Source organism: Oryza brachyantha, chromosome 8 (assembly GCF_000231095.2).
Source record: "Oryza brachyantha chromosome 8, ObraRS2, whole genome shotgun sequence".
NCBI lineage: Eukaryota > Viridiplantae > Streptophyta > Magnoliopsida > Poales > Poaceae > Oryza > Oryza brachyantha.
Genome location: NC_023170.2, coordinates 7,597,068 through 7,669,156, shown reverse-complemented (window position 1 = coordinate 7,669,156; position 72,089 = coordinate 7,597,068). Strand labels below are relative to the sequence as shown.

The 72,089-nt window shown below is 45.2% G+C and overlaps 2 protein-coding genes across 3 annotated transcripts; one reads left to right on the top strand and one right to left on the bottom strand.

Annotated features, from left to right (window-relative positions):
- Nucleotides 1–30,869: 30,869 nt before the first annotated feature.
- LOC102700299 (probable LRR receptor-like serine/threonine-protein kinase At1g74360) lies at nt 30,870–45,270 on the top strand. Its single transcript, XM_040526758.1, has 3 exons — nt 30,870–31,069; nt 42,835–42,923; nt 43,044–45,270. The coding sequence occupies exons 1-3, from the start codon at nt 30,870–30,872 to the stop codon at nt 45,251–45,253; spliced, it is 2,499 nt and encodes an 832-aa protein (XP_040382692.1). The 3' UTR covers nt 45,254–45,270.
- Nucleotides 45,271–45,272: 2 nt separating this feature from the next.
- On the bottom strand, nt 45,273–48,964 carry LOC102700586 (4-hydroxybenzoate polyprenyltransferase, mitochondrial). 2 transcript variants are annotated; one of them, XM_040526800.1, is made up of 9 exons: nt 48,389–48,964; nt 48,171–48,306; nt 47,825–47,946; nt 47,521–47,590; nt 47,282–47,431; nt 47,064–47,199; nt 46,879–46,975; nt 46,430–46,788; nt 45,273–46,354 (listed from the first exon to the last, which is right to left on the bottom strand). In XM_040526800.1, exons 1-8 carry the CDS (start codon nt 48,820–48,822, stop codon nt 46,719–46,721), a joined length of 1,215 nt encoding a protein of 404 aa, XP_040382734.1. In that variant the 5' UTR covers nt 48,823–48,964; the 3' UTR covers nt 45,273–46,354; nt 46,430–46,718. The 2 variants fall into 2 exon arrangements, with proteins under 2 accessions (XP_040382734.1, XP_006664985.3); XM_006664922.3 differs by having other exon boundaries at nt 45,273–46,337.
- Nucleotides 48,965–72,089: the final 23,125 nt, after the last annotated feature.

The following is a 72,089-nucleotide window of genomic DNA, read 5'->3' as shown; positions in this document are numbered from 1 at the left end:
ACACCATAATTATATAAAGTTTTGGAATAAAATAAATGTTCAAATATATATAAAAAAAGTCAATGACGTCATACATGAGAATATATAATTTTTCAATAAACTATAGCTTCTGATCACGCCAAACTACAAAAATACCATGAAAAGTGGCGTCGTCATTGCACTTTTTACTTCAATATATATCACGTCTAAATCCTGTGATATTTTTCTCGGAGCGGTTGTGTTGTGTTGCCAACTTAACTCCCTCTATCCATACGTACTCCTAGTGGTTGTGGCTCTTTTTACGGAATAGTCTAATACCCGGTTAAAACAAGTAAATGTCATATACTCCAATAATGAAAGCTGATACTAACAAATTTGAAAAATATAATTTTTGTCTAGAACAAATTTTAATATATTTTCTTTCAACAATATAAAAACATGGCTGTATTAGTAGTTATGACAAAAAGACTTTGATCCAGAAATGATATATCGATGGTTTAATTTTATTTTTTATTTAAAGGAACTTCAGAAAATAAAAAAGAAATTGATATCGACTTCCGATCCCGACCCATTTATTAGGGTTGTTGGAAATTATCCCACACGAACAGTGTTGCTTATATGATTGAACAATTGAACTACCTCAAGAAAGTTAGTATATTTATTAATATAACGATATTTCTAGGTCGTGACAATGCATCCAAACTTTCCCAGGTCAGTATGCTCACCATCTTGTTTGCCGGTGGCGTCTAGCTAATTTTATAGCCATCAAATGATTGTTCATTTAGTATGACAAGAGCACAATCATGATCTTCATGTGATGATCTATACTCATTCTGTCTGGTATTTCATCTAACCGTAGAACAAAAACAGTTCTTTTTCGTCATTTCTTTTTTACCACAAACTGTCAAACTTTTGTGCTTAAACTGTTGGGGCTCTTGGCGTGCCCATTCTTGGCTCATCCCAGCAATATATTGCCCTGATTAAACTAGCTACATATTGATATCTTCATTATAAGTGTTAACGTTCTAATTATATACAAAATATACTAATTGATATGCTTCACATCGTACTTCCTCCATCACAAAATAAGTTACTGTTTTGAATAATTATGCATAAATTAGTACTCAACTAAAATAATCTTTATGTATGCACCTTTTTTACTTTTTTGGTGATCGAAAGGAAGTTAAATAATTATAGATACATCTTTTTCAGTGATAATTTAGTACACAAGTAATAAATATTTGCAAGAATTTAGATAATTGTCGTTAGAAATTAAACTGAGATTAAAGACCGAATCAAACATGAAACAGAGCAATCGGATAGAAGACCAGTCGGAATACGACTCGGATCCAACCAATGGAGTCCAGATTGTATAAGAGATAGAGTCTGATTAGGCCCAGGATGTTACAGATAGATTCGGGAATAATCAGAGTCCGTGTAATTTAATTTTATCTGTTAACTAGAGTTAGTTTAGATTTTCATTTATCTCTAAGGTTGTTAGAGTCTGATCGGTACTTGTGTGTTAGAGATAGAATCTACATAGGGTATAAATATGTATGCCTAGGGTCATTGTAAAACATCTACACATCAATTAGATCCACTATTTTCGGTGCATCGCCATCCTCTTCCGAGGTTTTAACTCCGACGAAACTTGGCACCTAACGCGGGGCTGCATCGCTTTGATCTCCAGCGGAGGGGCAAATCCTATGTTCTGCTAGGCCATGGTAATCGCATCTGCTAGATTAGGACTGTCTCGGTTCGGTCCGATCTTCTAATTTGGTTGTGTGATTGCTAGTTATCGTATCAGTTTTAACTTGAGTTACTCATGTATCTTGAGCTGATCTAGTCGACCACTTTGGGTGATCTACGCGGGCATGATATTTGTTATTTGACATATTCAATCTAGTATGGTCTCGGTTAGGTCCGATCTAGTATTGCGTTTGTCAGATGATTTATATCAGATCGATGTATTTTGTTCATTGTTTCATCGGAGTACCAGCCGATAAGTTATCGGTCATCGGCTCATTGGGTTGATAGCAATCTAGATCTATTTAGTATCTCGCCTGACATCGCTAGGCGTAATCTTGAACTGTCTCGGTTGAGTCCGAGCTTCTATGATTATTCTTAGCAATATGTGCTAGATATTTTATAGATCTTGGTTGTTTGTCCGTCATCTATAGCTGATGATCTTTGCCGACCTAGATGTTTATTATATTTACATCAATAGAGTAGTCTATTGCCTTATTGCATTATTTTTATACTAATCGACTAGATTTAGTTGGATCGGCAGTTATTTATGTTGCATCAGCTTGTGAGAATCATACGCAAATTGGGTTTAGTTGATCATAACATATGATTCCTTGTTTATTCGAAGTAATTCATCGGTTTATCTATTAGCCTTATCGATCTTCATGTTTCCTATAATCACATCGTGCTCCACTACATATTGTCTTGGTTAAGTCCAATCTCTGTACGTCTAGTTCGATCTGGTTATAGGGGCTCGTCCGATCGACTAAGATTAATAAGTAACTTGGCGGATTACGTTGGTCTAATGTTTAATTCAAGTCTATTTCTATCGAGTTGCTAGCCGATCCAAGCTTTCTACAACCGATCATTTATCCTATCAGCTAACCGTTGCAGCATCAACATCTGATCGGCACCAGAAGGGCCAGTTCAGAAGACTCAACTCCTGAAGTTGATGGATGGAACACTTCAAGATTGTCACACCCGGAGATTCGTCCTAAGCCTAAAATCGTAAAAAGAAATCCGTAAATAATAATTGGCTTAATTAACTCAGGAAAAATCCCTCTAAAAGGAATTAATTCAATTAAATCGAGGCTCGCAAATCGACTAACAGGACTTAAATTCAAATTGCAGAAGTATAAAATTTGGCCAAACAAATTAATTTAAAACTCGGCAAAAGTGGGGTTTTCCTTTTTCCCTCCTTTTTCTTTTCTTTTTCCCTTCCTTCTCAAATTGGGCCGAAGTCCAATTTTCCTCCCTCTTTCTTTTTCCTTTTCTTTTTCTTCCCGGGCAGGCCCCGCCGAGCCGGCCCATCTTCCCGCTCGGCCGGCCCAGCCGCGCCAGCCTCCTCCGCCCGAGCGCGCCCCCGCCTGGGCCGCTGCTCCGGCCCAGCTCCTGCGCCCGCGCCGCGAGTCTGCGCCGCCTCCCTCCTCTCTCGCGCCACTGACAGGTGGGGCCCACCTGTCAGTGACCGTTTCGCCCGCCCGCGCCCGCGCCGCGCCGGCCGAGTCCGAGTCCGCCGTCGCGCCGCAACCGCCGCCGCCGAGACCGTGTCGTCGCCGACTCGGTCTCCAACCTCCGTCCGCCCTAGCCGGTGCCGCCACCCTATAAATCCCGAGCCGCCGCGCGCCGTCGCTCGCTTTCCGTCGTCGCTCGAGTCGCCGCCGCACTGCCGCCGTTCGCCGCCGCGCTGCCGCCGTTCGCCGCCGCCGCGCAATCTCGCTACCAATCGCCGATCGTCGTCGCCAACCTCTCCCAGGTCCTCGTCGTCGCCGGTGAACGTCCCCGCGCCGCGCTTTCCTCCGTCGCGTCGTCGCCGTCGCGCCCGGTCGCCTCGCCGCCGCAGATCGATCTCTGCCGCCACCGCCGATCTCCCGCACCCGCCCGCGTCGCCACCTCCGCCTCGGTCTCGCCGACCCGCCCGCGCCCTCGCTGTCGCCGGTGAGCACCCGCATCCTCCTCCCCTCTTTCTCCCCCTTTCCGGCCGACCACCGCCGAGTCGCGTGCTGTCGCCGGACGAGTCCGAAGCTCGCCGCTCCCGCCGGCCGCCGTGGTCGTCGTCGCCTCCGCGTCGCCGACGTCTGGCCGCCGTTGCTTGCGCCCGCGCGTGCCGCATCGTCGCCGCTCGCTAGTCGCCGTCGCCGCTGTTCTGCCGGGTTGCGCCCGTGCGCCGCCGCCTTGGCCGTCGTCGCCGTCGCGCCGTCGCCGCTCGCCGGTCGTCGCCGTCGCCGTGCCGCCGCCGCCGCGTCGCCCGCCGCTCCCGCCGGTCGCCGCCGTCCGCCCGAGCCCGCGCGCTCTGCTCCTCTCTGTTCCCCTCCCGCTGACGAGTGGGCCCCACTCGTCAGTCGTTCCCCGCGCCCGCCTCCTCTCTCTCCTCCCCGGGCCCACGTGTCAGTCTCTCCCTCTCCCTCTCTCTCACCGACAGGTGGTCCCCACCTGTCAGCCGTCAGTTTCCTCTCTCCTCGCTGACGTCAGCAGCCCCATTAATTGCGCAATAATTGATTTAGGACTTTTCTGTTTAGCTAAAAAACCCAGAAAACTTCTAAAATTCATAAGTAATTCATCTAGTCTCCGTTTAGGTCCATTCAAATTTCATTAAATTCATAAAATTATCAAGAATCCGTTAAAAATAGTTTCTTTTGCTGTTTCAGTAGAGTTTGTGCCTGTTTTATTTATTTTTGTGCTTTGTCGCTTAGATTCGGACCCCGCCGAAGAGCCGGTTTACTTCGAGATCGTCGCCGAAGTTCCCCAAGGGCCAGAGCAAGGCAAGTGACACTCATCCTTGAACATATTGAACCCATTATAGCAAATTCACCGCTTATTTATTTCAAATATGCATTGTTTTAATTAAAGTACTTACTTTATGTTATTTTTGGATAAACCTTATTATTATGCCGTTGTTTATCCAACTTTATTCATGCTGGACCAGGGGTAACTTGATTAGAGTCAGGCCTAGGTTAATGCTTAGCCTTGCTTAGAACAAATAGCTCATGGGATCACATATAATTATGCTTAGTCCTGAATAGCTGAGATAATGATTCACTACCCGGTTCGGGTTAATGTCAACTAAAATATTGATAATGGTGGGCTGTGGGTGCATGGTTTTGAGAGTCGCACCCATGGCGATTAAGGACCGATTCACGGGAAACCCTGGAAGTCATTAAGTGCTAACCACATGCCGAAATGGGTAAGGTGGGATTTGGAGCATGACTTCGAACTATTTGACGTACCTAGGCAAGGGTAGGCGTGATGGAGTATGGACGGGCAATCGTGGTGTAACGAAAGCTTCTCCTGCTTCCGGATCTACCAAGGCACAAGAGGGGACTGCCCGACTTGGTGTAAAGGAGGGGGTGAAACCTGAAGTGTGGTACGATTAAATAGGGAGGGTTGTGTAACGGGTCCTGTCACGGTCTCCTTTCCGGTATGCCGTGGTGGTATGTCGGCGCACGTTCAAGTGTAGTGGAGTCGTGTCTTGTGGGTACAGTAGTACACCTCTGATCAGAGTATAAACTATTCGAATAGCCGTGCCCACGGTTACGGGCGAGCTCCCAGCTTCACTGTGATTAGTGAACCCCTAATAACTTGAGTAAATTGGTTATCTCTCGGGACTACTGCAACGTGGTGTAACGTTGAATAGTGGTTGGGCCTGTTGCAGCGTGGTGTAACGTTGGACAGTGTTGTGGTACTTTACAACTGCTTATTTTATTTATGCTTTACTGTTCTTAATTACCTTTGTTCTTTAAGCTCTGTTATTTACTTAAACTGCTGCTTTATCGCAACTAACCCTAGCCTGTCCTTGTTAATCCTTATGCATCATTTATCTTCCCCTTGTCCGTGTTACTTGTTGAGTACGGTGGTTTGTACTCAGCCTTGCTTAACTTTCCCAACCCAGAGCTAGAAGCAGAGTCCGATGGAGGTGCCTCTCAGGAGTGAGCTGTTCCACCGTCGAAGTGTTGCCTGTGGACTGGAGCCGTACCCGCTGGAGCTAGTCTACCCCTTTGTTTTTCTTTCCGCTGCATTTCCGCTAGAATAAGTGTAATTTTCAGTTGTTTCTAAGAACGATGGTTATGTAATCAACATTGTCTTTTTGTGTACCCTGGCTGGTCCTGGACAGGGATTTAATACACAATTAAGTTTAGAAATTCGTGTGAGGAATTTCTGGGCGTGACAAGTTGGTATCAGAGACTCCTTTGACCGTAGGATCAGCCCAATGGAAGCCCTAAGAGCCCTCTGCTTTCCATGTTTGTGCATAGTTTGCGAAAGTGGGAGTGTTTTAAAAATGGGTTAGTGTTTTTCAAAAGCGTGAGTGATTTAAAAAGACAAAACCCCTTTGGTTGAAAAGCGTGAGTAAATCGATTTACGGGTAAAACTTTATTTACTTTGTTTCTTTTATGATTTATTTATCTTGAAATAAAATTTTGCATCTATTGATTCCAAATCCTTGTGTTCTTTAGATGGCTGACCACCCTTTGTATCATCGTGGAAACGGAATGGCTGGATTCGTGGCAGAGTTGGTAAGAGTCTCGTTCACGGCAGGATACCCCTACGAGCCGGAGTACACTACGATCCACCCTCTCGAAGGCGAGTTCCCCCACCGAGTAAGATTGGAGCTACATGGCATCCCCGGTTTCCTCCCTAACTTGGAAGCAGAAGGAGCTGGAGGTTCGCATGAGCATGCCTGCCAGGAAGCTGCCTACAGTCTGATGACAACGCTCAGGGCCAGGCATGACCTGACGTTTCGACATTCGGCTTACCGGTATCACCCTGGTCGTGGACCCAATTCCATGGTCAGTAGGTTTCGGTCTGCCCGAAGTGAGCAAGACCCTACCTTCGGTAGGATGTGCACGGTGCTGCAGGGTCTCGACCAGATGCATCACGATCTCCACGAAGCGTCCAAGGCTCTGAACGACGCCAAGCTCACCCAGATCGTCCGTCTGCAAGATGAGGTCGATCGGTTGAAGAAGGAGAACGCCAGGCTTAAAGGACTCCCAGAGCCCGGAGGTGCAAGGTGTCGCACGACGGCAAGGAAGCGAACCTGTGGGCCGCCAAGAGTTCAGTCTTACCCTGGTGCCCCGGACGAACCAAGACCCTTGATGCAGATGGTGCCAACCTCTCCGACCCCAGTGCCCGAGGAAGGTGTCTCCCCGTTCAACGCTGCAAGGAACCGCAACAGGGTCGTCTCGGTCTCTAGCAGCAGCGAGTCCGCTTCTGGTGAAGATGAAGATGGTCTCCCTAGCAACTCAAAGACGAGGAAGAAGATCCGTCCCCTGTCGTCGGTCGTCGCTCTCCTTCCGTGCCCTAGACGCCGCCTTTAGCTTCGTTCTAGTCGTTGTGTGCTAGTTTTGGTGTGTTAGGTTTGCTTCGCTTGGGGCTAGTGGTGAACCATAGCAGTAGTGGGGTTATGGTTATGCCGCGAGGAGTTGTGTGGTTTTTAAGTGTGTTTCTTAAGCAAGACAATTACAGTTCACTAATTAAATAAAGCCTCTGTTTGCTTAGTCGTTTCTTTTTCTTCTTTCTCTTTCTCTTCCTCCCGCCCCGCAGATGGTGAACACCCGCCACGGCAACCGCGACACCGACCAGTCCAGCACCGGAGGACCGCCCCCGCCGCCTCCACCAGAGAACCCGTCGCTTGCCCAGATTCTTGCTAGGCAGACGCAGATGCTCTCTTGGATGATGCAGCAGATGCAACAGCAGCAGCAGCAACATCAACAAGTGCTCCACCAGCTTCTAAATCAGAACCAGAACAACCAGCAACAGCATGGACCTCCCCCTGTGCAGTCCAAGTTACCAGAGTTTCTCCGTGTCCGTCCCCCAACTTTCTCAAGCACCACCAACCCCATGGAGGCAAGTGATTGGCTCCATGCTATAGAGAAGAAGCTCAACTTATTGCAGTGCACTGACCAAGAGAAGGTTTCCTTCGCCGCACATCAACTGATGGGTCCCGCCTCTGCTTGGTGGGATAATTTCCTGGTTACCCGCACCGCTACCACGGAAGTGACTTGGGCGGAGTTCTGCCTTAACTTCCGCAAGGCCCATATTCCCGATGGGATAGTCACACAGAAGAAGCGTGAGTTTCGCGCTTTGCAGCAAGGTACCAAGACGGTGACTGAGTACCTTCATGAGTTCAATCGCCTAGCGCGATACGCTCCCGAGGACGTCCGCACTGACGCCGAAAGACAAGAAAAGTTCCTCGGAGGCCTGGACGATGAACTAAAGAAGCAGTTGCTTTTGGGTGACTATGCCGACTTTGAGAAACTAGTAGACAAGGCCATCCGTCAAGAGGACCAGTACCTCCAGATGGATAGAAAGAGGAAGGCTTCGCAGTTCAGGTCTAACCAGCCGCCCCCTCAGAAGCCCCGATTCCACACCGGCCCCTATCCTTCGAATCAGCAGCACGGTTAGTCAACCTTCATTGTCCGCCAACATCGTCCATACAACCCCAGCAACTTCTCCAGTGGTTCGTCCCAGCGTGCTCCACCTCAACGCGCTCTCCCTGCACCAGCTCCCCGGCAACAGAATGCTCCTCCACCAACAGCTCAACCTCCCCCAGTCAGGAAGGATGCAGGTGCAAAGCCTGGGGTGTGCTACAACTGTGGTGACCCAGGTCACTTTGCTGACAAGTGCCCGAAGCCGAAGCGCAGTGGGCAGAGGTTCGTGCAAGCTCGCGTGAATCATGTCACCGCCGAGGAAGCACAGGCTGCGCCAGAAGTAATACTGGGTACGTTTCTTGTCAACTCCGTACCTGCTACGGTACTTTTTGATTCTGGTGCTACACACTCTTTTATTTCAAGGAAGTTTGTGGGATTGCTTGGATTAAAAAGGGAAAAGTTAAGAGACCCGATGCGGGTTAATACTCCAGGGCATAGTATGTTTTCGGACCTTTATAGCCCTGGTGTGCCCATAGAAATCCAAGGGATACCCTTTCTAGCCAATCTCATCCTTCTCGAATCTAAAGACCTAGACGTCATTTTGGGAATGGACTGGCTTACCAAGCATCAAGGAGTGATTGATTGTGCCAAGCGTACAATCACCTTGACCAGTGAAGAAGGTAAAGTGGTGACTTATCAGTCGCTGGAGTCAGTGACAACTAGAGCTGGTTTGAATCAGATGGAAGCCGAAAAGCAGCCCTCGGAAAAAGTCAAAGACCCAAAGAAGTTGAAAGACATACCAGTGGTTTGTGAGTATCCGGAGGTGTTTCCAGATGATCTCACAACGATGCCGCCAGAAAGAGAGATCGAGTTCCGTATCGACTTGGTACAAGGAACCGCACCGATCTATAAGAGACCCTACAGGATGGCCGCCAATGAGATGGCAGAAGTGAAGAAGCAAGTGGATGAACAGCTCCAGAAAGGTTATATCCGACCGAGTACCTCGCCTTGGGGTGCCCCGGTTATTTTTGTTGAGAAGAAGGACAAAACCAAGAGAATGTGTGTGGACTATCGTGCTTTGAACGATGTCACTATCAAGAATAAGTATCCTCTGCCAAGGATTGATGACCTATTTGATCAGTTGAAGGGAGCCAAAGTTTTCTCCAAGATTGATTTGAGATCGGGGTATCACCAGTTGAGAATTCGGGAAGAAGATATCCCTAAGACGGCATTCACTACTCGCTATGGCTTGTATGAGTGTACAGTAATGTCGTTTGGACTTACTAATGCCCCGGCATTCTTCATGAATCTCATGAATAAGGTGTTCATGGAATACCTGGATAAGTTTGTGGTTGTCTTCATCGACGACATTCTTATCTACTCCAAGTCAGAAGAAGAGCACGAACAACATTTGCGGATTGTGCTAGAGAAGCTAAGAGAACACCAGTTGTATGCCAAGTTCAGCAAGTGTGATTTTTGGCTGCATGAAGTGAAGTTCCTTGGCCATGTGATCAATGCCCAAGGTGTAGCAGTGGACCCCAGTAACGTGGAGTCAGTAATCAAGTGGACCCCGCCTAAGACGGTTTCCCAAATCAGGAGTTTCTTAGGACTTGCGGGCTATTACCGCTGGTTCATTGAGAATTTCTCAAAGATAGCCAAGCCAATGACACAGTTGTTGAAAAAGGAAGAGAAGTTCAAGTGGTCCAGTGAGTGCGATAGGAGTTTTGAAGAGCTCAAGCAAAGGTTGGTTTCGGCACCCGTGTTGGTTTTGCCGGATCAAATGAAGGACTTTCAGGTTTGCTGTGACGCATCCAGATCAGGACTGGGATGTGTGCTAATGCAAGAAGGAAAGGTGGTTGCTTACGCCTCTCGTCAATTGAGACCACATGAGGGTAACTACCCGACTCATGATTTGGAACTAGCAGCTGTGGTGCATGCCCTAAAGATTTGGCGACACTACTTGATCAGTAACAAGTGTGAAGTATATACGGATCATAAGAGTTTAAAGTATATGTTTACACAACCAGATTTGAATCTCCGCCAGCGAAGATGGTTGGAATTGATCAAGGATTATGATTTGAGTATCCATTACCACCCAGGCAAAGCAAATGTAGTTGCAGATGCTTTGAGCCGGAAGGATTACTGCAATACTGCAGTATTAATGGAAGTGTGTGAACAGTTACAACAGGAGTTTGAACGACTAAATTTGGGTTTAGTCGAAGAAGGTTTTGTGGCAGCCCTAGAAGCGCAGCCCACTTTGGTGGATCAAGTTCGCCAATCCCAAGCGAATGATCCGGAGATAGCCGAGCTAAAGAAAAATATGCGAGTTGGTAAAGCTCGAGATTTTTCAGAAGATGAACATGGAACAATCTGGATGGGAAACAGGTTGTGCGTACCAGATAACAGGGAGTTGAAGGAGCTGATACTCCAAGAAGCTCATCAAACCCAGTACTCTATTCACCCTGGGAGTACTAAGATGTATCAGGACCTCAAAGAAAAGTTTTGGTGGGTTAGTATGAAGAGAGAGATTGCAGAATACGTCGCCTTGTGCGATGTTTGTCAATGAGTCAAAGCAGAACACCAAAGGCCAGCAGGATTGTTGCAACCTCTCCAGATTCCAGAATGGAAATGGGAAGAAATCGGGATGGATTTCATCACTGGTTTACCAAGGACGGCTGCTGGTCATGACTCGATTTGGGTAATTGTTGATCGTTTGACAAAGGTCGCTCATTTCCTACCAGTTCACACTACCTACTCAGGGAAAAGACTAGCTGAGATTTACTTGGCTAGGATCAAGTGTCTACACGGAGTACCTAAAAAGATCATTTCTGACCGTGGAAGCCAGTTTACTTCAAAGTTTTGGTAGAAGCTACAGGAAGAATTGGGAACCCGACTGAACTTCAGTACGGCTTACCACCCATAGACAGATGGTCAGACAGAGAGGGTAAATCAGATTCTTGAAGATATGCTCAGAGCTTGCTCTCTCGACTTTGGTGGAACTTGGGATAAGAATTTACCGTATGCAGAGTTCTCATACAACAACAGTTATCAGGCCAGTCTGCAGATGGCACCGTTTGAAGCATTGTATGGGCGAAAGTGTCGTACACCCCTCTTCTGGGATCAAACAGGAGAACGTCAAGTTTTTGGGACTGAAGTTTTAAGCCAGGCGGAAGAGAAAGTCAGAATAATCCGTGAAAGGTTGAAAACAGCTCAAACCAGACAGAAGAGTTATGCAGATAATCGTCGAAGGAACTTAGCCTTCGAAGCAGGAGACTATGTGTACCTCCGCGTCACACCTTTGCGAGGAGTACACCGGTTTCAGACCAAAGGAAAATTGGCACCACGTTTCGTGGGACCATATCGGATAGTGGAACGCAGGGGAGAAGTTGCGTATCAGTTGGAACTCCCCGCTAACATGGCCGGAATCCATGACGTGTTCCATGTGTCGCAGCTCAAGAAGTGCCTACGTGTGCCTGAAGAACAGACCAACTCCGAACACATCGATCTTCAGGAAGATCTAACTTATGTGGAGAAGCCAGTACGGATTCTAGAAACCAGTGAAAGGAAGACTCGGAACCGTGTGATCAGATTCTGCAGAGTTCAGTGGAGTCACCACTCAGAAGAAGAAGCAACATGGGAAAGAGAAGATGAGCTCAAGGCCGCCCATCCGCACCTCTTCGCCAGTGCCTCCGAATCTCGGGGTCGAGATTCCGTTTAAGGGGGGTAGGTTTGTCACACCCGGAGTTTCGTCCTAAGCCTAAAATCGTAAAAAGAAATCCGTAAATAACAATTGGCTTAATTAACTCAGGAAAAATCCCTCTAAAAGGAATTAATTCAATTAAATCGAGGCTCGCAAATCGACTAACATGACTTAAATTCAAATTGCAGAAGTATAAAATTTGGCCAAACAAATTAATTTAAAACTCGGCAAAAGTGGGGTTTTCCTTTTTCCCTCCTTTTTCTTTTCTTTTTCCCTTCTCAAATTGGGCCGAAGTCCAATTTTCCTCCCTCTTTCTTTTTCCTTTTCTTTTTCCTTTTCTTTTTCTTCCCGGGCCGGCCCAGCCGAGCCGGCCCATCTTCCCGCTCGGCCGGCCCAGCCGCGCCAGCCTCCTCCGCCCGCGCGCGCCCCCGCCTGGGCCGCTGCTCCGGCCCAACTCCCGCGCCCGCGCCGCGAGTCAGCGCCGCCTCCCTCCTCTCTCGCGCCACTGACAGGTGGGGCCCACCTGTCAGTGACCGTTTCGCCCGCCCGCGCCCGCGCCGCGCCGGCCGAGTCCGAGTCCGCCGCCGCGCCGCAACCGCCGCCGCCGAGACCGTGTCGTCGCCGACTCGGTCTCCAACCTCCGCCCGCCCTAGCCGGTGCCGCCACCCTATAAATCCCGAGCCGCCGCGCGCCGTCGCTCGCTTTCCGTCGTCGCTCGAGTCGCCGCCGCGCTGCCGCCGTTCGCCGCCGCCGCGCAATCTCGCTACCAGTCGCCGGTCGTCGCGGCCTAGCCGCGTCATCGCCTCCGCCTCGGTGTCGCCAACCTCTCCCAGGTCCTCGTCGTCGCCGGTGAACGTCCCCGCGCCGCGCTTTCCTCCGTCGCGCCCGGTCGCCTCGCCGCCGCAGATCGATCTCCGCCGCCATCGCCGATCTCCCGCACCCGCCCGCGTCGCCACCTCCGCCTCGGTCTCGCCGACCCGCCCGCGCCCTCGTCGTCGCCGGTGAGCACCCGCATCCTCCTCCCCTCTTTCTCCCCATTTCCGGCCGACCGCCGCCGAGTCGCGTGCTGTCGCCGGACGAGTCCGAAGCTCGCCGCTCCCGTCGGCCGCCGTGGTCGTCATCGTCTCCGCGTCGCCGACGTCTGGCCGCCGTTGCTTGCGCCCGCGCGTGCCGCGTCGTCGCCGCTCGCTAGTCGCCGTCGCCGCTGTTCTGCCGGGTTGCGCCCGTGCGCCGCCGCCTCGGCCGTCGTCGCCGTCGCGCCGTCGCCGTCGCCGTGCGCCGCAGCCGCAACCGCCGCTCCCGCCGCTCGCCGCCGTCCGCCTGAGCCCGCGCGCTCTACTCCTCTCTGTTCCCCTCCCGCTGACGAGTGGGCCCCACTCGTCAGTCGTTCCCCACGCCCGCCTCCTCTCTCTCCTCCCCGGGCCCACGTGTCAGTCTCTCCCTCTCCCTCTCTCTCACCGACAGGTGGTCCCCACCTGTCAGCCGTCAGTTTCCTCTCTCCTCGCTGACGTCAGCAGCCCCATTAATTGCGCAATAATTGATTTAGGACTTTTCTGTTTAGCTAAAAAACCCAGAAAACTTCTAAAATTCATAAGTAATTCATCTAGTCTCCGTTTAGGTCCATTCAAATTTCATTAAATTCATAAAATTATCAAGAATCCATTAAAAATAGTTTCTTTTGCTGTTTCAGTAGAGTTTGTGCCTGTTTTATTTATTTTTGTGCTTTGTCGCTTAGATTCGAACCCCGCCGAAGAGCCGGTTTACTTCGAGATCGTCGCCGAAGTTCCCCAAGGGCCAGAGCAAGGCAAGTGACACTCATCCTTGAACATATTGAACCCATTATTGCAAATTCCCCGCTTATTTATTTCAAATATGCATTGTTTTAATTAAAGTACTTACTTTATGTTATTTTCGGATAAACCTTATTATTATGCCGTTGTTTATCCAACTTTATTCATGCTGGACCAGGGGTAACTTGATTAGAGTCAGGCCTAGGTTAATGCTTAGCCGTGCTTAGAACAAATAGCTCATGGGATCACATATAATTATGCTTAGTCCTGAATAGCTGAGATAATGATTCACTACCCGGTTCGGGTTAATGTCAACTAAAATATTGATAATGGTGGGCTGTGGGTGCATGGTTTTGAGAGTCGCACCCATGGCGATTAAGGACCGGTTCACGGGAAACCCTGGAAGTCATTAAGTGCTAACCACATGCCGAAATGGGTAAGGTGGGATTTGGAGCATGACTTCGAACTATTTGACGTACCCAGGCAAGGGTAGGCGTGATGGAGTATGGACGGGCAATCGTGGTGTAACGAAAGCTTCTCCTGCTTCCGGATCTACCAAGGCACAAGAGTGGACTGCCCGACTTGGTGTAAAGGAGGGGGTGAAACCTGAAGTGTGGTACGATTAAATAGGGAGGGTTGTGTAACGGGTCCTGTCACGGTCTCCTTTCCGGTATGCCGTGGTGGTATGTCGGCGCACGTTCAAGTGTAGTGGAGTCGTGTCTTGTGGGTACAGTAGTACACCTCTGATCAGAGTATAAACTATTCGAATAGCCGTGCCCACGGTTACGGGCGAGCTCCTAGCTTCACTGTGATTAGTGAACCCCTAATAACTTGAGTAAATTGGTTATCTCTCGGGACTGGTGCAACGTGGTGTAACATTGAGTAGTGGTTGGGCCTGTTGCAGCGTGGTGTAACGTTGGACAGTGTTGTGGTACTTTACAACTGCTTATTTTATTTATGCTTTACTATTCTTAATTACCTTTGTTCTTTAAGCTCTGTTATTTATTTAAACTGCTGCTTTATCGCAACTAACCCTAGCATGTCCTTGTTAATCCTTATGCATCATTTATCTTCACCTTGTCCGTGTTACTTGTTGAGTACGGTGGTTTGTACTCAGCCTTGCTTAACTTTCCCAACCCAGAGCTAGAAGCAGAGTCCGATGGAGGTGCCTCTCAGGAGTGAGCTGTTCCGCCGTCGAAGTGTTGCCTGTGGACTGGAGCCGTACCCGCTGGAGCTAGTCTACCCCTTTGTTTTTCTTTCCGCTGCATTTCCGCTAGAATAAGTGTAATTTTCAGTTGTTTCTAAGAACGATGGTTATGTAATCAACATTGTCTTTTTGTGTACCCTGGCTGGTCCTGGACAGGGATTTAATACACAATTAAGTTCAGAAATTCGTGTGAGGAATTTCTGGGCGTGACAAAGATGCGGTTAATGAATCAATTCATCATGCTTTATTCGGTCAATCTGGAGTTTTGATAATTATGTTGCAAGATTTGATCAAGACAATGACATTGCTCAAGGAGTTCGACTCAGGGGCAGTATCGACCAGAAGAATCTTATCGGTATTGGCACAATGAAGACAGTGCAAGGGACGATGAGTTGGCTGATAAAGTTGTTGAGATAATGAGGCAGCAATTTGGAATCAAATCAAAAAAGCAAATAGATCTGTATCGGCGACCGTATTCTGAGTGGTTCGATAAGGTTCCATTGCCACGCCGATATAGGACACCTGAATTTTCCTTATTTTTAGGGCAAGACAATGTGTCTACAATGGAACATGTCAGTCGATTCCTAGCATAGTGTGGAGAGGCATCGGCTGATGATGCTCTGAAGGTTAGGTTGTTCCTGCTGTCACTTTCTGGGTCGGCATTCACATGGTTTTCATCGTTACCTTCAAATTCTATCAGAAGTTGGGCCGATCTAGAGAAACAATTTCACAAGTACTTCTTTGTTGGTACGAATGAGATGAAGCTTACAGACTTAATTCTGGTTAAGCAGCATGAAGGAGAATCGACTATGGAATACATAGAAAGGTTTCGTAATGTTCGCAGTCGATGCTATAATTTGAGCTTGAATGATAAACAAGTGGCAGAGCTTGCATTCGGAGGGCTACTAGAACCAATCAAAGACAAACTTTTTTGCCATGAGTTTGCATGTTTGGCTCATCTTGTTCAAACGACATCGGTTCATGAAAGCCGATTGCGGCAGGAGGTAGAAGAAGGAAAATTTTGGAGATATCAAAGTCAGAGCAGAGAAGATAATTTTGAAGTATGAATTCTCATACTCCAAAACTGGGGGGCATGTGTTAATGCCAGAATTTTGATAATTGCCGTTGGAGATTAAACTGTGATTAAAGACCGAATCAAATAGGAAACAGAGCAATCGAATAGAAGACCAGGCGGAATACAACTTGGATTTAGGCGATGGAGTCCAGATCGGATAAGTGATAGAGTCCGATTAGGCCTAGAATGTTACAGATAGATTTGGAAATAATCAGAGTCCCTGTAATTTAATTTTATCTGTAAGCTAGTGTTAGTTTAGATTTTCCTTTATCTCTAAGGTTGTTATAGTTCGATCGTGACTTGTGTGTTAGAGATAGAATCTACATAGGAGTTTGTTATTTCTTTTTATCTATTAGGAGTCACATGTCGTGTCCAACACGGACTAGCGTCCACCCGAGTGTATAAATATGTATGCCTAAGTCATTGTAAATCATCTACACATCAATTAGATCAACTATTTTCGGTGCATCGCCACCCTCTTCGTTTCAACTCTGGCAGAACTTGGCACCTGACGTGGGGCTGCATCGCTTTGATCTCCGGCGGAGGGGTAAGTCCTATGTTCTACTGGGCCACGGTAATCGCATCTGCTAGATTAGGACTGTCTCGCTTCGGTCCGAGCTTCTAATTTATATGTGTGATTGCTAGTTATCGTATCATTTTCAACTTTAGTTACTTCTGTATCTCGAGCTGATCTGGTCGACCACTTTGGGCGATCTACATGGGTTTGATATTTGCTGTTTGACATATTCAATCTAGTATTGTCTCGGTTAGGTCCGATCTAGTATATTGCGTTTGTCAGATGCTTTATATCAGATCGATGTATTTTGTTCATTGTTTTATCGGAGTACCAGCCGATAAGTTATCAGTCATCGGCTCATCGGCTTGATAGCAATCTAGTTCTGTTTAGTATCTAGCCTGACATCGCTAGGCGTAATCTTGATCTGTCTCGGTTGGGTCCGATCTTCTACGATTAGTCTTAGCAATCTGTGCTAGATGTTTTATAGATCTTGGTTGTTTGTCCGTCATCTATAGCCGATGATCTTTGCCGACCTACATGTTCATTATATTTACATCAATAGAGTAGCCGATTGCCTTGTTGCATTAGTTTTATACCAATCGGTTGGATTTAGTTGGATCAACAGTTATTTATGTTGCATCGGCTTGTGAGAATCATACGCAAATTGGGTTTAGCCGATCGTAACATATGATTCCTTGTTTATTCCAAGTAATTCATCGGTTTATCTATTAGCCTTATCGATCTTCATGTTTCCTATAATCATATCATGCTCGACTACATACTTTATTGGTTAAGTCCAATCTCTATACGTCTAGTTCAATCTAGTTATAGGGGCTCGTCCGATCGACTAAGATTAATAAGTAACTTGGCAGATTATGTTGGTCTAATATTTAATTCAAGTCTATTTCTATCAAGTTCCTAGCCGATCCAAGCTTTCTACAACCGATCATTTAGCCTATCGGCTAACTGATGCAGCATCAACATATGATCGGCTGGATATTTATTCACCTATCGGCTCGATAGCCGATGGCTTGCTTTACTGTTTATCTTGTCAGTTGCAGGATCAAACTAACTGGCATGCCCGCGCATTCTAAGAATTTAGGTCCTGCATTGGAGCTGTCTAAGATTGACTCCCAGGCCTTCGTGTGTGATACGTCAGATCACATTTTTGACGTCAACAAACGCATAATGGATCCTGAAGCACTATTTTTGCACCTCCTGACCAAACCGTCCCATATTTTACTAGTGTGTGTGTATATACATTAGAAAAATGATAAATGACCAATGCTTGTTTTAACATTATAGCTGGCCACAAGGTTTCTTTGTAATTTTGTATTCGAGCTTGCACTTTTTTCCAATAGGAAAAATGGACAATTCCAAATATAGGGATGAAAATGGGCGGAAATGGTATTATTATTTTCAAGAAAAATCCGTGCGTTGCTCATGTCAAGTTAATTTTTAACTATGCTTATTATAGTTAAATTTTAATAAGTTTTAAAAGCAAATTGCATGTGGAGTCAGGAATAGTAAAGTGTAGTCAACATACAGTTAATTTGGGGTATATTCAAAAGATTATAATTGAGACTGGTAAATTATGGTCAACATCATAAACAAATTAAATTAGATGGATTGTCTGTCGACAATGAAGTATGATAGATGCACTCTAAGCCATGTATGACATTTTTAATCAAATTCTCTATCCATGATATGTAATCTTAACTCACAGGAAATAGTCCAAGAGCTTGAGCCTAGCCGGACCCCACAAGATAGGTCTAATCTTATTGTGTAGGTATTGATAGCGAAGCTAGAAGACCTGAAGATACAAATTTTTGAAAACATACTCTTAGGGTCGTTATTGCACATGTCTATGTTGTGGAGTTTCAGAGAAGAGGTTTGCCTCATGTACACATTCTTCCTATCATGGCGTCTAGATATAAGTTGACTTTCCCATAATAGTATGACCATCTAATATCTACCGAGATCTCGAACATTAATAAATATACTGAACTGCATGATATGGTGGTCAAGCACGTGATGCATGGTCCACTGGACTACTTAACTATTACAAAATATCCATGCAAAATTATAGATGTCGAAGCCACTACACACGACAATTTAACGAGACAAGTATTCAAGGGAAGGACTCATACCCCGTCTAGAGAAGACAAAATGATAATCGTCGTGTAGAGGTTCAAAAGGAATTGCTAGACAATAGATGGGTTGTGTCATACAATCCTTATCTCCTGAGGAGGTATAGTTTTCATTTTAATGTAGAGATATGTTCTAGTATCATTGTAGTTAAGTATCTTTTTAAGTATCTATATATGGGCCACGGTCAAGCCTTAATTTCTATTTGTGAAGATTGTAGTGTCAACAAGAGAGACGAGATCAGTGAGCACATGGAATCAAGATGGGTTACCACACCAAAAGCTTTATCAAGGATCTTTAGCTTTGACCTAAGTGAGATCTCACCTTTCATGCGACAAATGTAGCTTCATCTCCCAATCATATAACATTTGTCGCTTAGTGAGAATGAAGATCACCATCAAGCACTTAATCAACAAGGTGCCTCACACACTATGTTAACAACCTATTTTGAGGCAAACAAAGAATTTCCATGGGCTTGAACCATCTTGTACATTATGTTTAGTGCAGATGCTTGCTCCCTTTTCTACAACGAATCTATGACCATATTTGTGGTAGTGTGGATGATGAGGCTAATGTTTGACACTCACGTTTATGTCATATTAATTTTGGTGTGATGTCTCATATTTTCAATATGTGTTTAATTCCTATGTTTTTCATTGCCAAAGGTTCTAATCCTATAGTTGTGTGTAATCAAAGCAATCTTGCAAGCCTCACAAGTCTGTCAAGTAGAGAAACTTGACACCTCTAGAACTTCTACATTCAGAACTTTGTGAAATGAATTGGTTGGTGATGCTTATTGATGATGCTACTAGATTTTTTCATGTGTATTTGTTGAAAACGAAAGATGAGGTTCCAAACTATTTTATAATTTGTAAGGAAGAAGTTGAAAACCAACTTAACATGAAGATAAAATGACTTAGCTCCAATCGTGGTGGAGACTTTTTGTCAAACAAATTTGACTTATTCTATGAAGAAGATGATATCATACATAAGAGAACACCTCCCTATTCTGCCAAATTTCATGAAATTGCCGAAAGGAAGGATCGCACGCTGACCGACTTGGTGAATGCATGTTAAAAACTATGGGACTACCCAAGACATTGTGAGGGGAGACATTGTTGACCTTGAATCATGTGTCAAACAGAGTTCCTAACAGAAATAAGGACAAAACTCCATACGAGGTATGAATTGGGAGAAAACCATCACTATCTTACTTGCGAACATGGATTTGCTTAGCAAAAGCTAATCAACCAAATAACAAAGAAGCGCAAGATTGGACCTAAGATCATGGATTGTGTCTTTTTGGGATATGTTCACCACGACACTGCCTATAGATTTTTAATAGCTAAATCTAAGGTACCTAACATGCATTTTGCTACAACTATGGAGTCTCATGATGCTACCTTCTTTGACAACTTTTTTCTAATAAAGGGTACACATAGTACTTCTAGCCAACCTTATAAAATAATTCCTAGCACAATTACACTATTAGAACAAACTACACAAACATGAACTGGTCATTGAGGTGAATGAAAGTGAACATCCTTAGAGAAGCAAGTGACGGAGAACAGCTAAGTCTATTGACAATGATTTCAGAAGCATATGCATCTCCTGATGCTGGCTACTAGAAGTTGGTTGTTCGTAGTAAAATTGACTCCATTATCGCTAGTGATACTTGGGAGGTAATAGAGCAGTCTTATGGGAGTAAACCTATGGGGTGCAAGTGGGTGTTCGAGAACAAAGCTTAGGTGATGGTACAATCAAAAGGTATATGCTCAGCTTGTTGCAAAGGGTGATACATAGAAAGAAGGCAAAGACTTATTTGAAACTTACTCATCTGTTGTTAGATTTACCATAACATGTGTGCTAGTTTTCTTGACAACCTCACATGGTTTTCTCGTTCATCAAATAAACTTTAAGACAACTTCTCTTAATGGAAAGGTGGATGTGTAGATTTATATGGATACCCCTTATGTGTTTGTGGTAGAAGGTCAAGAAGGCAACGTGTATAAATTGTTGAAGTCCTTGTATGGTTTGAAACAGGCTCCGGAACAGTGGCATGAGAAGTTTGATAGAACATTAACATGTGTAGGCTTTGCAGTCAATGTGGCAGTTAAATGTGTATACTATTATCATGGTGGGGGTGATGGAGTTGTTTTGTGCTTGTATGTTGATGACATACTTATATTTGGAACAAATCCTGATGTGATTAATGAGGTTAACTCATTCTTGTCTCAAAGTTTTGATATTAAGGATTTAAGAGTAGCTCATGTTATCTTGAACATTAAGTTAACTAGAGGTGAGGATCAGATTACACTCTTCTAGTCCTATTATGTGAAGAAGATCTTGAGTCACTTTGGCTAACTTGAGAGAAAGTGTTCTCCAAGACCTTATGATCATAGCTTGTTGCTTCACAAGAACAAGAGACTTGATATGGATCAATTAGAATACTTCCAAATCATTGGCTCACTTATGTACCTAGCTAACACAACTAGGTCTGATTATCACATTCGTTGTGAGCAAGTTGAGCCAATTTACCTTTAATTCAACATATGATCATAGGCTTGCGCTTTAGCAAGTGTTGCACTATCTATGAACTTTGGGCTTCACTATACCGGCTACCTTGCAGTACTAGAGGGATAGTGATTCTAACTAGATCTCAGATGTTAATGAGATCAAAGACACTAGTGGATTTGTCTTCACATTAGGTGATGGTGGTGTTTGATGGAGATTTTGCAAACAGACCAGTTTGAAAAGGTCAAATATGGAAGTAGAACTTACGACACTATACAATGCTATTGTTGAGGTAGAATGGCTACGTGATTTACTAATGGATCTACCTTTGGTTGAGAAACCAATGCTAGCTATTCTTATAAATTGTGACAATAAAATGGTAATTGTCAAGGTGAACAGTTCTAAAGATAACATATAATCGTGTAGACTGTGAAAAGACGAATGAAGTTTGTCAGGAAATTCAAAAACTTAGAGATTATAACATTGGATTACATCCAAACAGCTAGAAACATAGCAAATCCCATCATGAAGGGACTATCACATATTGTGATATACGGTGCATTAAAGGAGATTGGTATGAGGCCCATGTGAGATAAACTATTATGTTAACCCAACTTATGTGATCGGAGATTCCCATGAGTTAGGACATGGAAAAAATGAGCTTTTAGTTAATTGGACGAGAGTACTTTTCTAAAATTCCTCTCTTGGTGAAGATGCATATACTGTCTTAAGCTGTAAGACAGGTTGGCAAAAGACTTGTTGTGTTATGTTGACTTTAAATAGCAAAGGTGTTATTTTACAAAGCATTCATGAAAGAATACACCTATATGAACTTGACCATTAGTTGTGGTTTATGAAACCTTTGGGGAGTCTCCTAGGAATCCTACGAAAGACCATGGAGTATTACTTATACACTCAACCCGAGAGGGTAGTCTACCGACAACCTAGTATCAGATAAGACTCTAAGTGAAACTTGCTTGCACAAGACTTGCAATTTAAGGTGTAGTCTGTTGTCCAAGTTATGAATAAGTGTAGCTTGGAGTTGTAGGTGGATGTTTTAATAACTGGTATATGAACACTATGGTGGAAAAGGAAAACCTATGTGGGATTCTAAGATTTGGTGGGGGTTGTTGGAATTAATATGTGGACCGGTGCCTGAGAAAATCAATTATTTAGAAAATCACAAAAGCCTACTTGATGGGATGGCATGCAGGTGAGTTTAGTACCACCTTTCCTATTCTATGAGAGGAAGACCTCCTTATAAGTGAGGATACTCTCCAAGCCACTTGAGGCATGTGTGGCGTAGAGAACAAGAGGAACACACATGGTCGCTCACTCTCATCGACTCGTCTGGCTAGGCACACGTAGACGCGATATGCGCATGAATGTCTCGTCAAAATTGGTTCACCATCATTGGAAGACATGACTTAATTTTGTAGTTTTATTTTGCTACAATTCAATTTTGTTTTATCGAAATAATTTGGTGCATGCAATGACATGGTGTGGAGTCTAGATAAGGTACATGAAACTTATCCGGTTCAGTTACGCGAAGTGGAGATCATGTTAGTGCCCTGATCACGCATCTAGTAACCTCTATATAAACTGTGCCACCACCTTGTCACCAAAGTCAGTTACAGAAATGAAGTCCCAGAGAGACAGCCTAGAGTGGGGGGGGGGGGTGAATAGGTGTCCTGAAAATTCTTTCAAATCGCAGCGGTCAGTACACGGGCCGGACCGTCCGGTCGGCACTCTCGGGTTGGGCCGAGAGCTCTGGCCGGACCGTCCTGGTTAGAACACCGGACCGTTCGGTTAGTGAAAAATGCAGACTTGACAGTCTACCTTTTCGGTGATGTTCCTGGGAACGTGATGTGGTTGTGTGTGGAATAAAACAACAGAAAAGATCGCAGGAACAAACAGAACATGAAATCACAAGAACAAAGACACGAGAGATTTATCCCGAAGTTCGGATCTTTCGATCCTACTCTCTATTGAGGCGCTCCTGCGAGCGGGATCTCTCTCGATCATTTCCCTCTCTTGGCTTCCTCCCACAAGGCCAACACGGGTCTTCGAATTCACACCCAGGGACTAGCAACCCCTTCGATCGACCACCAAGGTCAAGATCAAGGCGGCTTGCCTAGCGCTAGATTGCAATTCGCTCTACCCCGCAGCCTTCCATGAGAAAGCACAAGAATCCACTATCAATCTTACCGATTCCCTTGCGGAGGTTAGGCACCAACCTTCACAACTTGCTCCTAGGCGATCCACATGAATCGGAGGCTCGCGGGCTACGCCTATTCGTCTAGGAGATCAATCTCAAAGAGTAATAGGCCACCTTGACTCCACATGCATCCATCAACACCCGAGAATGAACACTCTATCACTCACTAATCTTAACACTCTCTATAAGACATGATCCAACGATTAATCTCTCTACGAGGTGTATTGGGTTAGTGGGGAGGCTTGAGGGGTGCTAAACTTGCCCTAGCAACCAGAAAACTCGAACAGAAAGCCTCTCCAACGGCTAGATCTCAAGAGCCCCCTTTATAGGCTGGTAGACGTCACTTAGCCGTTGGAAAAGAAACTTAACCGGACTGCCCGGTTAGGGGGCCGGACCGTCCGGCCGACACTTAAATCAACCACTCCGAGCAGGGGCTGGACCAAGGTCCGGACCGCCCTCCCACCGGACTGTCCGGCTAGGGGGCGGACCGTTCGATCCCTACTGCTTGGAAAAACAGCACCGAGACTCCCCTCGACTTTGACTCAACTCTGATCACTCTTGGATGCATGCTTAGCTTCTGGTGACCCCTCTTAATAGTGCCTTGTGTAGCTTCTAGACGTATTAGGGGTGCTTTGGATCTTCGAAGCCCGGCGGTTGCTCTACATATACCAATTCGGAGATTGGTCCATTGAGAAAGGCGCTCTTGACGTCTATTTGGTATAACTTAAAATCATGGTTAGCGGCATAAGCTAATAGAATGCGAATGGACTCAACGCGGGCAACCGGCGCAAAGGTTTCACCGAAGTCAAGTCCTTCGACTTGAGTGAAACCTTGGGCCACTAACCGTGCTTTGTTTCTTATGACGACCCCATGCTCATCTTGCTTGTTCCGGAAAACCCACTTGGTCGCGATGACATTTTGCTTGGGCCTTTCCACTAGAGACCACACTTCATTTCTTTTGAAGTTGTTGAGCTCTTCTTGCATGGCCATTACCCAATCCGGGTCTCCAAGCGCGTCTTCCACTTTCACTGGTTCCAGAGATGAGACAAACGAGTAATTTTCACAAAAACTTGCAATTTGGGATCGAGTTGTTACCCCTTTTCTCATATCACCAATGATGTTGTCCACCGGGTGATCCCTTTGTACTGTTTGATGAATTTGAGGTTAGTGCACCGTGGGGGCCAGAGCCGATTCTTGCTCACATGCGCCCACGACATCAATCTCATCCCCAAGGTTTTTATTGCCACCATCATCATCAACTAGTACGGGATCATTTTTGGTTGAGGATTCTTGTTGAACATCTCGTTCTTGCTCTTGCTCCCCTCAACCTCCCGGGGTCTTACATCACCAACAACCTTGTTGTCTATATCCTCCCGCGAAATTCCAATTCCTGCATCATTCACTTCAACTTGCTCTACTTGAGAGCCATTAGTTTCATCAAATGTCACATCCCTTGAGACTTCAACAATACCGGTGGTTTTGTTGAAGACCCAATAGGCACGTGCGTTTGCCTCATATCCTAATAGAAAACATTCATCTACTTTGGATGCAAACTTAGATGATCTAGGCCTTTTGCTAAGAATGAAACATTTACAACCAAAGACACGAAAGTAGGATACGTTTGGCTTTTTACCGATTAGAAGTTCATATGCAGTTTTCTTGAGAAGCTTGTGGAGGTATAGACGGTTGAAGGAGTGGCACGCGGTGTTGACGGCTTCGGCCCAAAAGACATCCGGAGTCTTGTACTCATCAAGCATTGTCCGAGCCATCTCGATAAGTGTCCGGTTCTTCCTCTCCACAATCCCATTTTGAGGAGGATCATATGGAGCGAAGAACTAGTGCTTGATTCCCTCTTCATCAAGAAACTCTTCAACTTGGGTATTCTTGAATTCTCCTCCGTTATCACTTCGAACTCTTTTTATCTTCACTTCAAACTCATTTTGCGCTCTCTTCGCAAATTTCTTGAAGATTTCTTAAGTTTCGCTCTTGTCATAGTGAAAGAAAACCCAAGTGAAGCGAGAAAAGTCATCAACAATTACTAGACCGTTTTTGTTACCTCCCAAGCTTAGATAAGCTATTGGTCCGAAGAGGTCCATGTGCAATAACTCCAATGGTCTTATAGTTGTCATGATGTTCTTTGTGGGGTGAAAGGTTCCAACTTGCTTCCCCGCTTGACAAGCACTACAAACTCGGTTTTTCTCAAAAATGACATTAGGTAACCCAAGAATGTGCTCCCCCTTTAGAATATTTGACAAATTTCTCATCCCGGAGTGACCAAGGCGTCGATGCCAAAGCCATCCAAGAGTCGATTTGGTGATTAAGCAAGATTTACAGTTAACTCTATCATTGTCGAAGTCAATAAGATACAGATCCCCCTTTAATCTTCCCTTAAACACTTCCCATTTGTCATCTCTCCTAAAGACGGTAACATCTATATCGGTGAAGAGGCAATTAAATCCAAGCTTACATAATTCAGAAAACGAGAGTAGATTATAGCTAAGAGACTCAACGAGATGGACATTTGAGAGAGAATTGTCTTTGAAGATAGCAATTTTACCTAAGCCCATTACCTTTCCTTTGCTGTTATCTCCCAAGATAATGTCGTCGCAATTTCCTCCATTCTCGTCGAGTGAGATAAACATACTCCTTTCTCTGGTCATATGATTAGTGCATCCGCTATCGATCACCCAACTCGAGCCACCGGAGGAGTATGCCTACAAGAAACAGGTCAAGCATGCAATTTAGGTACCCAAACTTGTCTAAGTTTGGGTCCCTTAACAAAAGTGATCAACTCCTTTGGGATCTATATGCTTGGCCTTCGCTTCTATTGACTTGATCCAATGAAGATAGTAACCACACGTCCACGGTTGTTCTTCATGATCAGATGAGAGCCATAAATAAGCCTGATTCGAGCTGGATCCTCGTGAACTGAGGAGAGCTCAAAGTCAACCTTTCTACTCAGCTAGGGTCAGACTGTCCGGCCCGTAGGACCAGACTGTCTGGCTGGTACTCTCTGCCGGACAGACAGCTCAGGTCGGACTGTCCGATCCTTGGGACCGGACCGTCCGGCTGGACCCTTCTGCCAGACCGAGAAGTTTGATCGGACTGACTGACCTAGACCAGACTGTCTGGTCTGCCCTCTTTGTTGAACAGAGGGGCCAGACCAGACCGCCTAGGCCGGACTGGACCGTCTGACCTGCCTTCTCTATTGAACAGAGGACTCAGATAGGTCTATCCGGCCTTTTCGGATTGTTTGTCCTCAGGGCTGATTTTTGCGTCCTCTTCAGCAGTTGACTCCCTTTCCTTCACAAATGCAACACATGGTTTACCATTGATCATTACTCTTTTTGGGTTTGCATTTTAGTCGGGGAAATATCCAAGACCCCTCTTATCCTTGTTGTTATAAGAGGTGATTGTCTTGAAGAGAGCATCCTTGGATTAGTAAGTTCGAATACATCCAAACTTTACCAAGGTCTCCAACCTCTTATTCTCTTTCTTCAACTCCTTGAGAGCTGCATTGTTAGTCTCAACAACACTTAAGTCAATAGTTTTGCATTTCTCACAATCAAGAATGGTATTGACTATTGTGTTGTCCTTAGAGTTGGAGAGGTTGTGCTTAAGATTGTCAATTTCATTCTCAAGACCATTGTGCCTCACATTCATGGACACAATAGTTTCCTTAAGAATTTCATTGACATCCTTAAGATTGGTTATGGTTTGATTTGCTAGCGTGAGCTCCTTAGACAAATCAACCAACTTTTCATCCTTTCCGGCAAGGACCTTTTTAAGAGAGTCATTTTTTATCCTCTCTTGAATAAGCAGATCCTCTTGCCTCTTGAGAGATCCTTTCTTTTCTTCTAGCACTTTCGTGAGTTTAGCGATATGAATGAGAGCGGATTTGCTAAAATTTCTAAACAAAGCATCATCATTATCATGGTCTATATCATCATCATCACTAGAGTCAACATGATGCTTGGGAGCTAGATATACCTTGCGCCCTTACGCCATGAGGCACAATGGCGTATGATCACCGTCGTCGTCGCTCAAGTTGGAGAAGAGTCGCTCTGTGCTTGATGATGATATGGCCATGGTAGCGACGCCTTTGCTCTTGGTGTCGCTTGACTTGGGCTCCTCCTCTTTGTCGCTCTCATTGTCGCTTGAGAACCACTCTTCACTAATGTGAGCTCTCCTGGGCCTTTTCTTGAAATACTTGGTCTTGCCTTTGCCCTCCTTGTTCTTAGCGAGCTTGGGGCAATCCGCTATAAAGTGTCAAAACTCCTTGCACTCATAGCATGTTTTCTTGGATTGCCTCTTGTACCGATCCTCATCCTTTCTCCTATAGCTCTTCTTGCGGAGGAATTTCTTGAATTTGTGAACCAAGAGAGCGAGTTCTTCATCCTCACTTTCCGAGTCACTTGAGCTCTCTTCTTGAAGCTTGGAGCTAGTCTTCTTTGCCTTGAATGCAATCTCCTTGTTCTTGGCTTGGGCGGCATTGGTGGCGTATTTCTTAACTTTCTTGGTTTCTTCCTCCAAGAGTTCATGTGAAATGATCCTTGAGAGTACGTCACTTGGAGTCATTCTCTTGAAACCACTTGACTCACGGATCAAAGTCACCAAGGTAGGATTTCTTCGTGAAATTGCCCTGAGCAAGTGCTTCACCACCACATGATCCCTCATGTCTTCACTCCTAAGGCCACAGATCTTGTTCACTATGACCATCATCCGATCATACATCTCTTGAGGTGTTTCGTCATCTTCCATCACGAACCTCCCTAGCTTCCCTTCAAGAAGTTCAATCTTGGATTCTCGAACCCCTCTTGATCCTTCATGAGCAATGCGGAGCGTGTCCCAAATCTCCTTGGCTTCATCAAGTTGATCAACCTTGTTGAATTCCTCCAGGCTCAAGGAGTTGAGAATCACGCTTGCCGCTTGAGCATTGCGGTGGATGAGGAGCTCTTGCACCGGAGTGAGATCTTCTTCATCTTCCGGCATATCCTTCACACCTATGCACACAACTTTCCAAACACTTGGATGCAAGGAGATTAGATGAAGTCCCATTTTATGTTTCCATGCCCCATAATGAGTACCATCAAAGGAAGGTGCACGGCCGGAAGAGATAGAAATGTTAGATGAGAAATATTGAGTTTAGAGTAATAAAACTCAATAGAGGCTCCCTTTTTGGTACAGCCTTCTCCACCATCTTCATCCTTACGATTGTTGTTGGAAACGTCGCTAGTCTTGTCTCCCATCTTGGATCACTTCAAGCTTTTAAGCCTTTTAAGAAGAATAGGCTCTGATACCAATTAAAGTCCTAGAGAGACAGCCTAGAGGGGGGGTGAATAGGTGTCCTGCAAATTCTTTCAAATCGTAGCGGTCAGTATAGGGGCCGGACCGTCCGGTCGGCACTCTCGGGTTGGGCCGAGAGCTCTGGCCGGACCGTCCTGGTTAGAACACCGGACCGTCCGGTCAGTGAAAAATGCAGACTTGACAGTCTACCTTTTCAGTGATGTTCCTAGAAACGTGATGTGATTGTGTGTGGAATAAAACAGCAGAAAGATCGCAGCAACAAACATAACACGAAATCACAAGAACAAAAACACGAGAGATTTATCCCGAAGTTCGGATCTTTCGATCCTACTCTCCGTTGAGGCGCTCCTGCGAGCAGGATCTCTCTCGATCCTTTCTCTCTCTTGGCTTCCTACCACAAGGCCAACACGGGTCTCCGAATTCACACCTAGGGACTAGCAAACCCTTCGATCGACCACCAAGGTCACGATCAAGGTGGCTTGCCAGCCCTAGATTGCAATTCGCTCTACCTGCAGCGTTCTATGAGAAAGCACAAGAATCCACTATCAATCTTACCTATTCCCTTGTGCAGGTTATGCACCAACCTTCACAACTTGCTCCAAGGCGATCCACGCGAATCAGAGGCTCGTGGACGACGACTATCCGTCTAGGAGATCAATCTCCAAGAGTAATAGGCCACCTTGACTCCACATGCATCCATCAACACCCGAGAATGAACACTTTATCACTCACTAACCTTAACACTCTCTCTAAAACATGATCCAACGATTAATCTCTCTAGGAGATGTATTGGGTTAGTGGGGAGGCTTGAGGGGTGCTAAACTTGCCCTAGCAACCAGAAAACTCGAACAGAAAGCCTCTCCAACGGCTAGATCTCAAGAGCCCCATTTATAGGCTGGCAGACGTCACTTAGCCGTTGGAAAAGAAACCTAACCGGACTATCCGATTAGAGGGCCGGACCGTCCGGCCGACACTTAACTCAACGACTCCGAGCAGGGGCCGGACCAAGGTCCAAACCGTCCTCCCACCGGACTGTCCGGCCATGGGGCCGGACCGTCCGGTCCCTGCTGCTTGGAAAAACAGCACCGAGACTCCCCTCGACTTTGACTCAACTCTGATCACTCTTGGATGCATGCTTAGCTTATGGTGACCCCTCTTAATAGTACGGAGTTCCTACGATTCAAAAAGAAAAATAAAATATGCCTTCGAGCACCTTTGTCTTCGTAGAGCCGTCGCTTTGGATCACACATGCACTATGTTTTGATAATCCTTCAATCGAATTGATCCTTTAAACTTCTCTGCAATCACAGCTCATTAGCGCACACATGCTTGGCTAGCATTGTCATTAATCTTCCAAAACTTCGTTTAGGGGCTAGATACACTTTTAGGAAACAATATAGGCTTTACCCTCTTTGGAATACATCGTCGCTCATATTTTACTCCATCCCGCTTGCCGGTATACACCGGCAATCAGGAGAGGACGTCTTCGGAACTTTCACCCTCGATGTCCTATCCCGGAAAACTATAGAAATAAGGTTTTTTGGTAGCGTATTGTGTGATTGCTCGCTGATCTTAAATGATGGCTTGTCTGCCTCTACGCTCGAAGGCTAAATGACAATGACAACATCTGGGACCATGCGTTGTTCCTTTGATACACATTACTTCTCGTCAACATGATCCACAATAAAACCAAAACACTCGATACGTTTTCACCATATTTCTCATATTTGATATATTCATGTTTTACAGTATAGTTTACATGCATGTATAGATAGCATGATATGAATTTTGTAGTTTACATAGTTAATATCACAGTTTATTTATGGAATAAATTAATAGTCTGGCTACACCAAAGGATACCATTCGAACAGTATACGCAAACGAAACAGAAAAAGGACGGCGTTTGTGCACTTCAAGCCTCCGCCCACCTCCTGTCTTCGTCGCCTCCGAGCGTCTGCCTGCCTGCCCACCTCTGCATGTCGCTGCGCGGTGCGTCGCCACACCGCGCACCACACACCACGCACCACCCGGCACCCGCCTCCGCGCATCTGCCCATCTCCACACGCCGTCGCGCTCTCACCGCCATGTGTCATGCGCCTCCCACCTCCGTGCTTCGATGCGCCTCGTGTCGCCATGTGTAGCTGGTACCAGATGATACCACTAGTATGATAGCGCCGCTCGAAGAGGGCAACACGAATGGCCAGTAGAGTGGGGAGGCACGGAGGGCGGACGGAGATCAGCGCCGGCGGAAGGGAGAAGTGTGGATAGAGATTTGCGTCGCAGGCGGCCATCAGCGCCTAGCGATGGGGAGCGACGTGACACGAAGACATTGCAGGGGAAGCAGCTCCGACGGCGGCGTGACCGTGGGGAGAGCATCGGTGTGGAAGGAGCATGGGGAAGTTGGGTTGGCAGGCGAAGGAACGGCATTGGAGAAGCAACGCGCCATGCATAGGAGAATCGGCACCGCCGATGCTCCCGTCCGGACCGACTGCCGTCCGTTCACGTAAATTAAATCATTATGCGCATATATATTTAACATTTTCTATACTTTGTTGTACAGCACGGGCTCATAAATAGTATGAATTAATGGTTGTGCTCCTGATTGTTGCGTCCTACGTCGTGCTATATATCTTCCTCTAATTAGTTAGCTTGTGAATTGCAGGTATGTCCTCACTCGATTGATATGAAATCCAAACGAATACTTACAAAACTGGCATTTTGATGTTAAACCAAACAATCAATACTCATGACCTATGTAAAACTTAACAGCTGTCTGGTAGGTACTACACTTGTACTCTACCTGCAATCAGCATGCCAACTTGCGCCGATTAATCAGCTATTACTAGTACTAGCTATAATTAACCAGCTATTATTATATATATGAAGAAATAATGGATAAGCTTATCCAGTCAGGAATACTCTTGTATTAGCTACACATCTGCTGTTGGCATCACTCTTAACTAACATCGGGATAGCTGGTAACCAGCCGTTCCAAGCCAGGCCGACAACCAGCCCAGAAGGCGTGATTTAGCTGGTACGTTAATATAAGTTTCTCGGTTCCTCTCAAAAAAAAAAAATAAACATCGGGATAGCTAGTTGGCGTTGAAGCCGTTGCAAACAGCCTCGTTTAGTGACCGTTTCTGGACTAGGACCGTGCAATATTTAGCGAACTTAATTTTCATCACTGTTTTTTTTCTCCCTCCGAAACATCCTACAAACACACACATTTATACGACGTGCTGACGCACATACTCTTCCTCTATTCCTATAAACATAATTAAAGGTTAGGCTAGTATATTTTAAAATTGATGAAGTCGATAGATTCCACCTAGAAGCCTAGCTAGCCATTCGACCTGCACTCAGTCTGCTTAATGAATAATATCTCTAAGAAATATTTATATTCAAATGGTCAAAAAATTGCCATATAAACAGACAAATTTTGTATGGGGAACTTTCAACTATAAAAAACGATTTTTCTAAAAAAATTTATAAATTTATTAATTTATACAAATATAAAAATAACTTGTCACCGTAATTGAAAACTTTCTCATGGTTGAGACAAAAATATTTTAGAAATAGATATCTTCTAAAATAAAATATAAAATATAAAAATACCTAGAAAGTATTTTTCTTCGAAGACATGTGCAAGTAATGTGAATATGTGATGGAAACACCGGTCATCTTTAGTGCTGCAAAAAGAAAAAGCCAACGGCATATTTCTAGACATAAACTAATTTATGAATAAAAATTTTATATATATGTTCATAGCGATTTAAAAGTCAAAACTAAAAAATAAACTTTAGTATGTATAATCTCAAAATCAACACCAGATTTCAAGTTAAAAATTCAAATTATACTCCTTCCATTTTTTATTTGGTAATGTATACTTTTGAGTCTACGTTTGATAATTCATCTTATTTAAAATTTTATATAATTAATTATAAATTATTTTTTCTAATTTGATTTATTATTAAAGATATTTTAAGTGTGACTTACAATTTTATATATTTTTATAAAAAATTAAATAAGACAGACATTTATATAAAAGTCTACGGGTGAAATAGAAAAAAAAAACTGAGTATGTAAAAGGAAGGAGTGCATGAGCTCAGTGAACTGAAAAACTAAGGAGCGCAAGGTGCTTTCTGCAGGCCCGAAAGAGTTTACGTGGAAAACGAGCCTACGAAACCGCTACTATATGTATTATAGGCCTGGTTATTTTTAGTGGGTTAAGTAACCGATGTAAAAACGTAACAATAAATTAATATGTAATTTATTAATTAATAATTATAGAAAAATTAAATGAGAAGAGAATTTATATAGTATGTTGTACTGTCCTTGCGCAGATGCATGACATCACCAGAAACAAAGTGAGAGAGACTGCACCTGCCATCGCTTGAGCCGATGGTGTAGCACCCCTCGACAAAGCCCTCGCCGTCCTAGCATGATAAATGATTTGATTAGATAAGCAGGTAGCTAGCACCATATGACCATGTTTTTATTTTTATTTTTATTTTTTATTTATATGTTAAATCGAAAATGTTAGAATACGATGTATTGTACGTGTTGTTGACAGCAAAGACAGTTTTCAGTATTAACAGCCTCTCAATTCGTTTGCTGTGTTGATTTTTTTTTTCATTCTTTTATCACTTTTCCGGTTGATACCACCCTGGTATCTCTTAGTTTCATGTTTGGTACATCCATGAATCTTCTAATTTTAAAACGGGATACCGTATGATAGCAGCTCCTAAAAACAAAAGGGATTTGTGGATATGGTATATTTCTATTTCATTTGTGTCTTCATTCTCATGTACAGTTCCTCTACTCCCCTCGCCCATTCCATATATACAAGATGAGTGAGGGCCCATAAAGCGTATTTGGGTTGGGCCTCTATGAGCCCAAACCCAAGATTCCATAACAATGTGGACTCACATATTATGATTTTCAATTGACATCTTTTAATTGTCACTACCTTCGTATTATTATTTAAATATGATACTATTTAATTTATTTGGTCTTAGCTATATATTTTGGCGTCTAGAATACGACGATGACGTCTGACAATATGGTAAGAGTACTTATACCCATGTGATGTTAGAAATGTTGAACTAAGGACGTGTGCAATGCTGTTGGCCTGGATTATCGCGTTAGAAGATCGAGTCATGTGTAACATATTATTACATATAAATCACTAATTATACACATAACCAACATCGAGTTATACATTACATCAATTGTGTTATATGAATCATTCGCATAGAACTAGAAAGAGTAGGATAATTTAATTGAAAATTAATCTTTAGACATAAGAGAAGTCAAGTAACTAATTCACATCACATAGTATTAAACCAAACCATACATGGGCAGAACATTGGTAGCATGAGCCATCTGCACAACATTTACTCCATATATCCATTTTAATGCAAGATTAGGTACTCGATCTTTTGATAGGTTCGACTTGATAATGTGAAGACGTTCACATTTTAATGCTTCCGATCAGCAATCATCACCACCGAACAGCCACACCTACACGTCAAGCTGTTATTGACCACACTCTCATGTAATCGGCCTCACAACGAAAGTTTTTGCTCTAGTAAATAATCAAAGAAATTCAAAAGAAGAAACAAACACAATCTGAATTGCATATAAATCGTTAAGCTCAGAAATTTGGTTATCCGTGAACCGATATAGCCGTAAAACTGTAAAGTGATAGAATAATCTTAGCAAAAGCTAACTAAAAACAATGACATGTACTGAATATACACTGCTGTGGAACTACCCATTGCCTAAACACACATTTGTGATAGACGGTGGCATGATCGGTGTTGAGTGGTCAGTGATGATAAAGAACCATCATTAATGACTCGTGTTCTATAGCCCATCAAAGATGAGGCGTCGTCGGTGATGGGTACTAGTTTTGGTCCTTCACGTATAAATCATGCCAGGCTAATATTTTGATTCACCAAAGATGATATATCATCGATGACGAACTGAACCTAGTACAATCATCTATAACCGGTCTTATTTCGGTCCGTCACATATGATTGTGTGTGTAATAGGCTATTGGATCTGATCATGGATGGTCCGTCTATTTTGTTAGATTTAGTGGCAGCAGCAGCAGCAGTAGAATATAACTACGAGTGTCCTAGGGGTATCCATACCATAGGCCTAGCCATGAATTAAATACAGAGCACAAGACCTAAAATAGATTGGGATAGTATGAGTTATGTGCCCTGTTTTCATTATTCCGGACAGCTTATAAGGAATTTTGATTTGGGATCATAACCATCTGAAAGTCGACTCCGAGACTTTTCTGACGAGTGCTCATGGCCGCAAGAAACCTTCTGGTTCTATGGCAAAGTCTATTTGAATTTGATGTTGTCGACTGGGTCGAATCCAAATCCAAAACTTCTAATACTTTCTCATTTGCATTTTATTGCCCAAAGGTGATGTGGTAGTCCAAACTATTCTTTAGCTCTTTCTTGTTCAATATTATCTCTTACCTCTGCCTCATTTATTTCTTGTTAGAAAATGATACGATGAATTCTATCCCTCTCCGACTCAATGTGGCGTCTAACCAAAAAAGAAAAGGTGGGAGCCTCTTCTCGTGCTTCTTCAGATGCTTCTTCGTGTGTGAGTTTCCTTTTGCTAGCACTCTCGATAGGAGAAGCAATCTTCACCTTCCCCTTCCCCTTCGCCTTAAGAAACAAGTGCTGTCCCTGCTCCTCAGCTGCATGCATGACACAAAGCACATCAATGTTAATTACTGCCCCAAAATAATTACCCAACTCCAAAATAACACAGAAAAGAAGTTAGAAAAGAAACAAGAACTTACATTTAATTTACCGTATGTGATGGAGGTTGGATCGATCTTTTTTTCTAATTTTGGCGACCTTCTCAATTTTATTTCTAAGTTCAGGGATAAAAAAATTGTGAGCGTGGTTTGTGACCATCTCCCTGCGATTGTCTAGATAATAAAGCTGGAAAAAAAATGCATGTTACTGCAAGGGAATGATACTGTTACTGCAAAAAAAAAAGCTTTGTTACTGCAGAAAGAAAGATTCTGTTACTTACAGCTACTGCCATCCGAAGAAACACAAAGATTCATCTTTTCTTATTTTCCAAGTTTTTTAGCGACATAACAGCAACATTTCTGCTGATTTGTATGCCTGCATCAGGCGCAAGCAGCTTGCTGAAATTGATGATAAAGTGGCTACACAATATCCTGCCAGTACCAATGATACCTAGTTCTTTCCTGATATGATGCAAATCTACAACATCAGAGGTTACTCGTGGGTTCTAGGATGAAAACGGTTGAAAACATTATATTATTTTATTATATTTTACGAAAAGGATAGAAAATTTTCATATTTAAGAATTCAACTATTTAGGGTCAATTTCAATATGTCGACGATTTAAATGTTGGCAATATATATGGGGTGGCTAGCGAAGCGTAAAGATCGAGGATTGAAAATTTGGCTAGGATGAACAGTTGTGACCTCTCTAGTTTTTATTTATTTATTCAAAAATAGTTCACCTTCTGACCATAATTCGATGCTACATGTGTTACTTTTGAAAAAGTATTCTTCGCAACATGGTTCTAAAAGCGAAAAATATCAACACAATTTTTTTGGATGTTTTACTAATTATTTTAAAAAATTTAAAATCTCGTAAAATTTAGTAAACCCTACCACAGCTTACCGAAGCCGCACCGTGATGGCTAACGCGATTATTGCAGTTGTGTGTACCATGGGTAGGTTCCCATGTCCAGTTGGCCACGATGGTTAACCGGAGAATCCGGATCAAGATGGTCCATGACATACTGAACAAGGTCCCTTGATCCATGACCAACCACTTTGAACTTGAAGACCCACGGTAAAGCCCAATCTTCAGGTCTCTCCCTCTCATCACCGTTCAAATTGGCAAGCATCTGATGGTCGTATCGTGTGTTCACTGAAGGCCCCGCACGCTCCTTGGCTATGAATTCACTCACATCCAACTTCTTTCTAGGGATCTTCTTTGTCCGAGGTGATCTGTGTTCGACTAGTGCCCCTTTATTATTCCTACCTCCTAGATTCAACCACCTTCCTCTTTGACCTATAAACACAATACCAATGTAAACAACAATATATGCACATCGCAGAATTTTCAGAAAAACATGTAAAGAGAAAAGAATCTAGCTCCATCCTTTTCTCTTTTGCTCATGTCTATAAGCCAAAATTTAAATTTTTAACATTAAATTTGGAGTAGATTTTAAGGTTTTTCATCGTAGTTTATTTTTCGGTCTTGACTTTTTAGAATGCTAAGAATATGTATATAAAAATTTATTCGTAAATTATTTTTTATCTACAAATATGTCTTTTGCCTGTGGATCTGCCACTGCCCCTGTCGGTTCTGCTAGTGAAGTCTGGTCTTCACCCCCTGCGGCAGTTGAATCTGCTGGTGAACTCTCATCTTGACCCCTTGCATGTTGCTGTCGCTCGAGGGTTTTCATCTTGTCCTGTTGCTGGTATACTTGATTGGGTTTGGGTTTGATCAGAACAGGGGTCCAAATTCTGATCAACGTCTACCTTTGCAACGTTTAAGGCCTTGCCACCATTTGTACCGACATCACTGCATGCTCAGAACTAGGTGGAACACACGCTACTGCAGAAGAAAAGACATGTTCCTACGATGCTCAACCTATAACTTCTTTGAATCACAGGAATGAAAAATAGAGGAATATGAAAAACATAGGATTCTAACAGAAATATAGGTGTAAAACAGAGGATTGCAAAACACAGGAAAAACGTAGAATGACCGTTTGATTGGACCACAGAAAACACACGGGAATTTAAGGAGAGATATAAACTCAAAGGATTTTTTCCATGAGGTTCAACCTCTCGTTAAATTTTTTTCAAAACTTGTATAGGAAGATGCATTCCATGGAATTTTATAGGATTCATTTCTTTGATTCAAAGGACTTCGTAGAAAAAATTTCTATAGGAATAAAATTCTCTAAAATTCCTATAAAATTTCTTTGAATCAAAGAGGTCTATACGTTACTGCAGAATCAAACTCAACCTAAACGGGATACAATCCATATGCATTCATAACACATTTCATAACCTCCCAAAAAAAACAATTTTCGTTTCTAACAACCCTATTGGACATAGGTTTTTATCTCTTAACTACTTTCCATTTCATGCCATATGTTTTCTTTCCCGTTGACACGTGGAGCATACGTTTTGGATACGGACCATTACATCTTCTAGTGTCTTAAAATATGACAGTAAAATCACAGTGCCTAAGAAAATCTACGCCAGAACCATAAACTACCCATAATTCACTGAACAAATAGAGCTATATAAAAATCCAAAACCGCACCAACTGCATATAAACCAAAAAACAATCATCATAATCAACCATGTGTTACTGCACATTGTTCCTACCAACTGCCAAAAAAACTCAATCTACCGTTCCCTCTATTCCATGTTACTATAAGATTTTCTAGTCTTATCTGTATTTATAACTATGCTTATAAATCTAGACATATATAAAAGTATATATATTTTTATACGGATAAATTTAGAAAGTATTATATTATAAAACTAAGTAAGAAGTATATTTTTTACACCCACACTAGGGCTGTCAACGAGCCGATTGAGCTCGAGCGAGCCGGTCTGTCTAGGCTCGAGTTTGACACAAGCTCGAGCCGAGCTCGATTCGAGCCTAGCAAACCTTCGAGCACTTAGACAAGCTCGGCTAGGCTCGCGAGCTCCGTTTGGATATATGATATAGTTATTTTGATGATATTTTTTAACAAAAACAATAATTTAAGTCAATGATATTAAATTTATTATAAATAAGATTCAAACTTAATATATAATACTAATTATAAATTAATTTATTATTTAAATATATAATAATTTATTCTTATTCTATTATTTCATCAAATAAAAAAATAAAATAACATATATAGGTAAGCTCATGAGAAGCTCGAGCTCGGCGCCAGAAAGCTCGCGAGCTTTATGTCAAGCAGACTTGGCTCGTTAGGAGCTCCAACCGAAGCTTCGAGCTTTTTTGACAGCCATGACCCTATCGTTGAAGCCGCAAATGCCAGCAAAGGAGAGCAGAGTGAACCGCCCGCCTCTGGCGCCAACACGTGAGAGGAGAGGGAAATCGACCGTTGCCTCTGGAGACGCTCGTCACCATGCCTTTCGCCCACTCCGTCCCTGCACACTGTGCTGATCTCGCCGAGCAAAATCGCTCTCCGCTGACAAACCATTGGCACTGAAGTAAAGGGCCTATGTGTGTCAGTGTGTGGAGACGTAACACCTCAGTTTGTTCAAAGCCTAGTAGTAGTATGTGTTTAATCTAATTGGTCTAAAAATGGATGTGTACAGTGGTGGTTTAGTACTATTTTAGAAATTTAGATAGGTGAGTGTCTCCTTATAAGTCTTGGTGCTCCAGTTATATTATCTCTGATGTTACATAAAGCGAGGACAAAAATGTAAGCGGACTATTATACAAACGTGGGTCACTCGGGGGTAGGGTTGTGGGGTAGCCGGATAAAAATATAGGATGAGTTAGATTTAATTGTCTCTCCCATATAAGTTTTTCAATTAAACATCTTCGCATCAACCTGTCACCAATCTTGCCACTGCCTCGTGTCCACTATGGTGGTGTTTAGTTGCCAAAATTTTTTGGCAAAAACATCACATCGAATATTTCACCGTATGTCGGAAGAGGTTTACGAATAAAAAAAGAATTTCACGGCTAGCCTAGAAACCGCGAGACGAATCTTTTGAGCTTAATTAATCCGTCATCAGCACATATTTGTTACTGTAGCACTTATGGCTAATCATGGACTAATTAGGCTCAAAAGATTTGTCTCAAGATTTCTTTGATAACTGTGCAATTAGTTTTTTGGTTTATCTATGTTTAATGTTTTATTTATATGTCCAAAAATTCGATGTGATGTTTTTGGAAAAAAAATTAGAAAACAAGGCCTATGTCTAATTAATATCCCTGGTCGTGTCAGCCGAGCATTAATTGCCGATGGTCGGCGAAGGCCCAAACTGGAAGACTGTCGGGCTCCAGGCAATGGTGTTTTAGATCAGCATGGGTTCTGGCTAGGTCATGGCCTAGTGATAGTGATATGTACTTGATATAATCATAATTGAATATTATTGTAACACGTACTATATTTTCATATTTATCATTATAGTTCTTTAAGATTAATAACATTATCGATTAATAAATATGTGCTTTATTTAGGAGACTACTTATGCTGCAAGGAACGCTTTCTTCATATGTTCTCTAATTAAATATCACATATATAACATATACAACTAAATCATTATCACATATATTAATTGATGATCATGTTTCATGTGTCTTGATATGAGATCGATCATATGAACACTTGTTTAAGAACATGATGTTGGATAGATCCAACGTGAGATCTATGACAGCTATATATGATATGTCATCAGTATTTTCATTCAGTGTTCATGTATAATGCTTAGTCTTCAGATTATTATGGTTTTCAACATGCGTAGTAGATTGCTTATACGCTACAACGTGATTGGATAGTTATAAATGTAGTCTTCGGACATAACATGAAATATACAGTGGGATGTGAATAATCAAGATGAAATTTACCCCTACACTAGAGATATCTCTGAGTTCCTCGGTGTTACATATTATGGAAGTGCATGGTTATGCTAAAGGCGATTGAGGAATCAATCATAAATTAAGTAATCTATTACGAAATCGAGTGGAAGATTGAGCTATCAAAAGGACCGCACCTACCTAGTCTTGAGCTTAATTTATATCATCAAACAAATGGATTAATACAAAAATAGACTATAGGTTCAGTGGATTTAATTTTTATGTTTACTCGGCGGGTCAATATGTTCTACTGGGAACCGTTTTTGGCACATGGACCAAAAATGAGTTTTCGGGTTGCAACCGAGTTTTCATGAATATATGGCCCACACACTTAATAGGATGAAATACAAGAATTAAATGTTGGTCCAGGCTTAGTTTGGATAGGGATGTGAGTAGGACTCATATGGTCCTTGGAGACCCGATTTTAGGTCTTACATATATACGGGGGCTATATACAGGGGCTAGTGGTTTGGCGTGAGAAAATCTTGGCCATCTTCCTCCTGAGTCAAAACCTTAGCCGCACGCGTATGCTAGCACATCTATGCACGGTGTTCCTTCCCTGTATGCGTGTATACCAGAAGAGGCATCATCTGATTACGATGCTGATCGTTAAAGTTGCGTCGACTAATTCCTCTACATGGACGTGCGTCGGATCGCCGATATTTTGACTTTTAAGTATATTTTTCCGCTGCACGACGTGCCGTTACTAAACGATCCATCATCTTTTACTTGCATGGTTCCTGATTTACATGGTAGAAATTTTCGTTTTACTTAACCTACTCCTATCCCTATGTTATATCATGAAACAGAAGAGATTAATTCAAACCGGATCAAAAAGATAATTCTAGATGGAAAACTGATACGAATAAAAGCTATATTATCGTATTGTACAACTCTACATCGTTAACTAACGTGTAGTGAAGCAACGAATGTGTTTTAAGCCTGATAATTTCTACCTAGCTTGGACCATGGTGTGAACCTACAACTAAAGTCTAGTTTGTCTGCGTCATGCTCTCGTGGTAGTAGTATACTAGTATCTTTCGGCCCTCGATTCCACCGTATCTTTTATGGTCAAAGGATGGGTCAACTAACTAATATTAATTGCATGCGGCCGTCTTTTCGCTGTGGCTGTTCTAACTGTCACAGCTGCTTTTTGGCAAGAGCACTGTGGTTGGGTTGGTCATGGCTTTTCTCAATTTGTCTCTCATTTTCTGCGCTCTCCGTTTTACGTGTGGAGAGGATTTACCAACAGATTTAAAAATGTTTAATTAGGATTTAGACATTAAAAATATACTTCTCTTTTAAGAGAGCATAAATTTGACTCCAGAAAATAAAAAAGCAGACAATGTCATTGCCCTTGCCTCTTACCTTATCATCGCTCACCCTCCCTTATCATCTTGCATGCAAGTAATCACTATGAGCACCACAAGTTGAGAACAAGGGGAATCTGTTTTTTTTTTGGGTAAATAATTAGGAAAATTGCTAGAGCCAACTTTTCACACATAAACACAAAATTTAAAGATTGGGATTTTGGAATCATTGAACTTTGACCTTCAAACATTTTTTTTTAAAAAAACTGCCACGTTAGCCACTGGTTAATTTACCGAGTGATTTCTCGATTCGTACCAATTCGATAAATCCAATAATGATCAGTTAGGGTCGCATTATACATATAGTGAGTAAAAAAACAAATATATTAAATATACTATGATAAAAGAATCATTAAATCAATTCTAAAATTCAATTTAAGTATTTAAAACTAAGTTCATAAGCAGAAGGAGAAGCAAAACAGTACTGGACTTAGTTTTAAATCGACATGCATCCGCCTCCGTCTCGGTGATGGGATAACCTTTGATGGTGGCATTGGATCTCCATTTTCTGTTTCTATTTATACTTATAAGCCAAAATTTAAGTTTTTCGAACTTAAATTTAGAGTTGAATTTGAGGTTTTCTCACCAAAGTTTATTTTGTAGCATTGGGTTTTAGATTACTAAAAGTATGTATATAAAAATTTTATTTCCAAATTATTTTTCGTTTTCAAATATCCCCTCTGGCTTTTGCGAACAATCACCTCATTAGAACTTGCAGTCAACTGTACATGGCATTTTGTGGCCAGCCGGCCAAAATGTCGACGACTTGATGGAGGTATTACACAAGTCGCCGGTTAGAGTCAAAAGAAACGGACTCGATAGACAAAAAGGACTGGCATGATTATGATTGGAGTCTCTGCTCTGGCAAAGGTTGGCCGAGTTCAGCTAGCTCACGCCGAATTTCTGAATAAGGCCTACAATTTATAGAAAACTATTTAGAACTGCAGTAACTCAATATTTTAAACAGATTAACTAGCTTCAAAGTAACATATATAATCACGAGTCGCTGGGTAAACAAGCCAGGAAAAAGTGTACATTTTATACTGGTCATTACTGCATATTATACTAGGTTCAAGATAGTTCCAGGAGGTATAAAAAGGTTATGACGTAAAGTAGGTGTAACCACTATATTTATATCACCAAAATGGAACCTGTAAACATGAAACGAAGAGTTTAGGGGCTTAACTGTACGATTTGTTAAAACGAGTGGAGTGTGTGTGTGTGTGTGTATATATATATAAATAAGGCTAGAAGAGTGCAGAGTACATAGCTCTGAGAACACTACCATGTCTTACCAGATGCTCAATGCTCTTCTCCTCCAAGCACTTCTTATCGGTACGTATGCACATGGTTCACCATTATCATCATCACCATTTCGGTTTTTTTTTTTTTTTTTCTTTCCCATTCTGAACTTGAGCTTGATGTTGCTCTCTGACCTGCTAGTCTGCTACACAGCTCATATGATTCATGGGCAAAGCGATAAGGAAGTTCTTCTTGAGCTCAAGAACTATCTGCAAACGCAGAACCCAATAAACCATGGCGCTTACGTCAGCTGGTCGGAGAATGAGGCCTCACCGTGCTGTTGGAAAGGCGTTGGGTGCGATGTTGCTGGGCATGTCAATTCCCTCGACCTCTCGAACTCAAACATTGCCGGTCCATCATTCAGCGGCTTCTCACGCCTCACCGGGCTTACCCACCTAGACCTCTCATCGAACAGCATCACCGGTGAACTCCAGGATGATCTCAAGCACTGCCAGAGTCTCCAGCACCTCAACATATCCAACAACCTCATTGGTGGCATTTTTGATTTGTCCAACCTGATCAACCTCCGAACGCTGGACGTATCCCAGAATCGGTTCCTGGGAAGGATGGACAGAAACTTCCCAAGGATATGTGGCAATCTAACTTTCCTCAGTGTTTCCAGCAACAGCCTCACAGGCAGGATAGATAGACTATTTGACAGCTGCTCGAGGCTGAAGCATGTTGATCTCAGCTGGAACAGCTTCACCGGCATGGTCTGGCCAGGCATCGAAAGGCTTAGACAGTTCAAGGCCAACAACAACAACCTCACAGGGAGAATTTCTCCTGGCATGTTTACAGCAGGGTGCAAATTGCACTCACTGAACATTGCCATCAACTCTTTGTACGGCAGCTTTCCAAGCTCCATTGGCAATTGTTCTAACCTGAAATTCCTTTCAGTTTGGGGAAACAGCTTTGATGGATCTATACCACCAGGAATTGGCTCAGTTGCAGGGCTTGAGGAGCTGGTACTTGCAAGCAACAGCTTTGACGGAGATATTCCGATGGAGCTCACGAACTGTACCAACCTGCAATATCTGGACATCAGTGACAACAATTTTGGTGGGGAGGTGCAAGATGTCTTTGGGAAATTAACAGCCATGAGGAGTCTCTTACTCCAGGAGAACAATTATACTGGTGGTATTACCTCCTCTGGGATTCTCCAGTTACCGAATCTGATTGTACTTGACCTATCCTACAACCAATTCTCTGGTGACTTGCCCACTGAAATTAGCAGCATGAAGAATATCAAGGTTCTCATGCTTGCTGAAAACAACTTCGCTGGTAAAATCCCACCAACGTATGGTCAACTTCTCAGGCTCCAAGTATTGGATTTGTCCTTCAACAGTATTTCTGGTGAGATTCCACCGGACATTGGTAACCTATCATCACTTCTCCTTTTGATGCTTGCTGGGAACCGAATTTCAGGTGAGATCCCGAGGGAGATAGGAAATTGTACCAGCTTAGTTTGGCTTAACCTTGCTGGAAACCAGCTAATGGGGCAAATCCCACCGGAGATAGCAAATATGGGGAGGAATCCAAGCCCAACATTCATGGAGAATCGAAAGAAACCTGAACTTTTGGAGGCTATCACCAGCAAATGTGTCGCTGTAGAATGGATTCCATCAAGTTATCCAGAATTCAACTTTGTTCAGTCCCTAATGATGTCTCAGAAGAACTGCCAAACCATATGGAATCGGGTTGCTATGGGGTATGATGTACTTCCAATATCTTCACCACTGCGAACAGCATTAGGATATGTTCAGTTGTCAGGAAATCAGCTGTCTGGAGAGATACCATCTGCTATCGGCACAATGAGAAACCTCAGTTTGCTGCTACTTGATGGAAACCGGTTATCTGGACACCTACCAGCAGAGATTGGTCATCTTCAACTTGTTGCTTTGAATATCTCAAGCAATTTTATCTCTGGAGAAATTCCCTCTGAGATTGGCCGCATGGATTCACTTGAGAGCCTTGATTTGTCTAGCAATAACTTCTCTGGTGCACTCCCATCAAGCCTTAATCAACTCACTAAACTGAGTAGGTTCAATGTGTCATACAATCCGCTTCTATCAGGCGATGTTCCAAGCAGTGGGCAGCTCTCCACCTTTGATGAACAATCTTTTCTGGGAGATCCACTGTTATCTTTCCACGTACCAGCAGGTTCCAGCTCTGATTTTAGTCCCGGCGAGTTCTCATTATCTGATACAGAGGAGCATCCTGCAAAAGAAGAAATCATGGTGACAGCAATTGCATTCCTTGCATTCTTTTTAGTGACCTTGATTATCAGGGAATTTCATACCTTCCTGTACTTGTATTTTATAGTATCACGGAAAATTGCCAACTGTAGGATTCTTCAGAGTTGAAATGCTGGATAAGTTAGAACAATAACTGTACAGACAAATACCTTGGAAAAGCGACTGTGTCCCTTGCTGATTTCATATATAAAATATTTAATAGACAATGGCGCACTAGTCATGCCCGCTTACTCACTTTGGTGTCATCAGTTCAACGGAGGCTTCTGACAAGATGACAAAGGACATGCAACGGAAAAGGCTTGGTTGTGAAGATTGGAGAATTACCATTCTCAACCAAACCCCTCCATAGTTTATACAGAAACCATAAATAAATGCACTGTAACTAACCTTGTTATAAAAATGACCACATCGTAATGTACTGCATAAAACACTATCAGATCAAGGTCGCTGTTAGCATCGATAAAGTTTCTGGCAAACTTGCTTCTTCTTGCTTAACCAGTGTTCTTACAATGCATGGCAACATGCCAACTCAAATAGTCATAAGTGGACGATCTCCTTTTTCTGAAAAAAAAAGTTGGTCTTATGAAAACTCAGTGCTCTTACAACCATGTAATCATTTGGCAATGTGCCTCTTTTATGAATCATAGCCATCTGTTGACACTGGGGATCTCTTCCAAGGTTGGTCAAAATCCACAACGACAGCTGGCTATATATGAAGCAGTGTTGCCCGATATACAGCTCCTCTTCCATTACAACTGCCCAAGCAATTTTGTAGAATGAAACACCATGAAGATCTCATGTAATGTAGTCAAGAAAGATGAAATAAATTATAAATTCCAGAGCTATTAAGGACCTATTCTGATTACAGGATTTTCGTTGGATTTTTGGACGAATACTGTTCACAAGAATTTTTTCTTTTCCTAACATTCGGATCACATTAACCACCAACGGGGGGGGGGGGGGGGGGGGGGGGGGGGGGGCAGCGCGATTTACAGTTTAGCCCCCTAAAAGTAATATTGGGCGTTGAGCTGAATTACAACCTTGAGGACTATTGGTTGGCCAATTGGCGTTGTACCAGAAGAGTTACATAAATGTACAATGATGCATTCTGCATCAATAATTTGTCATGTTTCTTGTTTATCTTTTGAACGGAAGATAGGAAAACATTGTCATGAAGTGCTCAGGAAATAACCTGTGTAACAGAAAACCCTATTATGAAGTTAATGCCATAATGTTATACTAAAATAGAACAAAAGCCAAAGATATAAGAAATATATAACTTACAGAATTTCATTCTGCAACTTGATGCATAAAGTAGGTCATACCAGTCGACAACTTGGATAAGGGCTTCCATCCAATAAATAGAGCAATGCGATGCACGGCATGATATGGAATTGGAACTAGCCATAGAGGAAACCTAAGCCCTAACTCCCCATCCGAATCAACTCCCAATTCTTTCTAGGTTTGTCCATCCTATATTTTACCAAGAGTCTTTCTATTCTATCAAAACTATGAAATGCCACAAAAAAAGAAACACTACCATGAACCATCATGCATTCATGGCTAATATTTATCATGATACAAGTCGTCCACATAAAACTCCACCAAATACCAAAGCTCCAAACCATTTATTGGACACAAATCTGCAGAGTATCAATTCAGTTAAGTGAGTTAATCATCTCATAGACAACAAATCAATGAACATAATTATGGTTCAGTGTAGAAAAACATACTTCCTGTTGCAATCCTGGCGGTCAGATAAATCAACAGTTGAAATCTGCCATGCTAACTGCGCAGATGCCGCAGCAAGAAAAGGATAGTAAGGCCATGCTGTCCGTCATAACTGAAGTCAGTAAGTATCATGTATGCTAACAAATATTTCATAAAAATAAGACATTTTATGATAACATTCACAAACCAAGGTCAGCACTGTAGCCACTGAGTGCTAAGCTACCGATGCATGCAGCACCGAAGCCACTAATCCATTGCTTCGTTGAATCTCCAAACCTTAATGCTGTGGACTTGACCCCTACTTTGAGGTCATCTTCTTTATCCTGGCTTATACTTTGATAAGAAATTACCATTTCTACAAAGATGTCATCACTAAGGTAAGTGAAAAAAGGAATAGTAAGACACCTGATGTGCATATATGGTATCATATACGAGTGTCCAGCATACACCAGCAGTATACAGTGGAAGGATGATGGCAGGATCTAAACTTCCTTTGATGGCAGCCCATCCTAACAAAGCACCCCAATTGAAGGTCAAGCCAAGATACGCCTGAGGCTGTAACAAAAGAACTAAAATGAACATAATTCATCACCCTCTGTAAACTATGTTCACATTATTGTGATTTCCATGTGTTTAGTGCATACCCAAAATGTGAATCTCTTCATCAATGGATAAGAGAAAACCAAAAGAAGCGAAGATGCCCCAAGAATACGACTGCAGGAGGAAAATAATCCAGTGATATAGAGGTAAATATTATTGTACTGATGTAAAAAAATTGCAGAAAAATCAATTACAAATTCACACCTTGAATATTTGTTAGGTGAATGAGAAATTAGACATAACTATATTCGGGTTTTGCATTCCAAACATAGAATACAAAAAACCTAGTTTCACCATGTATCTCTGTGCTCTTTTCTATAGTCATTTAGTCACACAGGGCCAATGTACCTATAGTTGTTTAGTTGGACAAGAATGCCCAATCCGAGTAAAAGCTGGAATCCAAGGAAGCCCACTCCTTGCATAGGGGTTAGAACACCTGAAGCGAAAGGCCTGCTTTTGGTACGCTCAACCTAAAACAAAAACAATAATACTTGTCCTATCAAAGATCAAGATGTTAAAATCTCATCAAACGGTAAACTATTTTAAGTTGCTGGTTGACCATTCCACTGCATTCTTCTTGGGGCAACTGGTGATATAGTGATGGCATTTCATATGATTATTGCTTTTAGTTTCAAAATTGCAACATTCTGAAAGGCATCGTACAATGAAATGGAAATGATTTGACACAAATCACCTTGTTATCAATGTCTCGGTCAAGAAGATCATTGACCGTGCATCCGGCACCTCTGAGAAGGACGGCTCCACATCCGAAGAGTGTGGACATTCTCAGGTCAGGCAGCTCCCCTGGCATCGCTGCCATTGTGATTGACCTACCAAGAAACAGTTCCAGCCTCTGTTAACCCCGAAATCCCGAAATCATAGTAGTATAGTAGATATATAGTAGTATAGTACCAAAAGCAGGGCCACGCGAGGAGCCAGGTGCCGATGGGCTTGTCGAGGCGGGCAAGCATGGCGTACGGGCGCGCCGGCTGCGGGACCCACCTGTCCACCCACGAGGACGGAGGCGCCGCCGCCGGGGACGGGCGCGGCGGCGGTGAGGGATCCCCATCCGCGGAGCCGTCGGGGGAGGCGGAACTAGAGAGGGGGGAGTAGATCGAGAAGGTCGCGGGAAGCAGGATCGCCCTGGCGACGCAGGAAGGAGAAGAGACGGCAGGCGGATGCGACCAGCTCCGGCGGCGGCATAATGGAGTGAAGTATGGGGCAACGGGGCTGGGGCATGGTTGCCGGGTAGGCGGAGGCGGCGAGAGGGCGGAGAGGAAGAGGGGGAGCGGGGCGCCGCGGCGGCGGCGAAGGAGGCCGGCGGCGGCGGCGCGGAGCAGAGCCATGGGTGTGGGTGGGGGGCAGTGAGCGGAGTTGACGACGACGGGTGGAAGCGGCGGCGGCGGCGGCGGCGAGGTGGCGGCCGATAAGGCTCGCCGGCACGCGGAGGGGAGGAGGCGCGGGCTCTCGCCGTGCGCTCGACAGGCATGGGCGCGGCGCATGGCCCGTTACAGTACGGAGTGGGCATGACCTAATGGGCCAGCCAGGCTGGCACGGACAGGCATGGCCCGTTACAGTACGGCCTGGTAAGGCACGACCCGCACGATACATGTAGGGTGTGTTCCGTTTGCTGCATACCGCGGTCGGCGGTCCGTATGATCAGACCTGGCTCAACACTGGTTTCAGATAAGCATTTTTCACTTGTTTGGTAGATTGTATTTGTTTTGTTTGGCTGTGTGGAGAAGTTGTTTGGTTACTTGCATTTGAATTAGACAAGCATGTTATAGCGAATGAGTGAGAGCCACGTATTCCTTTTTTGCATGCGCTAGCTAGACCAGGAAAAACACAGCTTAGATTAGTTTCCGTGCGGCCAGGCCTTGGTTTGCTTTTTGCATCACCGGAGACAAGCTCTCGGAGTAAGCCAGCCAACCAATCAATCAAATCCTGCATGCTCTAGGCTTGGCTGAGGCCACATGTAGAGTAGCAAACACACCCGTAAAGGGCCGTGTCGTGCAAGTGGCATGCCCTTGGTCTACACATAATAGAGAGTTAAAGTCGACTAGTACAAATGACCATAAAATATGTGGTAGAAAATAAAACAAAGGAAATAATAGAAAAAATAAAAAAGAACTGAATAAATAGATATATGGGAAATTGCTAAAAAATAAGGGAAAATAGAAAATATGTGTGCTAAAAATTAAGGAAAATAAGGGAAATAAAAAATTATAAAAAATAGGTGGATCTTGGGTCGTGCTATTGTACCCTGCTACAGAAGTCAAGTCGTGTCGTGCCATACCCTCGGCCCAAACACGACACGCGCTATTAGGCCACCTATCTGGACTGTGCATCAATCACAAAGCGATTTTGACCATCCAAAACTTTGATTGGTAGATTATAAGAATGAAAACTCAATGGATTGCTGCAAAAAAATTTCATGACAACAATAGTTCGGAGTTGTAAAATGAATTTCGTCTTATGCATGTGGTAATTTGGGTGCGGATATAGTGTCATGCACATGTGAAGACATATGTCGATCAATACGCACAACAACATGATGTTAGTTTTCTCCTGGTCATAGCGAACATCATAGTTTAAGTAATCAGCTTGGTTAAATTTTCAAGTTTCTCGCGTTGCCAAGCATTTTCCCATGCGACTATTTCCCCTTTCATGTAGAGGCTAAGCCAGAACACAACCTTACTATTGTTGCCCCACGAACGTGTCCAAGACGAACCACAGGCATCAACACTATTCCAACCACCTTAGACCACTTCGGATCGAGCCACCATGCCACCAAGATAAACGTGTAATCACCTTCAAAACCCTCAAGCATCTTGGTCGAAGGCGCATCGAAGAGTAAGAACTCTAGCATCGTCTCCACCTCCGGCCCACCTACGCCCTCCCCGGTTGTCGCCAAAATTGGTGTCATCTGGTGAGCGACCATCCAATTCCTTTCACGTACACCACCTATGTGAAGACATTAACACCATGCATACTTCACCTAAACAGCTCGTCCCAAGACCTACCACAGTCGTTGTCACGCCCAGAAATTCCTCACACGAATTTCTGAACTTAATTGTGTATTAAATCACTGTCCAGAACCAGCCAGGGTACACAAAAAGACAATGTTGATTATATAACCATCGTTCTTAGAAACAACTGAAAATTACACTTATTCTAGCGGAAATGCAGCGGAAAGAAAAATAAAGGGGTAGACTAGCTCCAGTGGGTACGGCTCCAGTCCACAGGCAACACTTCGACGGCGGAACAACTCACTCCTGAGAGGCACCTCCATCGGACTCTGCTTCTAGCTCTGGGGTGGGAAAGTTAAGCAAGGCTGAGTACAAACCACCGTACTCAACAAGTAACACGGACAAGGGGAAAATAAATGATGCAACGGGATTTACAAGGACAGGCTAGGGTTAGTTGCAATAAAGCAGCAGTTTAAATAAATAACAGAGCTTAAAGAATAAAGGTAATTAAGTACAGTAAAGCATAAATAAAATAAGCAGTTGTAAAGTACCACAACACCGTCCAACGTTACACCACGTTGCAACAGGCCCAACCACTACTCAACGTTACACCACGTTGCAGTAGTCCCGAGTGATAACAAATTTACCCAAGTTATTAAGGTTCACTAATCACAGTGAAGCTGAGAGTTCGCCCTTAACCGTGGGCACGGCTATTCGAATAGTTTATACTCTGATCAGAGGTGTACTACTGTACCCACAAGACACGACTCCACTACACTTGAACGTGCGCCGACATACCACCACGGCATACCGGAAAGGAGACCGTGATAGGACCCGTTACACAACCCTCCCAATTTAATCGCACCACACTTCAGGTTTCACCCCCTCCTTTACACCAAGTCGGGCAGTCCCCTCTTGTGACTTGGTAGATCCGGAAGCAGGAGAAGCTTTCGTTACACCACGATTGCCCGTCCATACTCCATCACGCCTACCCTTGCCTGGGTACGTATAATAGTTCGAAGTCATGCTCCAAATCCCACCTTACCCATTTCGGCATGTGGTTAGCACTTATTTACTTCCAGGGTTTCCCGTGAACTGGTCCTTAATCGCCATGGGTGCGACTCTCAAAACCATGCACCCACAGCCCACCATTATCAATATTTTAGTTGACATTAACCCGAACCGGGTAGTGAATCACTATCTCAGCTATTCAGAACTAAGCATAATTAAATGTGATCCCATGAGCTATTTGTTCTAAGCATGGCTAAGCATTAACCTAGGCCTGACTCTAATCAAGTTACCCCTGGTCCAGCAATGAATAAAGTTGGATAAACGACGGCATAATAATAAGGTTTACCCGAAAATAGCATAAAGTAAGTACTTTAATTAAAACAATGCATATTTGAAATAAATAAGCGAGGAATTTGCAATAATAGGTTCAATATGTTCAAGGATGAGTGTCACTTGCCTTGCTCTGGCCCTTGGGGAACTTCGGCGACGATCTCGAAGTAAACCGGCTCTTCGGCGGGGTCCGAATCTAAGCGACAAAGCACAAAAAAATAAAAAAAACAGGCACAAACTCTACTGAAACAGCAAAAGAAACTATTTTTAATGGATTCTTGATAATTTTATGAATTTAATGAAATTTGAATGGACCTAAACGGAGACTAGATGAATTATTTATGAATTTTAGAAGTTTTCTGGGTTTTTTAGCTAAACAGAAAAGTCCTAAATCAATTATTGCGCAATTAATGGGGCTGCTGATGTCAGCGAGGAGAGAGAAAACTGACGGCTGACAGGTGGGGACCACCTGTCGGTGAGAGAAGGGGAGAGGGAGTGACTGACACGCGGGCCCGGGGAGGAGAGAGAGAGAGGAGGCGGGCGCAGGGATGACTGACGGGTGGGACCCACTCGTCAGCGAGAGAGGAACAGAGAGGAGGTGACAGAACGCGCGGTCGGGCGGACGGCGGCGACCGGCGGGAGCGGCGGGCGACGCGGCGGCGGCGGCGCACGGCGACGGCGGCGCGACGGCGACGGCGGCGCGACGGCGACGACCGTCGAGCGGCGACGGCGTGACGGCGACGACGGCCGTGGCGGCGACGCAAGGGCGCAACCCGGCAGAACAGCGGCGACGGCGACTGGCGAGCGGCGACGGCACGGCACGCGCGGGCGCAAGCAACGGCGGCCAGACGTCGGCGACGCGGAGGCGACGACGACCACGGCGGCCGGCGGGAGTGGCGAGCTTCGGTCTCGTCCGGCGACGGCGGGCGACTCGGCGGTGGTCGGCCGAAAAGGGGGAGAAAGAGGGGAGGAGGGTGCGGGTGCTCACCGGCGGCGGCGAGAGCGCGGGCGGGTCGGCGAGACCGAGGCGGAGGTGGCGACGCGGGTGGGTGCGAGAGATCGGCGGTGGCGGCGGAGATCGATTGGCGGTGGTGAGACGACCGGGCGCGACGGCGATGACACGACGGAGGAATGCGCGGCGCGGGGGACGCTCACCGGCGATGACGAGGATGGCGACTGGTCGGCGACAGCGGCACGGAGGCGATGACGCGGCTGGACAGCGGCGAAGGCGTCCGACGGCGAAAATTGCACGGCGGCGGCGAGAGGCAGCAGCGCGGCGGCGACACGAGCGACGGCGGAAAGTGGGCGACGGCGCGACGGCGGTGGGAATTTATAGGGTGGCAGCACCGGCTAGGGCGGGCGGAGGTTGGAGACCGAGTCGGCGACGACGCGGTCTCGGCGGCGACCGTTGCGGCGGCGGCGGTTGCGGCGCGGCGGCGGACTCGGGCTCGGCCGGCGCGGGCGTGGCGCGGGCTGGCGGAGCTCGGTCGCTGACAGGTGGGCCCCACCTGTCAGTGGCGCGAGAGAGAGGAGGGAGGCGGCGCGGACTCGCGGCGCGGGCGAGCGGGCGACGCGGGAGCTCGGCCGAGCGGCGGCCCAGGCGGGGCACGCTCTGGCGGGCGGAGGGAGGCCGGCTCGGCTGGGCCGGCCGAGGAGGAGGCTGCGGGCTGGCTCGGCTGGGCCGGCCCGGGAAGGAAAAGAAAAAGAAAAAGAAAAGGAAAAAGAAAGAGGGAGGAAAATTGGACTTCGGCCCAATTTGAGAAGGAAGGGAAAAAGAAAGGAAAAAGGAGGGAAAAAGGAAAACCCCACTTTTGCCGAGTTTTAAATTAATTTGTTTGGCCAAATTTTATACTTCTGCAATTTGAATTTAAATCCAGTTAGTCGATTTGCGAGCCTCGATTTAAATGAATTAGGTTCTTTTAGAGGGATTCTTCCTGAGTTAATTAAGCCAATTGTTGCTTACGAATTTCTTTTTACGATTTAGGCTTAGGACGAAACTCCGGGTGTGACAAACCTACCCCCCTTAAACGGAATCTCGACCCCAAGATTCGGAGGCACTGGCGAAGAGGTGCGGATTGGCGGCCTTGAGCTCATCTTCTCTTTCCCATGTCGCTTCTTCTTCTGAGTGGTGACTCCACTGAACTCTGCAGAATCTGATCACACGGTTCCGAGTCTTCCTTTCACTGGTTTCTAGAATCCATGCTGGCTTTTCCACATAAGTTAGATCTTCCTGTAGATCGATGTGTTCGAAGTTGGTCTGTTCTTCAGGCACACGTAGGCACTTCTTGAGCTGCGACACATGGAACACGTCATGGATTCCGGCCATGTTAGCGGGGAGTTCCAACTGATACGCAACTTCTCCCCTGCGTTCCACTATCCGGTATGGTCCCACGAAACATGGTGCCAATTTTCCTTTGGTCTGAAACCGGTGTACTCCTCACAAAGGTGTGACGCGGAGGTACACATAGTCTCCTGCTTCAAAGGCTAAGTCCCTTCGACGATTATCTGCATAACTCTTCTGTCTGGTTTGGGCCGTTTTCAACCTTTCACGGATTACTCTGACTTTTTCTTCCGCCTGGCTTAAAACTTCAGTCCCAAAAACTTGACGTTCTCCTGTTTGATCCCAGAAGAGGGCTGTACGACACTTTCGCCCATACAATGCTTCAAAAGGTGCCATCTGCAAACTGGCTTGATAACTGTTGTTGTATGAGAACTCTGCATACGACAAATTCTTATCCCACGTTCCACCAAAGTCGAGAGCGCAAGCTCTGAGCATATCTTCAAGAATCTGATTTACCCTCTCTGTCTGACCATCTATCTGTGGGTGATAAGCCGTACTGAAATTCAGTCGGGTTCCCAATTCTTCCTGTAGCTTCTGCCAAAACTTTGAAGTAAACTGGCTTCCACGGTCAAAAACGATCTTCTTCGGTACTCCATGTAAACACATGATCCTAGCCAAGTAAATCTCGGCTAATCTTTTTCCTGAGTAGGTAGTGTGAACTGGTATGAAATGAGCGACCTTTGTCAATCGATCAACAATTACCCAAATCGAGTCATGACCAGCAGCAGTCCTTGGTAAACCAGTGATGAAATCCATCCCGATTTCTTCCCATTTCCATTCTGGAATCTGGAGAGGTTGCAATAGTCCTACTGGCCTTTGGTGTTCTGCTTTGACTCGTTGACAAACATCGCACAAGGCGACATATTCTGCAATCTCTCTCTTCATACTAACCCACCAAAACTTTTCTTTGAGGTCCTGATACATCTTAGTACTCCCAGGGTGAATAGAGTACTGGGCTTGATGAGCTTCTTGGAGTATCAGCTCCTTCAACTCCCTGTTATCTGGTACACACAACCTGTTTCCCATCCAGATTGTTCCATGTTCATCTTCTGAAAAATCTCGGGCCTTACCGACTCGCATGTTTTTCTTTAGCTCGGCTATCTCCGGATCATTTGCTTGGGATTGGCGAACTTGATCCACCAAAGTGGGCTGCGCTTCTAGGGCTGCCACAAAGCCTTCTTCGACTAAACCCAAATTTAGTCGTTCAAACTCCTGTTGTAACTGCTCACAAACTTCTGTTGTTACCGCAGCATTGCAGTAATTCTTCCGGCTCAAAGCATCTGCAACTACATTTGCTTTGCCTGGATGGTAATGGATACTTAAATCATAATCCTTGATCAATTCCAACCATCTTCGCTGGCGGAGATTCAAATCCGGTTGTGTAAAGATATACTTTAAACTCTTATGATCCGTATATACTTCACACTTGTTACCGATCAAGTAGTGTCGCCAAATCTTTAGGGCATACACCACAGCTGCTAGTTCCAAATCATGAGTCGGGTAGTTACCCTCATGTGGTCTCAACTGACGAGAGGCGTAAGCAACCACCTTTCCTTCTTGCATTAGCACACATCCCAGTCCTGATCTGGATGCGTCACAGTAAACCTGGAAGTCCTTCGTTTGATCCGGCAAAACCAACACGGGTGCCGAAACCAACCTTTGCTTGAGCTCTTCAAAACTCCTATCGCACTCACTTGACCACTTGAACTTCTCTTCCTTTTTCAACAACTGTGTCATTGGCTTGGCTATCTTTGAGAAATTCTCAATGAACCGGCGGTAATAGCCCGCAAGTCCTAAGAAACTCCTGATTTGGGAAACCGTCTTAGACGGGGTCCACTTGATCACTAACTCCACGTTACTGGGGTCTACTGCTACACCTTGGGCATTGATCACATGGCCAAGGAACTTCACTTCATGCAGCCAAAAATCACACTTGCTGAACTTGGTATACAACTGGTGTTCTCTTAGCTTCTCTAGCACAATCCGCAAATGTTGCTCGTGCTCTTCTTCTGACTTGGAGTAGATAAGAATGTCGTCGATGAAGACAACCACAAACTTATCTAGGTATTCCATGAACACCTTATTCATGAGATTCATGAAGAATGCCGGGGCATTAGTAAGTCCAAACGACATTACCGTACACTCATACAAGCCATAGCGAGTAGTGAATGCCGTCTTAGGGATATCTTCTTCCCAAATTCTCAACTGGTGATACCCTGATCTCAAATCGATCTTGGAGAAAACTTTGGCTCCCTTCAACTGATCAAATAGGTCATCAATCCTTGGCAGAGGATACTTATTCTTGATAGTGACATCATTCAAAGCACGATAGTCCACACACATTCTCTTAGTTTTGTCCTTCTTCTTAAAAAAAATAACCGGGGCACCCCAAGGCGAGGTACTCGGTCGGATATAACCTTTCTGGAGCTGTTCATCCACTTGCTTATTCACTTCTGCCATCTCATTCGCTGCCATCCTGTAGGGTCTCTTATAGATCGGTGCGGTTCCGGGTACCAAGTCGATACGGAACTCGATCTCTCTTTCTGGCGGCATCGTTGTGAGATCATCTGGAAACACCTCCGGATACTCACAAACCACTGGTATGTCTTCCAACTTCTTTGGGTCTTTGGCTTTTTCCGAGGGCTGCTCTTCGGCTTCCATCTGATTCAAACAAGTCCTGGTTGTCACTGACTCCAGCGACTGATAAGTCACCACTTTACCTTCTTCACTGGTCAAGGTGATTGTACGCTTGGCACAATCAATCACTCCTTGATGCCTGGTAAGCCAGTCCATTCCCAATATGACATCTAGGTCTTTAGATTCGAGGAGAATGAGATTGGCTAGAAAGGATATCCCTTGGATTTCTATGAACACATCAGGGCTATAAAGGTCCGAAAACATACTATGCCCTGGAGTATTAACCCGCATCGGGTGTCTTAACTTTTCCCTTTTTAACCCAAGCAATCCCACAAACTTCCTTGAAATAAAAGAGTGTGTAGCACCAGAATCAAAAAGTACTGTAGCAGGTACGGAGTTGATAGGAAACGTACCCAGTATTACTTCTGGCGCAGCCTGTGCTTCTTCGGCGGTGACGTGATTCACGCGAGCTTGCACGAACCTTTGCCCACTGCGCTTCGGCTTCGGGCACTTGTCAGCAAAGTGACCTGGGTCACCACAGTTGTAGCACACCCCAGGCTTTGCACCTGCATCCTTCCTGGCTGGAGGAGGTTGAGCTATCGGTGGAAGAGCATTCTGTTGCCGGGGAGCTGGTGCGGGAAGAGCACGCTGAGTAGGAGCACGCTGGGATGAACCACTGGAGAAGTTGCTGGTGTTGTATGGACGATGTTGGCGGACAATGAAGGTTGATTGCCCGTGCTGCTGATTCGAAGGATAGGGGCCGGTGTGGAATCGGGGCTTCTCAGGAGGCGGCTGGTTAGACCTGGACTGTGAAGCCTTCCTCTTTCTATCCATCTGGAGGTGCTGGTCCTCTTGACGGATGGCCTTGTCTACTAGTTTCTCAAAGTCGGCATAGTCGCCCGAAAGCAACTGCTTCTTCAGTTCATCGTCCAAGCCTCCGAGGAATTTTTCTTGCCTTTCGGCGTCGGTGCGAACATCTTCGGGGGCATATCGCGCTAGGCGATTGAACTCATGAAGGTACTCTGTCACCGTCTTGGAACCTTGCTGCAAAGCACGGAACTCACGCTTCTTCTGGGTGATTATCCCGTCGGGAATATGGGTCTTGCGGAAGTTAAGGCAGAACTCCGCCCAAGTCACTTCCGTGGTAGCGGTGTGGGTAACCAGGAAATTGTCCCACCAAGTAGAGGCGGGACCCATCAGTTGATGTGCGGCAAAGGAGACTTTCTCTTGGTCAGTGCACTGCAATAGGTTGAGTTTCTTCTCGATGGCATGCAGCCAATCATTTGCCTCCATGGGGTTAGTAGTGCTTGAGAAGGTTGGGGGACGAACACGGAGAAACTCTGGTAACTGGGACTGCACAGGGGGTGGTCCATGCTGTTGCTGGTTGTTCTGGTTCTGATTCAAGAGCTGTTGTAGCACTTGTTGATGTTGCTGCTGTTGCTGTTGCATCTGCTGCATCATCCAAGAGAGCATCTGCGTCTAGCTAGCAAGAATCTGGGCAAGCGACGGGTTCTCTGGTGGAGGCGGCGGGGGCGGTCCTCCGGTGCTGGACTGGTCGGTGTCGCGGTTGCCGTGGCGGGTGTTCACCATCTGCGGGGCGGGAGGAACAGAAAGAGAAAGAAGAAAAAGAAACGACTAAGCAAACATGAGCTTTATTTAATTAGTGAACTGTAATTGTCTTGCTTAAGAAACACGCTTAAAAACCACACAACTCCTGGCGGCAAAACCATAACCCCACTACCGCTATGGTTCACCACTAGCCCCAAGCGAAGCAAACCTAACACACCCAAAACTAGCACACAACGACTAAAACGAAGCTAAGGGCGGCGTCTAGGGCACGGAAGGAGAGCGACGATCGACGACGGGAGACGGGTCTTCTTCCTCGTCTTCAGAGCGACTTCTTGAGTTGCTGGGGAGATCATCTTCATCTTCACCAGAAGCGGACTCGCTGCTGCTAGAGACCGTGACGATCCTGTTGCGGTTCCTAGCTGTGTTGAACGGGGAGACACCTTCCTCGGGCACTGGGGTCGGAGAGGTTGGCACCATCTGCATCAAGGGTCTTGGTTCATCCGGGGCACCAGGGTAAGACTGAACTCTTGGCGGCCCACGGGTTCGCTTTCTTGCCGTCGTGCGACACCTTGCACCTCCGGGCTCTGGGAGTCCTTTAAGCCTGGCATTCTCCTTCTTCAAGCGGTCGACCTCATCTTGCAGACGAACGATCTGGGTGAGCTTGGCGTCGTTCAAGGCCTTGGACGCTTCGTGGAGGTCGTGATGCATCTGGTCGAGACCCTGCCGCACCGTGCACATCCTACCGAAGGTAGGGTCTTGCTCACTTCGGGCAGACCGAAACCTACTGACCATGGAATTGGGTCCACGACCAGGGTGATACCGGTAAGCCGAATGTCGAAACGTCAGGTCATGCCTGGCCCTGAGCGTTGTCATCAGACTGTAGGCAGCTTCCTGGCAGGCATGCTCATGCGAAGCTCCAGCTCCTTCTGCTTCCAAGTTAGGGAGGAAACCGGGGATTCCATGTAGCTCCAATCTGACTCGGTGGGGGAACTCGCCTTCGAGAGGGTGGATCGTGGTGTACTCCGGCTCGTAGGGGTATCCTGCCGTGAACGAGACTCTTGCCAACTCTGCCACGAATCCAGCCATCCCGTTTCCACGATGATACAAAGGGTGGTCAGCCATCTGAAGAACACAAGGATTTGGAATCAATAGATGCAAAATTTTATTTCAAGATAAATAAATCATAAAAGAAAGAAAGTAAATAAAGTTTTACCCGTAAATCGATTTACTCACGCTTTTCAATCAAAGGGGTTTTGTCTTTTTAAAACACTCACGCTTTTGAAAAGCACTAACCCATTTTCAAAACACTCCCACTTTCGCAAACTATGCACACACATGAAAAGCAGAGGGCTCTTAGGGTTTCCGTTGGGCTGATCCTACGGTCAAAGGTGGCTCTGATACCAACTTGTCATGCCCAGAAATTCCTCACACGAATTTCTGAACTTAATTGTGTATTAAATACCAGTCCAGGACCAGCCAGAGTACACAAAAAGACAATGTTGATTACATAACCATCGTTCTTAGAAACAACTGAAAATTACACTTATTCTAGCGGAAATGCAGCGGAAAGAAAAACAAAGGGGTAGACTAGCTCCAGCGGGTACGGCTCCAGTCCACAAGCAACACTTCGACGGCGGAACAACTCACTCCTGAGAGGCACCTCCATCGGACTCTGCTTCTAGCTCTGGGGTGGGAAAGTTAAGCAAGGCTGAGTACAAACCACCGTACTCAACAAGTAACACGGACAAGGGGAAAATAAATGATGCAACGGGATTTACAAGGACAGGCTAGGGTTAGTTGCAATAAAGCAGCAGTTTAAATAAATAACAGAGCTTAAAGAATAAAGGTAATTAAGTACAGTAAAGCATAAATAAAATAAGCAGTTGTAAAGTACCACAACACCGTCCAACGTTACACCACGTTGCAACAGGCCCAACCACTACTCAACGTTACACCACGTTGCAGTAGTCCCGAGTGATAACAAATTTACCCAAGTTATTAAGGTTCACTAATCACAGTGAAGCTGGGAGTTCGCCCTTAACCGTGGGCACGGCTATTCGAATAGTTTATACTCCGATCAGAGGTGTACTACTGTACCCACAAGACACGACTCCACTACACTTGAACGTGCGCCGACATACCACCACGGCATACCGGAAAGGAGACCGTGATAGGACCCGTTACACAACCATCCCAATTTAATCGCACCACACTTCAGGTTTCACCCCCTCCTTTACACCAAGTCGGGCAGTCCCCTCTTGTGACTCTACTGAAACAGCAAAAGAAACTATTTTTAATGGATTCTTGATAATTTTATGAATTTAATGAAATTTGAATGGACTTAAACGGAGACTAGATGAATTACTTATGAATTTTAGAAGTTTTCTGGGTTTTTTAGCTAAACAGAAAAGTCTTAAATCAATTATTGCGCAATTAATGGGGCTGCTGACGTCAGCGAGGAGAGAGGAAACTGACGGCTGACAGGTGGGGACCACCTGTCGGTGAGAGAAGGGGAGAGGGAGTGACTGACACGCGGGCCCGGGGAGGAGAGAGAGAGAGGAGGCGGGCGCGGGGATGACTGACGGGTGGGACCCACTCGTCAGCGAGAGAGGAACAGAGAGGAGGTGACAGAACGTGCGGTCGGGCGGACGGCGGCGACCAGCGGGAGCGGCGGCGCACGGCGATGGCGGCGCGACGGCGACGGCGCGACGGCGACGACCGGCGAGCGGCGACGGCGTGACGGCGACGACGGCCGGGGCGGCGACGCACGGGCGCAACCCGGCAGAACAGCGGCGACGGCGACTGGCGAGCGGCGACGGCACGGCACGCGCGGGCGCAAGCAACGGCGGCCAGACGTCGGCGACGCGGAGGCGACGACGACCACGGTGGCCGGCGGGAGCGGCGAGCTTCGGTCTCGTCCGGCGACGGCGCGCGACTCGGCGGCGGTCGGCCGAAAAGGGGGAGAAAGAGGGGAGGAGGGTGCGGGTGCTCCCCGGCGGCGGCGAGAGCGCGGGCGGGTCGGCGAGACCGAGGCGGAGGTGGCGACGCGGGCGGTGCAGGAGATCGGCGGTGGCGGCGGAGATCGATTGGCGGCGGTGAGACGACCGGGCGCGACGACGACGACGCGACGGAGGAATGCGCGGCGCGGGGGACGCTCACCGGCGATGACGAGGATGGCGACCGGTCGGCGACAGCGGCACGGAGGCGATGACGCGGCTGGACAGCGGCGAAGGCGTCCGACGGCGAAAATTGCACGGCGGCGGCGAGAGGCAGCAGCGCGGCGGCGACACGAGCGACGGCGGAAAGTGGGCGACGGCGCGGCGGCGGTGGGGATTTATAGGGTGGCGGCACCGGCTAGGGCGGGCGGAGGTTGGAGACCGAGTCGGCGACGACGCGGTCTCGGCGGCGACCGTTGCGGCGGCGGCGGTTGCGGCGCGGCGCGGGCTGGCGGAGCTCGGTCGCTGACAAGTGGGCCCCACCTGTCAGTGGCGCGAGAGAGAGGAGGGAGGCGGCGCGGACTCGCGGCGCGGGCGAGCGGGCGACGCGGGAGCTGGGCCGAGCGGCGACCCAGGCGGGGCGCGCGCTGGCGGGTGGAGGGAGGCCGGCTCGGCTGGGCCGGCCGAGGAGGAGGCTGCGGGCTGGCTCCGCTGGGCCGGCCCGGGAAGGAAAAGAAAAAGAAAAAGAAAAGGAAAAAGAAAGAGGGAGGAAAATTGGACTTCGGCCCAATTTGAGAAGGAAGGGAAAAAGAAAGGAAAAAGGAGGGAAAAAGAAAAACCCCAATTTTAATTAATTTGTTTGGCCAAATTTTATACTTCTGCAATTTGAATTTAAATCCAATTAGTCGATTTGCGAGCCTCGATTTAAATGAATTAGGTTCTTTTAGAGGGATTCTTCCTGAGTTAATTAAGCCAATTTCTTTTTACGATTTAGGCTTAGGACGAAACTCCGGGTGTGACAGTCGTTGAGCCATCTCCACCACATTCATTGCTGACTAAAGGTTGTCACAACCATTTAAGGACATGCTAAGTTTCCTTGAGCCTCTAGGTATGCAATGGCCTTCAAACTACTCAAACCTTATGTGCATAAACCCGCCAAAACACCTCCACCACATGGGGACATGGGCTTCCCAACTCTAGCCATATCCATAGAGAACATAGGATATAAAATGCATAGGAAATTATAGAAACTCCAAATTTAACGAAATAAATTTTGTAGATCTTATAATAATATAATGTTTCATTCTGTAGATTTTCACTTCACACGTATAACTCATAGAAAGCATGTTAGTTATAGTACACTAACAAATACCGAAATATGTGATAGAACCTACAAAATAGATAAATAGTCTAAACTTGTAAATAGAATCTCCTTCACAAGAGACCACCTCAAACCAATATCAATCCCCTAAATGAGTTCAAAAATAATAAAGTTACTCTATCTTTTCAGTTTTACCATATAGGCTTATATACGCATATAGAAACTGCAAAATTCATAATCCTCAAACTAAAAGAGATCAAATAGAAATTTTCTCAATAAAATTAATTTTAATACAACACCAAATCACAGTAACAATATCATGCATATTATAACATATTGGGTTTTATGCTTTCCTTGGTATTTATTTCATAAATTTATATATGTGAGACAAGACCATTCCATAGTAGTATTTGGATTTATTGATGTTTGTGTTGTACAAGACCAAGGAAAGTTTTATCCCCTCCTACCCTTCAACTTGTTGAAACCTAAGTTTATGGAATGAAAACTTTGTTTGCAAAATTACATGCATAGTTGAAATTGCAGGTATTTGAAATGTGGTAATGGTAGCTATGATCTAGTTGATGCATAGTCAAACTTGAAATTTGTATTCCTTGATGTTTTAAACCATAGAGTGGGTTAGAGTACTTTAATTATGCTCGTTTGGTCTTAAATAAGCTTGTATACACCCGATGTGCTTAGTCATGCCTAGATTTGTTAATATATGACAAAGCTACTCAAATTTCGATAATATGGAAAATATTCTACATGATGATGATGTAAAACCTGTTGTGTATTTGTGAACTAAAATGGAAAAAAAATATTTTTAGACATGTGTGACAAGTGGTGTGTGGTGGTAGTTGCACACCGATAAGGGAAGTGTTCGTTTGGGTCAATTAAGGACTAAACTTCATGCACCATCACACATGTTCGTATGGGATAAACCCTATATAATTAAGTTGTGTAGACGTCTAGCCTTGCAAATGGAGGATATAAGTAATGGGAACTAGTTTTGGTGATGGTTCTATGGAACTGAACATGAGCACGTGTAGGTATGGTGATGTGTCACACCCTGAGTTTTATCCTAAGCCTAAAAACGTAAAAAGAAATGGTTAAATAATAATTGGCTTAATTAACTCAGGAAAAACCCCTCCAAAACGAATTAATTTAATTAAATCGAGGTCTGCAAATCGTTAATTGGATTTAAACTCAAGTTGCAGACTATAAAATTTTCCCCCAAAAAATTAATTTAAAACTCGGCAAAAGTGAGACTTTTTCTTTTTCTCCATTTCCTCTCTTTTTCCCTCATTTTCTTTCTTTTCGGATCTGGGCCACGGCCCAAACCTCCTTCCCCTCCTCCTTTCTCCTCTTTCCTCTCCCTTCCCTCCTCTCGGGCCAGCCCCAGCCGCGAGGCCCAACTCTCTCCTTCTCCCCGCATGCCCTCCTCCTCCCGGCCGAGCCGCCACAGCCCAGCTCCCGCCCCCCGCCCAAGTCTATTCCGCCTCCCCTCCTGGCCGAACCAGCCCGCGTCGCTGTCGGGACTGAGCTGAACTCCCGCTGCCGCCACCGCAAATGTCGCCACCTCCTTCGCCCGTGGCCGACCCGACCTCTAACTGCTGCCCCACCCTAGCCGGCGCAACCACCCCCACAAATCCCCTCTCCCCGCGTGCCACCGCCTGTTTTTCCCGAGCTGCCACCAACCCAAACCCGCCGCCGCCGAGCGATCTCGCGGTCCGTGCCCCTTTGCCCGAGTCGTCGGCCGTCACCCCTCGTCCCGCCATCTCGCCGAGTTGCCGCCACCCTCAACACCGCCGGTGAGAACCTCCCTTCTCCCCGCCGCCGCTGTTGGGCTGCCCGCGCCGTCGACCGGGCGCCGAGGGTCGCCGCCGCTGCCACTGCACCTAGGTCCTCCCTCGCCGTCGCCACGCGGTCGTCGTGCCGTCACCGCCAAGCGCCGCCATCGTCTCCTGTCACCGCCGCCATCGCCGTCTCGGATGGGCGTCGCTGCCTTCGCCTCCCCGCACCGATGAAGCCTCCGCGCCGCCTCCTCCTCCGCGGATGCGCCGCCGCCCCTCCCGTCGTCATGCGCCGTCGGCGCCATCGCGTCGGTGGGCCTACCCTGTCAGCCGACTGGCCTCCCTTCCCCCTCGCTCCTCCCCGTGGGGCCTCTCTGTCAGCCTCTCACCCTCCCCTTCCCCCACCGACAGGTGGCCCCCACCTGTCAGCCGCTTCCTCTCTTCTCGCTGACGTTAGCGCCTCACGTTATTGTGCGATAATTGATTTAGGACTTTCTGTTTAGTTTAAAAACCTAGAAAATTTCTAAAATTCATAACTTATTCATCCGGTCTCCGTTTAAGTCCATTCAAATTTCATTAAATTCATAAAATTGCCAAGAAACCATTAAAAATACTTTCTTGTGCTGTTTTAGTAGAGTTTGTGTCTGTTTTATTTATTTTTGTGCTTTGTCGCTTAGATTCAGACCACGCCGAAGCACCGGTTTACTTCAAGATCGTCACGGAGATCCCTCTAGAAGCTAAGCAAGGCAAGTAGCATTCATTTTTGATCATATTGGACCTATTATTGCAAAATCTCTACTTTATTTATTCAAACATGCATTGTTTCAATTAAAGTATTTATTGTATTTATTTTCTAGGTTACCTATTAATATGCCGTTGTTTACCCATCTTTATTTATGTTATACCAGGGGTAATTTGAATAGATATTAGGCATAGGTTAATGCTTAGCCATGCTTAGAACAAGTAGCTAATGAGATCACACCTTAATCATTACTAGTTCGGAATAACTGTTATTATGATTCATTACCCTGTTCGGGTTAATGTCAACTAAAATGTTGATAATGGTGGGCTGTGGGTGCATGGTTTTGAGAGTCGCACCCATGGCAATTAAGGACTGGTTCACAGGAAACCCTGTAAGTAATTTAGTGCTAACCACATGCCGAAATGGGTAAGGTGAGATTTGAAGCATGGCTTCGAACTATTTGACGTACCAAGGCAATGGGTGAGCATGATGGAGTATGGATGGGATATCGTGGTGTAACGATGACCTCTACTGCTTCCAGATTCACCCAGACATAAGAGGGGACTTCCCGACTTGGTGTAAAGGAGGGGGTGAAACCTGAAGTGCGGTGCGAGTAAATAGGGAGGGTTGTATGATGTGTCTTATCACGGTCTCCTTTCTGGTATGTCATGGTGGCGTGTCGGCGCACGTTCAAGTGCAGTGGAGTCATGTCTTGTGGGTACAGTAGTACACCTCTGATCAGAGTAAATCTATTCGAATAGTCGTGCCCACGGTTAAGGGCGAACTGCCGGATTCACTGTGATTAGTCGAACCCTTAATGACCTGGGTAAACTGACTTTCACTTGGGACTACTACAACGTGGTGTAACGTTGAGTAGCGGTTGGGCCTGTTGCAACGTGGTGTAACGTTAGACAGTGTTGTTGGTACTTTACAAATGTTATTTACTTATTTACTCCTTTATTTGTCTATTTACTATCTTTCTGTTTTAATCTCTGTTATTTATTTAAATGCCGCTTTATTGCAACTAACCTTACCCTATACCTTGTGATCCCCCGCATCATTTATTACTCCTATCCCTTGCTACTTGTTGAGTACGGTGGTTTCTACTCATCCTTGCATAATTTCCTCCTTCAGAGCTAGAAGTTGAACCTGATGGAGGTGACTCTCAGGAGTAGGCTGTCCGCCGTCGAAGTTTGCCTGTGGACTGGAGCCGTGCCCACTAGAGCTAGTCTACGTTATTTTTCCGTTGCATTTTCGTTAGATTAATGTTATTTTTCAGTTGTTTCTAAGAACGATGGTTATGTAATCAAAATTGTCTTTTTTATACCCTGGCTGGTCCTGGACAGAGAATTTTAATACACAATTAAGTTCAGAAATTCGTGTGAGGAATTTCTGGGCGTGACATGATGTCCGCCAACAACCATGGGTGTGAGTTTATCTAATACAACAGTATATGCCTCGTGGGGTGGGAACGACTAATTGGTTAACAGTTTTATTTCTAGGCACGACTTTAGGATGGTCAGGCTCACCATCCTAACAACAACCCATGGAGTTTTCGGTGGGAGGTTTCACATATCCCACTGATGAAAGGTTAGGCTGTTGAAAGTGCATCTAGGCCCCTAATCGAGTTTGATGATTAATGTCAATGCACTAGGAATGACTAACCATTTTCATTGACTGTTGTATAAGAAACTTAGTCCTTCGAAGTTGGGCGTCAAGCGATCCCTTTGGATATTCAACATGATGGTTGACGTCAAAGTGAGTTTGCTTGATTTGATTCTTGACTGAGTGAGTTGGTTTTAAAGAATCGTGTGCATGTCACTTCATTGATTGGTTTTGAGAACTAGCTTTTCAACCTTAAGGAGTTCTTCTTGCATTTATTACTCTTGGGGGTTGAGGACCCATATATGGCTAGGTATCATCCTTGAGCCTTCTATCTACTTGTGGTTGGCCAAAGGAAAGTTTATGAAAGTTGGATGTCACCACTAGTGAAGGAGGAACTCACTTGAGCAACCTCTAGAGGAAAGGGTTAGTGAAGACCTAGCTCTTTGTGAGCTCCTCAACGGAAAGTAGGATCCCCTCAAGGATCTGAACTTTAGTAACAACTCTTCCTGAACTTCAGTAATAACTCTTCAAGGTCATGTTAGTATCATCTTTTCTCTTTACTCATAGCTTTACTTATCTCTTCACTTACTTCTCTTAGCTACTATCTCTATAGTTTTTCTCTTAGCTAAATAGTGTCATTAGAATTGTGTTGTTGTGCACCTGCTTCCGCCTCATTTAACTTTTAATATTGGCCTATTTAACCCTCCCCTCTAGGCCTGTAATGATCCTTTCAACGGTATGCCACTTAAATGGTATATTGTGACCTCTAGTCCATACTCAACATGTAGAGTGTAGAGTGCTGATAGGTACCGATCCAACCAAAGTGTGTAGACACTTTTAGCTCTTACCACATCGTGTGGGTAAAGATTTACAAACTCTATATAATCTAAATAATTTGGTTAGCCATGATTTTGGTCATAAGCAACATTATGAAGTGTCATGAACATATTTTAATGAATTTTAAACTTGAGTTAAATTTGTGATACGATTGGATTATAATGGATTTGATGATGCCATGTGTCACACCCAGAAATTCCTCACACGAATTTCTGAACTTAATTGTGTATTAAAATCCATGTCCAGGACCAGCCAGGTTACACAAAAAGACAATGTTGATTACATAACCATCGTTCTTAGAAACAACTAAAAATGACATTTATTCTAACGAAAATGCAGCGGAAAGATTGAAGTCCCAGAGAGAGCCTAGAGGGGGGTGAATCCAAATTATAGCGGTTACAACAGGGACCGGACTGTCCGAGCCTATGGCCGGACCGTCTGGTCGGCACTCTCGGGTTGCGCAGAGAGCTCTGGCCGGACCGTCGTGGTTAGAACACTGGCCATCCGGTCAGTGAAAAAACAGACTTGACAGTCTCCTTTTTCGGTGATGTTCCTGGGAACGTGATGTGAACTTGTGTGGAATATAAAGGCAGAAAGATCGCAGGAACAAACAGAATACGGAAATCACAAGAACAATGACATGAGAGATTTATCCCGAAGTTCGGATCTTTCGATCCTACTCTCCATTGAGGCGCTCCTGCGAGCGGGATCTCTCTCGATACTTTTCCTCTCTTGGCTTTCTCCCACAAGGCCAACACGGGTCTCCGGATTTACACCTAAGGACTAGCAACCCCTTGGATCGACCACCAAGGTCAAGATCAAGATGGCTTGCCCAGCCTTAGCTTGCAATCTGCTCTACCCTGCAGCCTTCTATGAGAAAGCACAAGAAACCACTATCAATCTTACCTATTTCCTTGCGGAGGTTAGGCAACATCCTTTACAAACTTGCTCCCGGGCAATCCACATGAATCGGAGGCTCGCGGGCGATGCCTTTCCGTCTAGGAGATCAATTTCCAAGAGTAACAGGCCACCTTGACTCCGCATGCATCCATCAACGCCTAGGAACAATCACTCAATCACCTAGCCTAAACACTCTCTCTTGGATATGATCCACCGATTAATCTCTCTAGGAAGTGTTTTGGGTTAGTGGGGAGGCTTAAGAGGTGCTAGGTTAGCTCTAGAAACCAGTGAACTCGAACAGAAAGCCTCACCAACGGCTAGATCTCAAGGGGGCCTTATATAGGCTGGCAGACGTCACTTAGCCGTTGGAAAAGAAACCTAACCGGACTGTCCGGCTAGGTGATCGGACCGTCCGACCAGCACTTAACTAACTCACTCCAAGCAGGGGCCGGACCAAGGTCCGGACCGTCCTGCCACCGGACTGTCCGGCTAGGAGCTCGGACCGTCCGGTCCCTACTGCTTGTAAAAAAAAAGCAGCGATCCTTCGCTCGACTTCAACTCAACTCTAACTTACTTTAGGATGCATGCTGAGCTTCTGGTGACCCCTCTTAATAGTACGGAGTTCCTCCGACTCAAAATGAAAAAATAAAATATTCTTCGAGCTCCTTTGTCTTCGTAGAACCATCGCTCCGGGTCACACATGGATCAAGTCAGTCGCGTATTTCTTCAATCGATTTGATCCCTTAAACTTCTCTGCAATCACAACTCATTAGCGCACACATGCTTGACTAGCATTGTCATTAATCATCCAAAACTTCGTTTAGGGGCTAGATGCACTTTATTGATGACAATACTAGTCAACGCATGACAATAAAACAGCATATATGCAGAGATACAATAAATCTAACTCCCCCTAGACGTATGCCAACATCAATACACAAACATGCATGAAACGTCTCCTCCACCTGAGGTGCGCCAAACACCAACTCCTGCTGAGTAGCGTGGCCACCTGAAACCTGAGGCTTTAGGGCCTCCTACTCTATCGGCAGCTGCTCTGCCTGCTGCTCTAGCTCCCCCTCTACCTGTGCTTCTACCACCTCAGCCTCTGCTGCCTCTGCCTCATCAGACTTGGCCTGCTCTGACGATTCGGCAGCAGGTACCTCAGACTCCTCATCGCTCTCCACGGTGTCGACATCACTATCAACCGAAGCAAGGCGAGAAGAGGACGCGCCGGCGTCGCCGACGATGGTACAGGCAGCCTCGTAAGCAGCAAATGGATCCTCGTAGACCTCATCCTCGGACTCAGAGGAAATTTCATGCCCAGACTGACGCATAAGCTGATTTATCTTCCTTTCATTTGATTTGACCTTGACTGCGGTCTTCTTGTAGATTCCAAAGATAGCAGAGAGCGCTCTCTTGAAGGGAGAAAGCGATCCTGCAGACTGGCATTCAGGAACCTGCGACGACGAAGGGCGAGTTGAAGCACTAGTCTTTCCTTTGGCTTTGCTGACTTTGGGAAGGATTGGCTTGTAGCTGCGGTGAGCACAATCAGCCACAAAGCGTAGACCAGTGACTGTCTCAATCATCAAATGAAGAAATGGTGCATATGCAAGACCACGGGAGGCATCCAGGATAATCTGCTGCAGCTCATACCAGATATACTTCATGATGCTGAAGGGTGGCGCATTCTGGCGCATGCGAAGTAGAAGGGTGTGATGCCGTGAGGTCAATGCTGTCTTGTCACCGCTCTTGGGAGAGATAGTGGTCTTCAGAAGCTTGAGTGGAATGCCCCAACCGACATCCGATCTGCATACAATGTGCGAACCACGTTTGTAGACATTGGGGACTCTGCATAAATGCTGGGCTTGTTCAGATCGAGTGCATCGAGTCCCAAAATGGTAGCAAACTAAGACATGGTCACAGTGTATTCCCCTCCTTCAGTCAGCCACCGCATCTGTTGTTCAGTCCCATCCTCGGTTTCCTCTAAGAACACAGTGGCGAAGAACTGCCCAATCAGCTCCTCATTGCAATCCTTTTCTAAGCACATGATGCCGCCGACATCCTTGTCGACGCACATCTTGATTACTTGCTTTGCCACTAGGTTGCTAGAAGCCTGCAGATAGTCCCAATCTATCCACTTCATCTCTGTCAAGGAATTAGTCTTGTCAAGAAACACTGAATTGTACCAATCCACTTGGACTTGAGTCTTGAAGCGATAATCTGCTTCACACAGGTACTGTTGCTCTGGAGCCTTTAAGCGATCAACTCTTGTCTTCCCCATGCACCGCAGATAGTCAATGCTCTTTCTTGGAGTCTCAAACTGGTCACAGTGCACCACAACCTTTCTTTTCCGTAAATCAAGGGGGTGGCCGCTCGACTCACGACGAGAAGGTCGAGAGGAGCTATCACCAGCTGCATCCTCCTCTTTCTGCTTCTTTGACTTCTTCGATTTAGCTTTCTTGCCTTTCTTGCTTTTACTGCGGGCAAGTAGGGGAGAGACAGGGGAAGCGGTCTCTTGCCCAGCCTGACTGCGAGTGCGGGGAGGTGATGGAGATTCAATCACAATCCCCATAGAACGTTTGCGGATAGCAACCCGCTTGCCTCCTCGCTTAGTTGCCACTTTCTTTCCTTTCGTCATTTTTCCTCTTGGCAACTCAATCGGAGGGGATTCCTCACTATCTATCTCTGTAGAGAGCTCCTGACGGGCCTTCTGTCGCTTTTCTGAAGTCATGACTGAGGACAAAGTGCAAGAATCAAAAATCATGAAAGAATTGAAGTTATGGTGTAGGGTGGAGCCAAAGTAGGATACTGTCTGGCTATAGGTCGGACAGTCCGGTCATACACAGGAAAGTCCGGTCGGAGCTCACGGTCTGGTCAGAGAAGCTGACTCGGACCGTCCGGCCAAGGGGCCAGACCGTCCGATCCAATTTCTCGACCAGGCCGAGAGGTCTGGCCGGACCGTCCGGCTTAGAACAGCGGACTGTCCAGGTATGAATAGATGGTTGTGCATGAGATTTTAGCCAGTAGATCGATAAACTAGACATCTAACTAAGTGATTTTCTATGGTCCAAAGATGCTAGAACCTAACAGATTTAGAGATTGGGCTAAAATAAGGTGAAAACCCTAGAAAGAGATTGAAACCAATACCTGGAGTTGGGGAACGTCGAATCCGCTTTCGGGGGCGAGTTCCTCACCGCCAATGTAGTGAAAAACGTGGAATCCGAAGTCTTTTCGACGGTGCAAACACAAAATTGCCTCTATGGGGGGTGAGAGTGTCACGCCCAGAAATTCCTCACACGAATTTCTGAACTTAATTGTGTATTAAATCCCTGTCCAGGACCAGCCAGGGTACACAAAAAGACAATGTTGATTACATAACCATCGTTCTTAGAAACAACTGAAAATTACACTTATTCTAGCGGAAATGCAGTGGAAAGAAAAAGGTAGACTAGCTCCAGCGGGTACGGCTCCAGTCCACAGGCAAAGCTTCGACGGCGAATCAGCTCACTCCTGAGAGGCACCTCCATCGGACTCAACTTATAGCTCTGGTGGGGAAAGTTAAGCAAGGCTGAGTACAAACCACCGTACTCAACAAGTAACACGGACAAGGGGGAAATAAATG

Coding starts and splice junctions, on each gene's coding strand:
- LOC102700586 (XM_040526800.1), bottom strand. CDS start 48,822: ATGGCTCTGCTCCGCGCCGCCGCCGCCGGCCTCCTTCGCCGCCGCCGC. Junction 48,307..48,388: donor CTCGCGTGGCCCTGCTTTTG/GTACTATACTAC, acceptor GTTTCTTGGTAG/GTCAATCACAATGGCAGCGA. Junction 47,591..47,824: donor GTCCAACTAAACAACTATAG/GTACATTGGCCC, acceptor TTCCTCCTGCAG/TCGTATTCTTGGGGCATCTT.
- LOC102700299 (XM_040526758.1), top strand. CDS start 30,870: ATGGGGAGCGACGTGACACGAAGACATTGCAGGGGAAGCAGCTCCGAC. Junction 31,070..42,834: donor ACCGACTGCCGTCCGTTCAC/GTAAATTAAATC, acceptor TATATAAATAAG/GCTAGAAGAGTGCAGAGTAC. Junction 42,924..43,043: donor CCTCCAAGCACTTCTTATCG/GTACGTATGCAC, acceptor TCTGCTACACAG/CTCATATGATTCATGGGCAA.